This window comes from Malania oleifera, chromosome 10, assembly GCF_029873635.1.
Source record: "Malania oleifera isolate guangnan ecotype guangnan chromosome 10, ASM2987363v1, whole genome shotgun sequence".
Taxonomy (NCBI): Eukaryota; Viridiplantae; Streptophyta; class Magnoliopsida; order Santalales; family Ximeniaceae; genus Malania; species Malania oleifera.
This window is the reverse complement of record NC_080426.1, coordinates 72,738,888-72,810,976: the sequence shown is the minus strand read 5'-3', so window position 1 is coordinate 72,810,976 and position 72,089 is coordinate 72,738,888. Positions and strand designations below refer to the sequence as shown.

General features: G+C 35.6%; 1 protein-coding gene across 2 annotated transcripts; it reads right to left on the bottom strand.

Annotated features, from left to right (window-relative positions):
- Window positions 1-14,871: 14,871 nt before the first annotated feature.
- Window positions 14,872-37,837, bottom strand: LOC131165775 (GRF1-interacting factor 3). 2 transcript variants are annotated; one of them, XM_058123825.1, is made up of 5 exons: window positions 37,671-37,837; window positions 37,432-37,561; window positions 16,451-16,527; window positions 15,736-15,820; window positions 14,872-15,647 (listed from the first exon to the last, which is right to left on the bottom strand). In XM_058123825.1, exons 2-5 carry the CDS (start codon window positions 37,507-37,509, stop codon window positions 15,216-15,218), a joined length of 672 nt encoding a protein of 223 aa, XP_057979808.1. In that variant the 5' UTR covers window positions 37,510-37,561; window positions 37,671-37,837; the 3' UTR covers window positions 14,872-15,215. The 2 variants fall into 2 exon arrangements, with proteins under 2 accessions (XP_057979808.1, XP_057979809.1); XM_058123826.1 differs by having other exon boundaries at window positions 37,432-37,822.
- Between the last annotated feature and the right edge of the window lie 34,252 nt (window positions 37,838-72,089).

Here is a 72,089-nt window from a genome sequence, read left to right as displayed (position 1 = left end):
TTTACTTAATGAATTTAAGTTAGTATTTTGAATGACTAAAAAATAGTTTAAAAAGTATATTTATTTTTTACATTGCATTTATAATTATGTAGTTTTTTCCTTATTTTTAAAGTACATGTAATTTATTTATGTATTTTTATCTAAAAATTGAAATTCTTAAAAGGTTTACACCTTAATTCCATAAGGCTTATGCCTTGCCTACTTATCACAGGCTCCTTATGCAAAATTAATTATTGTCATTTCATGTGTGCATCGAAGCTTAGACCCATTCAAGAATGGTTACTATACATTCGTGCCTCATCATACATGTGGGACAAATCAATTGATAAAATTCAATTGATTATCAGTCATATTATGTAGACTAATAATCAATTAAACATGTTGATTATTTGTTTAATTTACGATTAGTGATGTTTGTATTTCAACCATTATTGAATTGTCCAATGTGGACAGTTTAGGAAATTGTATTTACATTCTTGTCATCATTCACGCTTTCGTCATTGTCATTATATATTTCGATCGCGTCTCTACTTGTGTTCTCTGGGTGCATAGTGGGGTGTGGTGACAATTTGTTAGTGATGGAAAACTAGCAGGTGATGTGCACTTCCCCCATCTTGTGTACTTGGAGAACCATAGGGAGATGCTGCTGAAATTTATAATGACTACGACGAAGGAATTTAAGCGATTGATTGTAATGTAATTGCAACATTCTTGAATGGGATAGGATCCGTACCCTTTATACGGAAGGTGGTTGATTATAGGATTCACAATGCATGCGTCATAAACATTCTGACAATGTAATCAACACCATTTACTTGAACATATTATAGGGAATTAATGAACATAGATAAGAGTTGGATGAATGCTCGGGGTAGGTTTTTTCCAGAATACGTGAAAGGGGTACATGATTTCATAGAGTTCGCGCATCCTTGTGCTGACGGTGCTAGTAGAATAAGGTGTCCTTGCAAGAAATGCCAAAACATAACATTCTAACACATTGATCTGGTCCATTCACATTTATTAGACTTTGGAATGGAGAAAAGGTACAAAAGATGGGTGTTCCATGGTGAAGATTACGCAGTTTAGAGCGATGATGATGACGATGAAGATGAGGGGGCAAATATAGTAGGTGGTGATACACGTTCGGAAGGGTTAATCGAAATGTTAGGTGACTTACAAAGGGGGATTGCAGTGGACACGGAAGACGTCAGTGTGTCGCGTACTGGTGATGAATCTACTTCAGTAGGTACCATACCTTGCAATCCTAGTACGTTAAATCGACTTGGTAAACCATTTGCTAATCTCGTGAGGGATGCGCAGGCGCCCCTATATCCAAAATGTACAAAGTTCTCAAAATTAGAGTTCCTGATAAAGTTGCTTCATGCAAAGACAATGCATGGGTTATCTCAGAGAGCATTCAACATGCATTTAAGCCTCATTAAGGCAGCACTGCTTGCTGGTGAAACACTTCCAAAGTCTTTTTATGAAGCAAATACATACATGCATAAATTGGGTCTCGGTTACTCTACAATACATGCATGTAGGTATGATTGTGCACTCTTTTATGGTGAACATGAAAATGCAAATGAGTGTCCAGAATGTGGTGAACCAAGGTATACAACTAATTAGAAGAAGGGTAAAAAAATCCCCCAAAATTTTTTGTGATATTGTCCATTAATACCACGATTGTACATGTGTAGAAAGACTACTGCAAATATGAGATGGCATAAAGAGAAACATCTTTAAGGGGAAAACACCCTTAGCTATCTAGTGGACTCGGAAGCTTAGGCAGAGTTTGATAAAATGCATCCATGGTTTGCTAGTGATCCTCGCAACATCATACTTGGCTTTGCTTTAGATGGGTTCAATCCTTTCGGTAACATGAACAACCCATATAGCATGTGGCTAGTTATGGTGATGCCATACAATATGCCGCCATGGCGATGTATGAAAGAACCCTGCATTTATATGTCTCTGCTTATTCCTGGACCGAGAGCACCTGGTAATGATATTGATGTTTACTTGAGGCCATTAATTGATGAGTTGAAAGAACTATGGGAAAAAGGAGTGGAGACATTTGATGTGGAAACCGAGACAACATTTCGGATGCATGCTGTACTTTTGTGGACAATTAATGATTTCCCTGCCTACGACAATCTATCGAGCTGGAGCACAAAAGGTTACTTAGCATGCCCAGTGTGTAATAAGGATGTTGAGTCCTTATCCTTAAAGCATGGACGCAAGTTATTTTTTATGTGTCATCATCGTTTTTTACGACCTGGAAATCCTTGAAGGACTCGTCTTGTCAGAAGCTTTAAGGGAAAACCTGAACGAAGGTTGCAACCAAATCGACTAAGTGAGGAAGAGATATTAAACCAGCTCAGGTTGATCAAAGATATAAATTTTGGAAATCACCTAGCAGTAGAAAAAGAAAACGTGTTGAGTGGGAGTTAAATTGGACAAAGAGAAGCATCTTCTTTGAGTTGTCATACTAGAAAGATCTTCCACTATGCCACAACCTGGATGTCATGCACATCGAGAAGAACATTTGTGAGAATGTCATTTGTACATTACTTGATATAAATGGGAAGACAAAGGACAATGCAAATGCTCTTCGGGATATGGAAGATATGGGAATACGGCCTGAGTTGCATCTGATTCGTGATGGGGACAAACTTCTCATGCCATCATCCTGTTACACATTTTCGAAAGATGAGAAGAATAATTTCTTCGAATGATTGACATCAGTGAAGTTCCCTGATGGATATGCATCAAACATATCTCGATGCATAAGCACCAAGGAAGGGAAGATGTTAGGAATGAAAAGTCATGACTGTCACATCCTTTTGCAACTAGTTCTGCCCGTTTTCCTTCATGGAGACTTAACCGAAGATGTTAGCTCGGTGCTAATTGAATTGGGGATCTTCTTTCAACAGTTGTGCTCCAAGAAATTGAGCGTAAACATACTTGAACGATTAGCGGAGGACATTGTGATCATACTATGCAAGTTGGAAATGTGATGGTCCACCTAGCCGTCCATTTACCAATGGAGGCCATAATTGGAGGACCGATCTAATATCGTTGGATGTATCCTATTGAGAGGTAAATTATAAAGTCCTACAATGTTCTCATGATTTCCTTGCTTTTTTTTTTCTTTTTTTTTTGTGTACAAGTCACTAATACTATGTAAAATGCACAGGTTTTTATCCACTTTGAAGGGGTATGTGCACAATAAGGCACGACCGGAAGGTTCAATCATTAAGGCATACATTAACAATGAATGTCTTGCATTTTGCTCAATGTATCGACATGATATTGAAACAAGGTTCACTCGTGAGGAGCAAAATGCAGACGTTCATGCTATTAATTTCGAAGATGAAGAACCGAGGAGCTCTATATTTCGTGGAAATGTTCGGCCATTCGGTGCACGGGTTTACTCACCTCGGTGATTTAATATTTTCAGGTGACCTAGTTAGGCGAGTGGATCTGGCTCACAGATAAAGAAGGTGATTACACTACCTTACTTGTAGGGTAAGTGTATACAGGAGATGGTATTTTTGAGTAGATGATACTAGGGTGATGTGTATATATGTATGTATGGCTTGGGTAGAATTACTGGATGAACAGTTTTATATTTTTCTGCTGCATAGGTGTGTAATATAATCAGATTTTCCTCAGTACTCTCTTGGGGCCTGAGATGTTATAAGAGATTATACAGGAGTATCATAATGTTATATTTTGCAGTTTATTTTATATAAAAAAAAATGGTATAGATTTTCAGGTCGTTACACTTGGTGTCGAACCACGTTAAAACTCCAATGTTAAGCTTTTCTATCCCTACTCTTCATTTTTCTTGTCTTGTGCATGATTTAGGTTTAATATATTGTGATATAATTGCTTGAATCTTGCCAAGTATTTTATTTTATAAAGAAAGCCCAAATACGCGAAAAGAGTCCATTCACCCCCCCCCCCCCCACCCTTTGACAGTAATCTAGAGCGTAAAGATCAAATGGAGTATTTAGTGGGCACCTATTCCCAAGGGCAATCCGTATATCAACCACCGATGTTCAACAGTTCCAACTACCCAGCATGGAAAAATCATATGGCCATATTTATTCAAGAGTGCAATTTGAATATGTGGCGGGTCGTTTTAAAGGGAGACTACATCTTTAAAAATGAAGAAGGGGAATCGAAAGAAATTGAAAAGATGTCTAGCACGGAAAAGAGGTTAGTTGAATTAAATTTTAAAGCAAAGCATTTCATTATTTGTGCTTTAAATGATATTGAATATAGTTGTGTTTGCGGATGTGAAACCATAAAAGAAATGTGGGATATGCTTCAAAGTACCCATGAAGAGCCTAGGAAAGAAATAGACTTCACCTTAGAATCATCTAGTAACACTCACCAAGACACATTTGGAGAAGCACATTGCTTCATAGCCAACGAACAAGAAGAGGAAATTAGTTCAGAAGATGATGGTGAATGTATTCCTTCATACGATGAAGTTGTAAATAATTGTACTAAATTATATGATGAATTAGTCTTAGCAAAAAAAAGGAACAAAAATGTTGAGAAAGAGTTTACCTTGTCAAAACAAAGGGAATCCTCATTACAGGAACAAAATGATTTTCTTAAAAGGGAAAATGAGGAGCTTTGTGAAAATTCTCAAAAAGAGCATGGGATTTTAGAAGTAAAAATCAAAAGCTTGGAGGAAAATTTGTCAAAATGCAAAGGTAAGGAAGATTGTCTCTGTTCCTCCTTAAAAGATGAAAATTGCACTTTGAAAATTGAAAATAAGGAGCTTATTGAAAAAACTCAAAAAGACCATGAATTTTTTCAAGTTCAAGTAGAAAATTTGAAAAATCAAATTGGAAATGTTTTAAAAGAAAACACCATCTTGAAAAAGAAGGATCATGGTGAAGCCACAAGAGGAAAAGAAAACACCAAAAAGGTTTTGGGTGTTAAAAGAAATAGTCCTTACCAAAAGAATTTGAAATCCTCTCATAAATCACATGGTTATGCCTCAACGAGCAAAAATAATGCAAATAAATCAAAACCCTCTCACACAAAAAAAACAAAAAAAAAAAATTGTTTATATTGGAAAGAAAGGATCATATTCGATATTTTTGTCCATATAGAGGAGATAGAGGCAAAGAAAGGAAGATGGAATGGGTAATGAAGAAAATCAACCCATTGGCACCCAAGGAAGAATGGGTACCAAAAGGAAACACGTGATTTTCGAATGTTTGTTTCCTTAGGACCTAGGATTAGGAAATAGGATTTAGATATATTTAACTACACCTAGGTAAAAATATAAAATGGAATATGATGTGCTTAAAGTATTAAAATCCCAGATTTTGCATCTTAAATTGTTTAATTACTTTGCTGGGAATTTTTAAAAGTTCATGCCAATATTGATGAAGTTCAAAATTAAACCAATTTGATGCTTTAATTATATATTTCCTTATTTGATTGGTTTATGTCTTTTTGAAATATTGGCTTTCATTTATGGGATGAAATATCATGTGCTCAAAGCTTATTTTTTAAGGAATAAATTTTTGAGTGGCAAATGGAGAAAACTTGTTTTTCTCTGTGAATTACGAAGGTTTTGAATATAAGTTCAAACGCATGCTATGATAGGTAAATTCATCTCTTTTGAAAAAGAGATTTGTTTTGATGATATTTGCTTAATTTGGATACATAGTAGAATATCTAAAACATCCCATATATGAATATGAATTTTGCACATACTCACCTCACCACCATGGAAACTAATCTTAAGGGGGAGAAATTTTTTTTTAAATGAATTGTACCTCTCTTTTTTATGATGATCAAAGGGGGAGAAGGTTTGTGGTGTTAGGGAGAAATATGGATAGAAGGCATGTTGTTGTATGAAAGTTCAAATTGCATATTGTTTCATTCTTGAATGAACTTTATACCTTTTGAATTGCATGATAAAGCTCCAATAGATATAAATATCTTTATTATGACTTATATGCATAAAGTAAAGGGGAGCAAATTATAGATATGCATATAGTAAGGGGGAGCATATTTTAGTCCCATTCTAGAATATGAATAATTTGAGGGGGGGCGGTCTTTAAATTATACCCTATAGAGAACGCCAATGGTTTGTCATCATCAAAAAGGGGGAGATTGTTAGCCTTGGAGGTTACATGTTCTTAATTGTCTTGTTTTGATGATAGCAACCCATTAGTGGCTCTAGGTGAACTTATCTTTGCATAATAAGCTATGGTAAGTCATACACAAATGCAACGATTGAATAGATTAGTAATAGGTTAGACATGATCAAAAAAGGGGGAGATTGTTAGCCTTGGTGGCTACATAATCATGTTTTATATGTTTTGATTATATTAACCTATTTGTTATTCCTACTGCATTCTATCTTTGCAGATCATGTTTAGTATAGGTACAAGTGACGAATTCATGAAGTACTAGATCAAAAGCAAAGATCGAATCGAGTTGACGTCGAGAAGGAAAGATCAAAAGGACACTCACTCGGAAGGACTCAAGCACAACTAAAGCTTAATGATTGTATTATTTGTAATGTGGGTTGTGTGAGGTAGTATATTTTGTAACTCTTGCTATTTTGTTTCTTACATGATTTCTAAGCAACAGTTGAGCAAATGCATGCATACTAGGACACATGAGTTTATAGGACTGCACCTAAAGTCACAAACTCAACTTTCATAGTTTTCAAAATTAAATTTAAGAGTTTGTCAAATGAATCCTAAACTCAAATATGTTTTCGAAAGGAATAAGTTTTCAACATCTTGGTTTTATAAACATTTTCATACTTTGTCCCAATTTTGTGTCAAAACGAGCTTTATGTCCTAAAGGTTCAAAGAAAGCCAAGCACTTTTATATATAGGACATACTAAGCATATAAGATATCTAAATGAGTTTTAAAATATGTTTTCATAAATAAGATATCATATATTCAAAAGAAATTTCATAAAGACAAATTTTAAATTATATTAGTGTTATAATCTTTTACAAACTTGGTCCTGGTTGGGTTTAAAACCTCAGTTATACACCTATCAAATTTCCTAAACACCCTTTGGTATTTGGGACATAACTTTTGGTGGAAATCTCTAAAAAAGACTACCTTGGTTTTTATGGAAAATTAAGAAAAAATCCCACAACTTTCGTGTTGATGAATTTTTATGATTTGGGGTAATCATTGACAAATGCAAGAAACCGTCGACGATTTCAAAGAGGCCAAAAAAACTGTCAATGGTTTGGAATGGTGCCAGAACACCAATAGGCAAACAATAGCTAGTTTTCAAAATAATTTTTTAATAACCCCCCCCCCCCCCCTCCAACGGCCATAAAACGGCTAGTAGCCCATTTTTGCCTATAAATACAAGTTCTTAGACTTGTTTAAACATGGTTTTGATTATTATTACAAGAATTTAGTGAAAAATATCTTTGAATCCAAAATCTAACACTTTGCATTTAGTTCATATTTACAAGTGCTTATCTCTCTTGCTTACTTATCTTGTATGATTCATTCCTTGAGAGATTAAGTGTGAGGTTTGCTTTGTATTTGAATTTGCTCAATTAAAGAGCATTTTCATTGTAATCATCATATTGTTGTAAGGTTTTTTGTGAACCATTGTGAAGGTTCTTTGGTTAACCGCTTGGTGAAGGCTCTTGGTGAGCACGGTAGGGATTTGTTCCCGAGTGTAGGGTTTCGTACCCAAGTTGTAAGGCATGCTCCACTGGTGAAAGAGTTTTATAGTGGATTAAAGAATCCTTGGCTTAGTGCTAAGGCATGGGTGTAGGCTTGGTGCCAAACCACATTAAAACTCAAGTGTTAAGCTTTTCTCTCCCTACTCTTCATTTTGTATGTCTTATGCAAGATTTATGTTTCATATATTGTGATATAATAGCTTGAATCTTGCCAAGTATTTTATTTGGTAGAGAAAGCTCAAATACGCGAAAAGTCTATTCACGCCCCCCCCCCCCCCTCTAACTCTATATACTCCCAGTTGGGACGATTAAAATAAATAAATAAATAATTTTCTTTCTTGCTATTTTACATGCAAGCTAGGGTTTCTACGAACCCTAGCCACCATCCACGCCCTCTACAGCATCATTCACCACTTCTATTTCTTCTTTCTCTCTCTCTCTCTCTCTCTCTCTCTCTCTCTCTCTCTCTCTCTCTCTCTCTTTTCATACCACAACTGTTGGCCTAACAAGGCTTAAGAATCTTATTTTGATGATAACAAATCAAGCGAACTTAACATATTTGATTAAGTGATGATGTTTTAGGATTCAAGTGGTTTTAATAAAAGGTTTAAGATCTCAAGTGTTTGATGAAGTTCATTAAAAGTTTGGACTCAAAGATATAAGATCTAATGAAGTTTAAAGTCTATTGAAGAACGAAGACAAGATAGACTCAAAGAATGGAAGCAAAAATCATGAAGACTTAATGTTTTAGAAAGTTAGAATCTTAAGAAGTCTCATGTAAGTGCTTCGAAAATCTCAATGTAAATGTTTGAAGCTCTCATGAATCATTATGGACTTAAAGACCTACTTTTGAAAACCTCGGAAAATGTTCTAAAGACTCAATTAAGTTTTCCAAAATTAAAGATTAAAATCGAAGTTTTTGAAATTTCTGAAAGTTGTAAGATCAGGCGTCTGATAGTGTTTCGTTAGTTGACTGACTTAATTATGCTATTAAAAATTTGAGCAAACAAAATAGAATCAAGCAACTGATCTCTCAGGCTCAGGCGACTGACTCAGTATTGACTTTTGAAATATACTGAACTGTAAAAGCTCAAGCGACTGACCATTTAGGATCAGGCGACTAACACTACACTGACTTTCAAAATTTTCTATTCTATAAAAGATCAGGTGAGTGACCCCGATAGTCTCAGTCAACTATCTTCGTAATTTTCAAATTAAAACGGCGAGTGAAAGTTTCCAAATTGGATTGCTTAGTCCCCAAATCTTGTGAAAACTTGGGAAACACTCTACGAAACTTGGGGAATACGAAAATTAACTTTTTCTATCTATAAATACACGGTAAACCTAAAGATCAAATATACCTACAAAAAACATCAATCTAAATTCTTTCTACTCTTCAAAGCTTTCTTCGTCAAATAATTTTTGAAGTCTTGATGTGTTGTTGCTGATACAAACTCACAGTTTCTGATCTCTTCTACTAAGTTTTTCTAATCTAATCAGAATCCCGATGATAAAAATCTGAGCTTCACTCTTTTATATTGATTTTTGATTGAAGTATATTGGTATTCAACTATACTAATCTGCTCTTGTTGAGAGTTTTTTCTTGTACACAAGTTGTTTCTTGTTTCTCTTGTTGTTTGACGATTCAAGGTTGTTGAATCGTTGGCTAACGAGAAGGGGTATTCTTATTAGAGAAGGATCTCCACCTGATACGGAGAGGTTGTAACTTGTCCTATAAATAAGTTTGAAATGAAAATTCTCACAACAGTTGCTCGGGGCAAGGACGTAGGCCACTGGCCGAACCTTGTAAAAAATATGGTCTTCAGCTCTTCTCCCTTATGATTATTTAACGCTTACTGAATATTGAGAGTTACTGAAGTTTCTTACTTTGATCCATATTTGAAATTAGCATACTAAATTGAATGATTGATTAAAAAATCAGATTATCAAACTTTGAAGCTTACTGAATATTGAATTAAAAAAATTGTTACATAATTAAAACCAAGAAACATATTGGTTATCACTATTTGGATTTTAAGTGGTTTGAAAATTTCAGAAATAATTTTGAATATTGATTTTACTACACTACTAAAGTTAATCTTGATCTATAAATTAAAGGAAAGTCTTGTAAAATCAAATCTCTGAAGTTATTTATTCTAACTATTCATTACTTGAAAGAAAAAAATCGTATTTTGAATATTGAAGTTCTAAGATTTTATTCAAGCTGATTATTATTATCATTCATAAAGAATTGAACTTGGATTGATTGTTGACTTAACTTCAAAATGATTGTTGGCTAAACTTGAGAAGTTGCAAATCAATATCATTGTGATTATGTGATTGCTGAATATTAATTCATTGGGTAAATTTTTAAATTAAGAAATTGATAAAATAAAGTTATAAAGAAGTTTTAGAAACCAAATTCACCCCCCCCCCCCCCCCCCGCCCTCCTTTCTTGGGAGTACACCTTACTTCTCAATTGGTTTATCTTCTTGTTGATATAAAGAGGAAGAGAGATTTGAGTTGAAAACTTGATATCCATGAGCAGCGCATGATATGATATTGGTATTATTCTTGATATTGGTATCCATGAGCACTTACATGAACTTAATTGATATTTGAAGCATGGCATGATAAATTTAAAAGCATAATGGGTATCTTCATAAATACATAGTTTATACTTCAAGAATAAAATTATAAACCTATTGGATATGAAATACATTTCATTCAAGGGAAGTTAGACTTGATAAATAATGATATCATGATTTATGTTCATTACTAAAAATCATTGAAATTTATGATATACAATCTTTCGTATTTTCTCATACTACTTTAGGAACTTATTGTCTATCTTTTTATGCATGTTGAATGTAAAGTTTTTGTTTTGAGCCTTCACTATATCTATACTTTTACTTAGTATTTATATGTTTTTCTTGATATCTTACTTTTTTTAATTGATGTCAAAAGAGTGAGAAATTTTGGGCAAAAATTGAGCATGATACTGCATACTTAAGTTGATATATTAGTTCAACTATGAAAGTATTTGATCTTGAATGATGTGATCTTGATCTTGAATGATGTGATTTTGATATATGAGCATGATAGTGAAATTAATATTGAACTTGATCTTGATATTGTAAATATTGTTAAGTTGATGCTTATTGTAAGGGAGAGTCTTTTTTAAGGCTTGCTCAATTTTTTACTCTTTATTTGTTATCATCAAAAAGGGGGAGATTGTTGGCCTTAAAAGGCTTAAAATCTTGTTTTGATGATAACAAATCAGAGGAACTTAACATATTTGGTTAAGTGATGACATTTCAAGACTCAAGTATGTGAATACAAGGTCAAGTGCTCACAAGGGTCATTGAAAGCTTATACTCCAAAGAAAGATGATCAAATGAAGCTTAAAGAATATTAAGGCATGGATGCAAAGATGATCTAATAAAACTTGAAGATCATGAGAGCATGAATATTAAAGAGAACTTACTAAAAGCTTAAAGTATATTGAAGTTTAAAGACAAGATGGAGCCAAAGAAAGACAAGCATGAAGACTTAAGTGCTTAAAATGTCAAAGTCTTAAGAAGTCTTTTTACGTACATCAAACAATTTCAATATGGATGCATGAAACTCTTAAGTTAATTTCTTGGACCTAGATACCTTTTAAAATACTTGGAAAATATTTTTATAAGGTCAAAAATTATTTCAAAAAGGTTAAAATTATTTTTGGAATGAAAAGCACCAAAAATAGGATTTTTCAAATGCTGTTATTTTTTTTATATCTGCATTGATGTGCATTTTTCTCTATCAAAAACTCCTTATTTTAAAATGTTTTCAACCTAAAAGTTGTGGGAGTTTCTATTAGCTTTCTTTTGATACCAAGAACGTATAATTTGGAGTTATATAGAAAACGTTATGACCAAAATACCGAAGGGGGGTCAAAGCTGTCAAGAAACCAAAGTTTTTATCTGCCCAGAAGACTGAAGTTTAACTTCAATCTACTGAAGAATTTTCTAGAGAAATCTTGAAGAGGAAGTATAGCCTCATAAGACTAAACTCTTCACTCCAGTCTTCTGACCTTGTTTCCAGACTAAATTTTTCAATACTTCAGAAGACTAAACCCGACACTTCAGTCTACTGAACACTGTTAACGGTCATATTGTTTTGAAATTTTTTAAATTCAAATTCATATTTCTTGTGCTCCAAACTTTCTATGAACTTGGGAAACACTCCAAGTCACTTGGGGAACACGAAATAGACTTGATTTCTCATTTATAAATAACCCCCCAAGGCTAAGGATTAATTACACTAAGAAAATACAGCAATCAAGCTTTCGCTCTCAAATCTCCCAATTCTCCCAAAGCTCTTTTGTGCAATCAATTTTTAAATTTCACTACTGAGATTTTGCTAATTTAAAGGTCATGGTTCTTGAGTTCTTAATTGAGTTTTACAACTAAGAAAGAACCCCGGTAATATCTTCTTGAGCTTCATCTTTCCATATTGTGATTTTGATTGAAGTATATAGATTTAAATTGTACTAACTAGCTCTATGTGAGAGCATCTCTTGTACATAAAGAATTTGTTCTTTTCTTGTAGTTTCTTTGACGATTCCAAGTTGTTGGATTATTGGACCAAGCGTGGGGTGTCGCTTGGAGAGGCGTTGCTCTAGCCTATTGAAGGAGTGACTAAGCGTGGGGTATTGCTTGTAATGGTTTGCTTCGCCCGGAAAGGAGTGTTCTAGTGGAATCTTTAGGTGGTATTGGCCTAAAGCGTGGACGTAGGTTGGGGATAAGCTAAACCTCGTAAAAATTTCAGTGTCATTCTCTACCCTTTCTCTTTACTTTTCAACATATATAAATTGTGTAATTTATGCAAAGTGCAAGTTGCTGAAAGTTGAAAATTGAGATTAAAGAAGACTCTTAAACTTAAGAAAATACTTTTTGATTTAACTTTTGCGGAAACCCATAAGGGAATACATTGTTTAATCATTTTCAGAAATCTTAGTTAAAAGAGTGCAAACAAATTTCATTCAACACAGAGTTTACATATATTCACAGGGCTTACATATATTCACAAGGCTACAACCAAATACCTCGAGCAGAAAATTGCTAATGTGCTGCAGATTATATTTTGGTTGAGTATTTTGTGCTTGATTACTTTAGTTGTTGATTAGTTGGTTGGATTGCTTAAGTTTTTGTTTACTTGTGTTGTGATTGGTTTGTGGATTGATTGAATAGCTAAGTTTTTCTATGTGTTTGATAAATTAACAAGTGGTTTAAGAATTTGTTAAAAGAATTAAAAGAAAAATTTTAATAACCCAATTCACCCCTCCCCCCTTTCACCTTAACTTTCAAAACTGTTGACTCGTGAGTAGTTCAGTCGATTGAACTGAATATGCACAGCTGGGTTCAATCGACTGAGACCCTTTCAAATTTTATTTTAAGTCTAGATTCTTGCTAAAGTTTACCCCTAATACACATGGTATGATTTGTAAGATAGAGGGGATTTGTGCAAGTGATTGTGTGGGAACCTAGGGTCGATCTAAGGTCTTTGACCTTATAATTCCTACCATGCATGTCATGCATGAATTATTACAAACATTTGATTATTATTACATATCCGAATGATTAAAAATATAAAATATAAATGTAAACAATTTGTCTTCATTTTTCTTTGAGTCTCTCCATACATCACCAAGTGATATGATCCTTTTCCATTTCATGCGTAGAGAGATCCTACACACAAACTCTAAACAAAGATAAGATACACAAATATTTTTCATTATCAAAACAGGATATGACCTATAAGATCAACATATATATACGCGCGCATAAGCTGTCAAAGAGTGTTGATGTGTCTTTTTTTCCAACATTGATTGTTCCAAAAAAGCCCATTTATCCATAATTTAAAAAAATAAAAATGCCCATTGATTACAGCCAGAGAGTTTTGAAGCTAAGGAAAGGGTAGTTTGGAGAAAAAAGAAAAATCATAACGAGCAAGAGAAAGCTGGAAGTCAAGGAGTAGAGCGGGGGTCAAAATTGTCCAAGTCATATCACTAATAAAAATACCAATAGTGGGGGCTGCATAGGCTGTCATGGCAGCATTGGGTGGGCAGCTATGATAAGAAATTTAAAAAGATTCAAAATAGCTAAACTAATTTATAACTTTTATAAATTATTAAAAATTTCCTCATTATCGTCTTAATTTTTTTTTAAATTATTAAAATTTTTATCAAAATTATTTCACTTTTTATAACCTTTAAATTATAAAAATGATTGATTTTTGCCTCTAAGTCAAATTTTAAAAAAAAAATAGTAATATTAAAGCAATATTTATTTCATAATATTTTATTTAAGAAAAAAGTAAAATACACACACACACACGCATACGCACACACACGCGCGCGCGCACACACACACACACACACACACACATATATATATATATAAACTGCGATAAATAGTGAAACTTTCGTCCACTCTATTTTATTTTATTTTTTTTGAAAATTTATTTTTTTAATGAACCTTGCTTTCAATCTCGATCTGGAATTTCTTTTCTTCTGGATTTAGCATTCGCTTTTTATTTCTTAAATATATAATTATTAGTTTTGTTATGTGTCTTTCTTTTTTGGCAACTTTTATTTTATTTTTTGTTATTTACTTTTTTCAAAAAATTAGTTTAAATCTCACTAAATGGTCCAATGAGATTTTCTCACCATGTGTCAACACCCGAATTGCCCTAACCCTTTAAATCTCACTTGACCATCCAACGAATTTACGTAAACATTAATATAGGAAATGCTTTCCCAATCAAACAATTATTTAGTATTTTATTAAAAAATAAAATTAAAATTAGAAAAAACTCCATATAAACAAGCTAAACTGCTGCCTGATTCGACACTTTTTTAAGGTGGTTCGATATCCATCAGACCGCAAGGACATGTTTGATGAAGAGTCATCGGAAAAGGAAACGGTAACTGCCCCTCCCCATTAGTAATCAAGACAAGCACCATTAGTAATCAAGACAAGCACCGTTGGCCGACGTCAAACTCCAAAGAAAAGACCTATGACGAGTCATCATGATTCTTTGACAGGTCTCTTTACACATGTATTTAAACATATAACCTAAGATCCATCCAGGCACGCCTAATTGATCAGTAACTAAATACAAATGGGATTCCAGCACTGCTTCTTGAATGTGATTATTTCAATGGCGGACAGATGCTTTCCTCTCTAGTCTATAAAAAAAAAAGGAGGCTAAAACATTGCGCCCTTCTACACCTACAACGATCTTATCTCACCATTTCTTTGCAAAATATAACCATTCATGGACATCCCAGGAACCATGGAACACAACTAACCTACTTTGTAATGCTTGAAAATCATCAAACATGTTCTTTGATCAATGATTCAATGTATTGCAGATCAAGAGAGCATCACCAGTGCGGCAAGTGACACCTTTCAACAGCAACATCTTTCAAATTGGGACTGCTTCATGGGGCCATTTCATTTTGCATCCTCTGAACCCTTCAAGTAGGATGGTTCTCCATCACCACCAGCTCCGTGCCCTGCAGCTGAGCTCCCCTGACCATCAGCACCAGTGATGACAGCCTCAGAGGCATCCTGCTTGGTTCCCCCACGTACATCATTTGGGCCTGCACTTTGAGATGGTCCCCCAGTGCTACCACCCCCAAGGGCAGCCTCAGAATGCATGGTATGCATGCCATTGTTAGCTCCACCAGGTCTGATACCCATCTGCCCCTGCATGGCTTGTTGGTGTTGCTGGTGCAACTGCTGCTGAGGGTCCTGTATTTGGTGTGGGTTATTAAATTGTAAAGGCAGCTTGGGGGAAAAAATACCTGGTTGCTGGGACATTGCAGCTGCCTGAGGATGTTGCATGAAATACCCAGCTTGTTGCATTGCAGGATGTGGAGCCATCTACAAGTTTTGATACACATAAGCATGCGATTGCCAAAAGAAAAAAGGGTTAAAAGCTGAAAATTGGCCAGTCACTTTTTCAACCTACCGGGGAGGGCATTGTTGGTGCCTGTGGCTGGGCATCAGCAATTGCAGCTAGATACATCAAATTCTTCTGGAGCTTTGCTTGGTACCTAAATAATCCAGAATCTCATACGTATACTGCACGAATGTCACTCACTAGGGTCACACACACACACATGCACATGTGCACACATAAAAACCCACCCATTCCCGCACCTCAGGGGAAGGAAGAGAGTAATTTATTCAGGACAAAAAAGCAGGAGGGTGGGAGATTCTGGACAGTGACTGTTCTTCACTGCTTGCTATGCAGCGCACCCTCCTCCTGTCCAGACATTATGATAGTGATCCACGCCCTCAAAAAATGGATAAGTTGAAGACATTGAAGGGTACACAATTAAACCAGTTCCAGTGTTCCACAATGGAAAAGGAGCTTTGCTGAAAATAATTCCAGTGAGGATTAGAATTCACAATTTTGGTTCCGTTAATTTCTAAAAAAATATGAGTTAGTCCAAAGCTTACACAGCAAAATTTATGAATTTCTTTATACATGCCATGTTGACAATACAAAAAAAGGACTCAAATGTTTGATCCCATGTATGTATGCATATATATGAACAGAAATTCTGTTTCATCCAAGTGCAGAAATTCATACTTACAAGTGTGCACATGCGCGGCGCGCCCGCGAAGGGTGGGGGGGGGGGGGTGTGGGTAGAGAAAGAGAGAGTTGAAACAGTACTTACTCAGCACACTCAGCAAGTTTTCCAAGATTTTGATTGTCCAATATTGCCAGAATCAACTTTTTGTTCTCATCAAGGTACTGAATCATGCATCATATTAAAGATTTGCATCAGATAATTTTAAATAATCCTTGAGAAAAAACAATAACAATAATAAAATAAAATGATAAATGGAGAGAGCAATTTCAGAAATTCTAGAAACAAAATTGTTCAATTAAATGTAAGTGAAGCCAATAATATCTACTTAATGAAAAATTAAATTCTTAATCAGTCTTCATCTCAAAATATAAATAATGAGCCAACCATTATTTACAAGATTTCCAGTTTCAAAGTTAAGCATGTTTCACCACTTCAATCAAATAAATTAAACTGTCAGTTAAATCATTATGTGAGAAGTGGCAGCAAGTCAGGTTCTATGAGGCTATAGGATTTTCAATTCATCAACAGCAAACGTAAGAGAGTAACTGAACTGAACTCTCTTCAAAGCAGCCCTGTAGTCATATGAACCCAGAATATTAAATTATTAATTATGCAGTGTGTATTTCTTATCAAGTTCATAATAATTCATGATTATAATGGAAACATATCATGCAAATAGCAATTAATCCCATGCGTACTTAACACAGCAAACATGTGACATTGTGACATAGTACTTGACATGTTACATGAGATAAGGGCATGAAATGACCTAAAGGGATCAGAGATGAGATAAAGTATTGACTATTTGATGCAACAACCAAAACTTTATAAACGCTGAGGAAAATCCTACTACTGAGGAAAAAAACATTGTTCCTGCAGAACAGTAGAAAACAGCAGCTCACCACACATGGGGTTACTGAGCCCATGTCAGTAACATAGTCAAGCATCATTCACTCGGTTAAAATAGCAACTAGGGATCATTTGGGACCACTTATGGAAAATACTTGAAAAAAGCATTGAATTGGAGTACTGATAACGAGTATTAAATTGAAAAAGTAATGATTGGTTGTGTCTAAAATAAGTACTAATTATAAGTACTCATAAAATAGTGTTTATGAACGTATTATAATAATATCATTATTAAATTTCAAATATAATTGATAAATTATAATACATAACAATATATGATTATAAAATTATGTTAATAATATTATTATATTTTTATATTTAAATAATCTTTTTAATTAAAATATAATTATTTTCTAATTAAAAATTTTAACTAATATTTAGGTTAGTTAAAAATTTAATATTTTCTAGTTAATAAATTAATTAACATGCTAAAAAATTCTTAATTAACAATTCAAATATTGTCTAATTAACAAAGTAAATAGCATTTTTAATTAATATTTCAAATATTTTTGCAATATCCATTACTTATATGCTGACATTTAATGCAATATAATTTCAAATTAATTAAAAATAACTAACATTGTTAATTAAAATGTAACATGTACTTAGAAGTAATTAACAGTAATTAAACATAAAATGTTCGTACTTGTTATATCATATGTTAACATTTTTTATTAAAAAAATTTAATTAATTTGATACTTAACACATAAGAGCAAATCTGGCTACTATCCCAAAAAAACAAATGCCAAAAAATAAAAGACAAATAGACAAAAAAGTCAGGTAACCAGATTTTGACAAAGCACATATCAGGGGCAGACAAAGGAGGAGGTGTCGACCAGCGAAGATGTAGGAGGCACCAGCTGAGGAGGAGGAGGAGGTTGACCAACCAAGGAGACCGCTCATGGATCCTTTTGCAGCATGTGCAGAGGGGCTAAGAGGAGATGGCTGGACTGTGCCTCGCCGAGAGAGAGAGAGAGAGAGAGGAGAGATTAAAGTATTGGAGAGGGAGATTTGCAGGACATGGCAGATATGCATGCTCAGAAGGAGTTGTCTATCTGCCATTTTTGTTGGCAATTGACCGCATATACCCCTCCGCAGGTAACAGTGACCACTCAAAGTGATAACTGTCACAACTCTTTTTTCTCTCCAAAAGTATTCCGAGTCTACTTCTCAAGAAAGTATTCCCAGTCTACTTCTCAAGAACTACCTTCATAACCCCCCCCCCCCACCTCAAAAAAAAAAAAATTGGAAGTACTTACAATAAGTCCTTGTTTGGTTACAAGACAAAGAGTACCTTTTCACACGAGTACTTATTTTAAATATTTTTTACTGTAAGTATTTTTCTCAAGTGGTTCCAAACGGGCACTAAGGCATCTTGAATATTCACAAAGTACTGCTTTATTGACAAAATGCCACCCATTGATTCAATAGAATCAAGACTCCTTGACTATTCAACCATTGCTCCAGAAGTATAAAATTTCATTCTGGCTAGCTTTTATCCCACCAACTAACAACTCTCAAAAGCTCTTCTGTATCTTTCCCTCCACACTAGCCCAAGAATGGTCTAAGGGGTCAGCTGTACAAATCTCTTTCTGAACCTATCTGTACATACACCTTCAAAACCCACATTCACCTATCTGTACATACACCTTCAAAGCCCACATTCACCTATAATACAGCCTGCTCTGGTCCATTCGATTCCCAACATACCAGCTCCACAGTACTATAAATTCTTCACGGGTGATTAATCAAAAAATGAAGCACTATTCAGCTTATTCCAGGACAAAAAACAGCAACTAAACACTATAATGGCCCTTCTGAAGATTGTTGGGAGTTAAAATACTTTCCTGCCTGTTTCCCACATGAAAAAGAAAACTTCAGGAAGTGCTAACTGCCAGTCTCCTTCAAATTGACAAAAGTCTCTCACTGGGTTCCCACAATCGTGATTATTAATGATTATTAATGATTCAGTAGAAGGATTTTACTTCATAAATCCCACCACTGGAACTCTTCCATTTTAATCCAATCATCTCCACCTCATCTGTTTCCTCTCTTGTACAAAAAGTCATGACTCAAAGAACTTGACATGCTCTCCAAATCCCAATCTTGAGCTCTCCTAATAAATGTGACAATGCACACAATTCCTCCAGCTGAGTTATAATAATTGGAACTAACCAAGGCTCCTTTTTCCTGGCCAAGTTGAACAAGTCCCGAAACAGCCTCTTGGGAGCTGCCTCCCCACACTAGCTATCTTGCCAGAAAAGAACTCTCTCCCCTTCCAGCCTCAAAACTGATCTGGTCAAAACAGGAGCTCTCAAATTTTTCCTTCAAGTTTTGATTCCAATTACATCATCCAATTCCCTCACCATAAATCTCCTCCCCCTTTCTTGGAAGGAAATTCCAATAAACCTTCTGCATCATCCAATGCAATGATTAAATGGAGAAGGTTCTCCCTTCTTACATTGATAACACAAAACTTCACCAGCTCCATTTCTTCATACCCTTCCAAGTTCAAATCACAAACAGTATAGTCTCTGTGTACTCAAACCCCCCCCCCCCCCCCCCTCCCCATCCTCCATGAGTGGTGGTCAGGTGGGTCTTGGTAGAAATTTTTCTACAATAATAGGAAAGTGCTCCTCCCACTCCAAAAAATACCAACAAACAACAAGCTCCTCCCTACAAATATAGAACCCCCATGAAAAAGGTTGGTCCACTAGAGCATTGATTCAGTCTTTTGAGTTTTTGTATCAATAGTCTCCCTCTTTGCTTATTTCAACACAGAAAAGGGTGAAAATGGAGGTCACCTCCCGAGACCCAAGGGCACCCACTCCCATAACCCCTTGCAAACAACAATGCATCATAAAGCTATCTCCAACCATTTTATTGGCACATCCCAAAAACACAGATCCCCTGGCAGTGCCCCTTGCTCATCTGTCTCATAAATACACACTATGTTAGTCATCTAACCATGTAAGGAATTTATTTGTCACTGCCCTCTTCTTCCAAAAATTAACACCCCACACATTCCCAAGCATTATCCTCTTCAACAATTTTTGTTTTTGATCAGCAAAGGAAAGTCCTTTAAAGGGCACCAACAGGATGCCGCCCAAATACAAACCATGGGAATCACCCACACCGCAGGGTGTCAAAATAGGGATATATTCCGTCCGAATCTGTTTGGTTTCTTCTAAAACCAATTATCGCACCACACTAATCTGTTCTCCAATTTCTAAACCAAAATGAAACCAAAAACCAACGTTCACAATAAAATAAAACCGTTGGTTTAGTTGGTCAATACATTTTAAAAAAAAATTTTTTTTTTTTTAATCTTTGAACCGGTTTAACACAGCCCTTCAAGTCAATGTCAAACACTCAAGGCAATGGTAAGCATTATTGGGCTATGTGAAGTAAATTTGGTTAAGCATTATTGGGCTATGTGAAGTAAATTTGGTTAAGTCCACAGGATTACTGGGCTCGGGACAGTATCTGCAATGAAGGTGCTGTGTTGGTATCAATTTACAAGGGAAAGTGGGCAAGGTTGCCTCTTCATCTGATGTGGGAGAAATGCATGCATTAAATGGTTGCAGCAAAAGGGGGAGCAGGCTAGGCTGTGTAGTGGAGGATTGGGGAAGCACCCCCATTGTGCCGCATTAGGAAAAGTTTAGTTGGGCTTAGTTGTGGGAACTTCCCCTCTTCTATAAAAAGTAAAAAAACCACCCTTCTTTCCTGGCTTGTTACATTGCTGACACAATTTCTAAAGAATTATAAACAAAAATTAAAATAAAAATAGCAAATTCAAAATAGGTGAAAAGTCTACATATAAATAAAAACATGTAAACAGATTATGATTAAATAAATATGCAAACATTTGGTTTTTGGGTTTCTAGGCCCTGTTTTCTTTTAAAACTGAAACTGAACCGAAAACCAGATTTAAAAAAAAAAAATAAAACAAAACAAAACAAAAAACTAAAAACAAAAAGTGAAAAACTGAACTGAAATGTAAAATGGTTCAGCTTCAGTCTGGTTTCCAATTTATAGGTAATATTTAGAAAATCAGGAATTACAAGAGAGTCGACCAAAAATAAACAACTATGCCATCTGGTCACAGTAGCAGTCTGTCAGTCTTTAGTAACATGTATGAGCGTAGGCGATCCTTCAAAAGCTCTCTCATTTCTATCCCTCCACACAATCCAAGATGCATGGGCCTGATCAAAGAGAAGGTCAAATCCCAGAGGATTCTGGTCCAGTGTAAGAGGCTGTGATCAAAAGACTCCACACTTTCTGACACAAGAAACATCTGCAACAAGCAGCAGTTCCTTTACTGCAGGTTATCCATGGAAAAAAAATTTCCCAAGAGTTGCCTCTCCCGCAAAGAAATCAACTTTTGTTGGAGCTGCAGTTTTCCAGATGGGCTTCCATGGAGAAATACTGCAAGTTTCTGTCCAAGAAATGAGCTTCCTTTAATATTGTCTCGCCATAATCTGCCTTTCTTATCTAGGTTCCATTTCGGATCATTAATGGTTTCTGCAATTAAACACGAGCAACCATTAAAATCTGTATCTTGGTCAACTTCCAAACCAGAAGCATTTCTAATCAATGGAATATTCCATAAAATCCCTTGGTCAGAAATTTGAAGATGATTACTGGTAAGGAAATATGTTGTTGCTAGCGAAGATGAAAATGGAAGGGAGGAAAAATCATCCCAGCCTATCATGATGGACCTCCAAACTCCAACACCATGCGCTTCCCTCCCAGCTTTAGTGGTCCAACCATCATGCCGAAAACCACATTTGAAGCATGATTCCCCTCCTAAGCTGATCCTTCTCCTTCATGAATCTCCAAAGCCATTTCCCAGGGAGGGATTTTTTGAAAGAGGAAAGTCCTAAGCCTCCATATCTGATAGGTTGTTTTATAGCCCCACCTTTTGACAAGATGATACTTGAATTGATCCCCTGAATTCCCCCAAAGGAATATTCTTTGAATTCCCTCTAACCCTCTAACAACTGAGCAAGGGAAAGGGAAGAGAGCCCCCAGGGCGTGGTTCAGGTCGTAAGGTTGGATGCTGGGAGTGCCTCTCACGAGGTCAGCAATGCGCCTCCCGGGTTCAATTCTTCCCCTGGGCTCCTGATTTACCCTCCTCATGGTGCTGTGGGGCCACTCCATGAGGCGTGGGATTAGTCATGGACCGTAAAATGGACGTGAACACCCAGGACGTTACCTAAAAAAAGGGAAAGGGAAGAGAGACATAATAAACTGGGAGATTTGTTAAGGTGCTCTTAATGAGGGTAAGTCTCCCACCACAAGCAATTCCTCTTCCAACCAGCCAGATTCCTCTCAATATTTCTATGATGGGGTCCCAAATTCCCTTGTCTTTGAATGTAGCTCCAAGAGGAAGACCCAGGCGGGAAATTGGAACAGCCCCAGCTTGAAGCCAAAAAGGCCTGCAAGGAAAGGCCTCTCAGTGCTGTCCCCAACTAGAATGAGTTCACTTTTTTCCCAAAATCACCTTTAAGCCCGAGACTACTTCAAACCCAACAAGAATGCATCTAAGATCGAGGATTTTCCAAGGGTCCTCTTCACAGAAAATGGTGCTTTCATCCTTGAAAGAAGATGGGAGACTTCCATTTCCCTCCCCCATTAATTCCAATACTAAGATCTTCGAGAAGCCATCCTTTGAAAGCTTTATTCAGCAAGTGGCTAAACACCTCCATAACAAAAAATAAACAATCAGGGGAGAAGGGATCACCCTGCCTTAGATCTCTAGAAAAGCGAAAAAGCCTGACAGCAACCATCAATGAGCACTGAGAAAGTTGGGGTTGAAATAACTGGATCCACCTGCACCAAAGTTCTCCAAAAGCCATTCTTTTGAGAATGTGAAGGAGAAAATCAAGTTAACATGATCAAAAGTCTTCCCGTTGTCAAGCTTACAAGTCACAAGCCACCCCTCTTTTCCTGCTTGCTATAGGCATCCACAACTTCATTTCCAACAAGGGCTGCACCCAAGATCTGCTCCTACAAAAGCATGCTGGCACTGGCCAAAAAATTCCGAGATTGTTTCCTTCAACCTTGCAGCAAGGACTTTGGATAGGACCTTATAGATACTACCCACCAGGCTAATAGGGTAGAAGTCTTTAATGTTGCAAGTCCCAATTTTCTTGGGAACCAGAGTATCAAAAAACGGAGTTAATGCTGCTAACAGATCTGCTTGTTCTGAAAAAATATCAAAAATACTGACAATGTCATGCTAAAATCCTCTTCAACAATGAAACAGCATTAGTCTTCCCTCCTCCCCAGGTTCTCTAAACCCCCACTATTTTTCCCTTTACTTTGTAATAATTATTAAAAATTCTAACCCTTTTATTTGACTCTGACTACTATTACATTACACTGAAGACAGAAAATCTTATACATAGTTTTAGAGCCCCTCCCAAGCCTGCCGATGCGATTGAGTTGGACCAGACCCAAGGGCGCACTTGATATTGGTTTCAAGCCAAACTAAGACATGCAATGAATGGTGTCAATGCAGCCAAACTTGACCAGACCAGGTGGGCCAAAAAAGTTTACTCAGCCAAAGCATTAGAAGCATCCTTACCACCACACATCTAATGATATTCATTAAAGAAAATCATCAATTTATATATACACACACATACACATATACATATACATATATACACACGCATATATATATATACACACACACACACACATATATATATACACACACACACACACATATATATACATATACATACATACATATATTAGCATTGTTTTGATCATAAGAGGGCAGGCCTTGATCAACAGTAAAGTTGTTCCTTTGTGACCAGTTCGTCACAAGTTTGACTCCAAGGAAACAGCTTCTTTGCATAAAAGCAAGGGTAAGGCTGAATATACTATGATGACCCTCCCCCTACACTCGCAAAGCGGGTAGCATTTATGGCCCGGTAACTCCCTTCATTATTCTAACGAGGGAGACTTCTTATATGAGCAAACATTTATGGGTGATCCACATGAAACAGTAAAAGGGGTCTCCACTCTAAGATTGGAAGCTTTCTAAGTAATATTCTCCCTAATCAAAATTGAGACACATCTAATAATGGGTGACATAACAAAGGCAATCAAAGTTATAGTGTTTTTTGAAATTAACCTAAATTTTAAAAATAGACATTCCAACTCTAACTATTTTGACAAGGCTCCACCTGGTGTACAAACTCCAAAGTTGAATATAAGTCAACCTTCCAATCCAATGGTAATTGGTAGAGATTGCTTTTTGTGGTCCCATGTGAACATATCAATGTTTGCTCATATAAGGATATAAGCATGGTTGGCTCACTTGCTCATAATAGCACTATCATACACATGCATACATACATACATGGTATATATAAATTATGATCCACATGAAATCCTCAAAAGATATCTCCATTGGAAACATAACTTATATCCTATATCCTCTCAAACTTGGACTTCATCTAATAATGAAGATCAATTACCAAAGTAGTCAAATTCAGAGTTTTTAAAATTGACCTCCATTTTCAAAAAGACACTAATTTTTCAACATTCTAACTGGACTCCATCTATGACAGGATGTGGTCAAAATTTGATCATCTGATAGAATACAAATTAAACTCCCAATCCAACAATAGAGATCTCTTTTTGCGGTCCTATGTGGACGTTATGAATGTTTCCTCGTACAAGAATAGTTGGCTCACTTACTCATAATAGCACTGCCTCATTTATTCACACACATACAACATATATCATGGGGTCCACCTGCAGCCCTAGAAAAGAATCTCCAATGAAGTAGAAGCTTAACTTATACCCTATTATCCTATCGAATTTGGACTCTATCTAATAATGGGTGGCACCGAGTGGTCAAACTTAGTCTTCTTAAAATTTATCTAAATTTTCCAAAAAAAAAAATTATAAAGAACTACTTTAACTTTGACTATTTTGACTAAACTCTACTTATGATCGCTGGTCTAAATATGATTAGCTATAAGTAAAACTTTCAATATAATGGTAAAGATCCCTTTTTGTGATCCCAAGTGAATGGTGAACTTGTCATATAAGAGGGTTTAGGTCAATAACTCACAAAAGTACATAAATACATATGTATACATATATACACATATACATACATATACACACATATATATGTAGTGTGTATATATGTATAAATATATACATATGCTATATATGTGCGTGTGTGTGTGTGTGTGTGTGTATACATATGCTATATATGTATGTTGTGTGTGTGTATATTAAAATATTTAAGAATATTCCATAATAGAAAACCATTGTTCTCTTATTTTATCTTTATGGATATAATGGGTTTTTGGGAAATTTTTAGATACTTGAGAAATAGTAGAAGGCTAAGCTGGCACATAATGAGGCGTTTCAATAATGGGTGAGGACATTTTTATGGCTTCATAGTTTTTTAGGAGAAATTGATGGCTTTGAAGGAGATGGAGAATGCAAAAGACTAGAATTTAGAACAGAAAATATGTTCAAATTTTTCATAAAATATAGATTTTCTATTCCTACATTTTTTAGGGCATAACAATCCGAAATTTGAGTTTTTAATTATTCCTTTCCCTCTCAACCCTCCCTATTTGATAGTCATCTATTCAAATTTTGGACTCAATTGGTGTGTAACAACAACAATAACAAGCCTTTAGTCCCACTAAGTGGGGTCAGCTATATGAATCGTTTTCCGCCAATTCACAAAATCAATAGCATTTTCTTCGACTAGCTTAAGACCTATAAGATCTTTCCTCACTACCTCATTCCAAGTTATTTTAGGTCTACCCCTACCTCTTCTAGTGCCATCAACAATAACTAGCTTGTTCCTCCTCATTGGAGCACTACTTAGCCCGCGTTTGAAATGCCCAAACCATCTAATTCGCACCCTCCCTTATCCTCTACCAGTGCTATATGTAACTTATTGTGAATTTGTTCCTTAAACATCCTTTAATGTTATACCGCTCATCCACCTTAACATGTGCATTTTAGACACTTTTACTTTTTGAATATATTGTTTCTTAGTTGTCCGGCATCCTAATCCGTAAAGCATTGATGGTCTTATAGTCATCCTATAGAACTTTTTGTTTAATTTTAATGGTATTCTACAATCACACTGTACAGCTAAAGGAGTCCTCCTTTTACCTAACCTGCTTTAAATCTATTAACTACATCCTTCAATTTCTCCTTCTAATTGCATAATAGACCCTAGATATCAAAATCTACTAGTTCAATTGATTTCTTTATTATCATGTTTTAACCTTATCTTCAATATTCCTCCTCACAAGGCTGAAATTACATTTCATATATTCTATCACATTTCTACTTATCCTAAAACCTCTAGAGTCTACAGTTGTTCTCTAAAGTTCTAACCTGCATTCTACCCTACTCCTAGGGAAGTTCTATGGTGGATTTTAGAAAAGAAGGGAGTACGTAGCAGATATACTAATATTATTAAGGATATGCATATTAGAGTAACGACAAGCGTTAGGACTGCAAAGGAGAGTAAAGATAATTTCCAATCACAATAGATTATATAAAAGTTCTACTTTCATCAATCAGAACAATATTATCTGCAAACAGCATGCACCATGGGATCTCGTTTTGGATATTCCTAGTGAGTTCATCAATCACTAAAGCAAACAAATATGGTATTAAAGTAGAACCTTGATGTACACCTAGTACGACAACAACAACAACAAAACCAAGCCTTAGTCCCACTAGGTGGGGTCGGCTATATGAATCCTTTTCCGCTAATTTATGCGATCATGGACTTGATGTACACCTACTGTGATTGGAAATTCTCTATGCTCTTCTTGCAATCCTAACACTTGTTATTACTCTAACATTCATATCCTTTAATGTTATCAGTATATCTGCTACACCCTTCTTTTCTAAAAACCACCATAGAACTTCACTGGGTACTCTGTCATAGGTTTTCTCTAGGTCAATAAAAACCATATACAAGACCATATTCTTTTCCCCAAAGTTTTCTATTAATCTTCTTAGTAGATAAATAGCTTTTGTTGTGATCTCCCAAAGGATAAAACCAAATTGATTCCCTGAGGCCCTCATTTCTATTCTTACGGCTCGTTTGGTTCATAAAATAGATATTCCTTGAAATAAGATGAAATATAAAGAAAATTTTGTGAATGTAGGTAGTAGTTATTTCTTGTATGTTCCATATTATTTCATTCAACATGTAATAAGAAATGAATAGACATTTACATGATGAAATTTGGGAATAGTTATTCATTGTTTAATCCTTGGTATGGACTCATAAAAAGTTTTCCCAGTGTTATTTGCTTCATGATATCAACATAATTTTTTGTATAACTAATTGTAACTAACCCATTATAACTAATTTATTCCTAAGAATAGATATTCCTTGAACCATACAATAGGGTTATTCTTTGTTCAATCACCCATTTCCCACAATTTCATCATATGAATCATACGTTTAATTCTCTGATAGTTATTATAATTTTTCATATCACCTTTGTTTTTGTATATAGGTATCTTTTCCTCCATTCCTCCAGCATGTTTTTGGTATTTATAAATAGATTAGGTAACCATATACTTCTTTTTCGCCTAGACATTTCCAAACTTCAATTGAGATGTTACCTAGTCCTATAGATTTCCTACTTTTCAACACCATCCTAACTTTAGTTACTATAATTTACAAATAAATCTCAGGTTTTTGTCTTGTCTTGGTTTGTCACTTCTAGGTTTAAACTTCCAATTTGGTATACATTAAACAACTCATTAAAGTAGCTTCACCACCTCTTGATTATGCCTTCTTTTTTTACCAAGACATTATCATTCTCATCCTTTAAACATTTTGCATTATCTAAATCTTTGCAGTTTCTTTCTGTAGCTGTAGCTAGTTTATATGTGTCTTTCCCCTTCTTTTGTATCCAGTCTAGCAAATAAAATAATTATCACACTCTATGTCTAGCTTCACTATGGCCTTTTTTGCCTCTTTTCTTGCCTTTTTATATCTTTTAAACTTGTCTATATTTCTACAATATTGCCACATTTTATACCAAATACTTTCTATCTTTGCTTCTTTCTAGACATCTTGATCCTACCACCAACTTTCTTTGTTGTTCAAGACTCTTCCTTTAGATTCACCTAAAATCTCTTTTGCTATCTTTTAATAGACTTGGCCATTCTATTCCACAAAGTGTCACATCTACTTTATTCTCTATTATCCAATCACCCTCTTTGATCATTATATCTTCAAAATTTCATTATGTTTTCTCCATTTAGACTCCACATCTAATCCTCTTGCATTGGTTTATGTTGCTCTTTTTCTTCCATTTCTTTGTACAAATATCTAATACTAAAACCCTATATCATGAAGTCAAGCATTCCCTTAAAATAGCTTTATAATCCTTACAAGATGAACGATCTCCCCTCCTAGTTAAGAAAAATTTATTTGGCTTTTATTTTGTCCACTCTTTAAGGTTATTAAGCATTTTTCTCTTTTCTTAAAGCTGGTAGTCATTATAACAAGATCATATGACATGGAGAAATCTAAAACCATATCACAAACTCATTTTTATCTCCATATCCATGGCCTCCATGTATCCTCTTATAACCTTTATTATCTTTTCCATTGTGTCCAATTAGCACCTATGTACATTTTTCAAGACCCTGGTACCCCTTGTATAATACTATCCATATCTTGCCAAAATTGTCTTTTAAGGTTTTTCCATTAAACCTAGATGGGGAGCATACACACTAATATCAAGTCTAAAATATTCAGCCTTCTTCCAAATGCAAATTCTAAAGATGAAATGACCTAGGAATGAGCTCTACTAGTATTTCCTCTAAGTACTCTAGCCTTCTACAATTTGGTTCAAGCATACCACTCGTAAACACACTACCCTCTGCTGGATGGTCATCCATGATAAATTTCCAACCCTAGATAGAGTATCTAATGGAAAAAATTAAGCTTCAACCACATGTCTAATACATGGTTGAGAAGAGGAGACCCAAAACCCTCTATTTTTTGCTGTCAAACCTCCAAGGCTATGTATCATAAGGGGTGTTCTCCCATAGACATTCAAAGACCCTTTACATCTTGGATCTGAACTTAGTTTGATACTTTCTTTGGGTTAGAATAAGTCCAAACCTCTTATTACTAGTAAGCTGATTTGGGCTGCTTCAATTTCCGATAGTTGGAGAGACAAAAATGCTATTATGCTTCACAATTCCTCCATTGAAGTGGACAATGTAGTGTGTAGCACTCTCTTGAATATAAAAAGCAGATGTCATGGAATTAAGGGCTCTTGATTTCTCCGTCTCTTTTGTTTGTAACTTTGCTTGAGGCTTATTTTAGTCTTTGCTCTTGTTGGACTGGATACCCTTTTGACCTTAATATATTTCTTTCATTTTTTCAAAAAAAAAAAAGAGTATGAACTATGTGTTGATTAAAACCAATAATACATCCTCGAATATTAACAATAATTAAAAATATATAGTTTAATCCATGGTTAAAAACTAGCCCAGACCATCTGATCCAAATCAGATCAAAACCAGTCATATAATAGTCCAGGTTATGCACTCAAACCACAAATGTCTCAAACTGGCTCCGGAGTCAATCCCAAGACCCTGTAAAAGAATGAAGGCTAACTTACCATAATAGCTGCTGTTGGTTTATGATAAATTATAGAACAAATAAGATATATTTACAAAGAATATTTCACATGTATAGGTATCTATTCATTTGAAATTTTGAATTAATCAAACACTCCTTTCTCTTACTCTTACATAAATTTTTAACTTTATCAAACCCTGTCATAAATTTTTAACTTTATCAAACCCTCTCTCTATCTTCTAATATTTGTTTAACTCATAATAATAAAAATAATAATAATTTTCAATATATATATAACTACATATATACATGCACACAATATACATACATATATATAAGATCACATGTTTGACAAACGCGGCGGACTCGTTGGCTCAACCAGCCCGAATGACTAAGGTCACTGGTCCGGGTTTTAAAACCACTGTTCAATCTTTGAGTGAACCAAAAGGGATCAACACAGTAACGTTCGATTTGTAGTAGTGCTCATTCAAGGTGATTTCACCTGAGGTGATCGAAGTGCACAATGCTTGGGGTGCTATACGTTCATGATCAAAAATCACATAATATCAATTTTTAACATTTTCAGTATGCCATTAGGAATTCAAGATCACTTGCAAATTAAACCTACACGTAAGCATTGTTAAAAGAATATGTGTCTTGATTAAATCTATTTATCATTACTAAACTTGTCCATTTTATTTTATTTAATATTATGTACTTTAATTATTTGATAACTTATAATTAATACATATTTAAAAGATTCATAACATTTATTATATGCATATATATACTATATATAATGGTATTATACTACAACATAGTATAATTTACATAGTATAATTTACCTAATGCTAGTTGGATTAAGGGCATTTTTGTTTATAAAGTGTCCATGTCATTGAATGGCAACATATTAGTCCTAAAATCTTTGTCTGCAAGATCATTGTCTAGTAAATGGACCAAGCATTTTACATACAAATGCATTTGAATATTACATGCATGGTCCAACGACTACTACAACCACAAGAACACCAGCAGCTGTGAGACCGACTTAGCACCTTATCTAGGCCAAGGATCAGTCCAGATTTTAAATCACTGATCTTATATGCATACAAAAATTGGGAACAAACCCACTGTGAGACGCATACAGGTGGCACATATATGCAACTTTATCTTGTCTTTCAGATATGTATTTCACAATATCACCACTAGCCACTATATCAAATATTACTTACTTTATCATTAAATATTATTGCAGAATAGCACATACATGATATGATATGGGAACTGCAATCCCCAGCCTTTCCACTTTAATTATAGAATAAAGACCACTTAACCTATCAAAGACTTTCAATTTTCAGTATTTTCTCCCTATGACCAACCAGCATGTCAATTATCTATATGTATGATCATAGGCCTTCTTTGACTTACAAAAACTCAATCATAATTTCTAGAAACTTTTTAAATTAAAATTAAAAGAAAATAACATCATCCAACCAAATATCACACTTTGTGTATAAAATTTTTTCTTTTAATGGAAGGAGGCCATGTATTTCCTTATTACAAATTCTTTAAGGAATAAATGAAAGCATATATTTAGTACAATTTAAAAAATAAATAAATAAATAAATCTATTAATTTTGACTAAAGATTTTTTATTTTAAAATAAAAAAAAAAAAAAAGCAAAACCATAGGCCTCCTTTAGCCTCCAAACCCAGTTCTACTTTCTAAGGATTTATAAGTAAAAAAATAATGAAATTAATATCAACCAATCATATACCACACTTTGTTTTAAAAAAATATATATTTTAATGGAAGGGACCCAGATGTTTCTGCAAATCAGTCATTATTATTTTAATTTAATAGGAATCTTAAGGAATAAATGGAAGCCTGTATTTATTATAATTTTAAAAAAAAAATGGGAGGGCAATAAATTTTAACTAATTATTTATTTTTATTTTGAATTTGTTCATCTTTTATATTTAGAAATGAATGTCTCCTTTACAACAACAACACAAAAAAAAATTAAGCTTTACGTCCCACTAGGTGAGGTCGGCTATATTAATCATTTTCCGCCAATTTATACAACCATGGACCATCGCACACGCAATACGCATGCTCCGCTGCTTTTGTATAGCTGTTATTCGTAAAATATTAGGTTATTTGATAATTTGACAACATGTGTATATGCATCTAAAGTAACTCTGTTACTAAATTTTGCAAATAATATCTATTTGTATTTCTAATTCAATTTTAATAACATATAAATATTTAATGTATTCTAAGGAACCTTGTTATTAAATTTTGCTAATAATATTTCTTTTCAAGTAATATGAGATGCCACAATAGTGGTAAAAGCTGCTAAGAAATTAATTTGACATGCTCATGGGTCCTAACAACGTTACAGGAAGTCTACAGAATGTATACTGCAAATGTTGTCATTTGGTGGAACTCATATATTAATGATGCTATCTGTACCCTTCTCCTACTCCTACTCCTACTCTCCTCTTCTCCAAACCACCCACTGTCCATGCCCCACAAACCAACCAGCAAAAGCAAAAAAGGAGGAGATATGAAGAGTGAAAAAAACAAAAAGCTGAAAAAAAAAAAAAAAGACCTGCCTAATTTGATCAGAAAAACTGCCTAAGTTAACGGTTTTGCATTTAGGGAATTTTTTCCATCTTCTGCGTTAGAATGAAGACCATGCAAAAGAAGGCAGGGAAAATAAATGGGGAAGAACTTAGGGATTTTTAAAAAGATGAAACCAAGAAGGGAATCCCTTTATAGTATTGGAGATTAGAGATACTGGACAGAGAGATAACATTGTGAAACTTTTCCCATGCATAGCTCGATACAATCAGTTAATATAAATGCCAACTATACAACATAGTAAGTATAATTTACCTAATGCTAGTTGGATTAAGGACATTTATAAAGTGCTTTAAGTCATTCAGCAGCAACATATTTAGTCCTAAAAATTTTTTTTGCAAGATCATTGTCTGCTGGGTGGACCAAGCATATGATATAAAAATGCATTAGAATCTTACATGCATGGACCACCATGGTGATATCAGCAACAGCGAGACCAACCTAGCACCTTATCTAGGCCAAAGACCAGTCCAGATTTTAAATCACAAGCCTTATATCATACAAAAATTGGGAACATAACAAAGCCACGGTGAGGCAGATACAAATGGGGCATATATCCAACTTTATCTTGTCTTTCACATGATTTATTTCAACAAAACTAGCTGTTATAATAATTATATATCATCACTGCTAACCAGTATATCAAACATTAGGGATTGTTGCGGAACCACTTATAGTGAAAAGTACTTTTCTGGAAAAAGAACTTATCTAAAAGTAGTCTCTGATTATTTATAATTAGTACTTTTTCAGATAAGTACTTTTTCATGAAAATGCTTTTTTAGAAAATACTTACTTCCCTAAAAAAAAATAGTTTGGAAAAGTACTCTTTGAAATAAGTACTTATTTAAGTGTAAACCAAAAACGAACTTATTGACACAAATACTTATTAGTACTTTTATGAAAAAGTACTTATTTTTTAAGGCATTCCAAGCAGAGGCTTAGTTTATCAATAAATATTCTTACTTAACACCACATAAACTATATGATATCGGAACTGAAATCCCCAGCCCTTCACTTTAACCATAGAATAAATACCAACTAACCTGTCAAAGACTTCGAATTTTCAGTATTTTCTCCCTATCATCAACCAGCATGTCCATAATCTATATGTATAATCATAGGCCTTCTTTGACCTACAAAATCTCAACCATAATTTCTGGTAATTTTTCAATTAAAATTAAAGAAACTAACATTGTCCAATCAAATATCACACCTAGACAATTTTTTAAAAAATTAATGGAAGTAGGCCACGTATTTCCATATTATTTTAATTCGGTAAGATTCTTTAAGGAGTAAATGAAAAAACATATATTTACTATGATTTTTTTAAAAAAAATATCCATTAATGTTGATTAAATACGTATTTTTATTTTAAAATATAAAAGAAAAATCATAGGCTTTTTTGGCCTCCAAAACACAGGTCTAATTTCTAACAATTTATAATTGAAAAAAATAATGAAATTGACATCAACCAATCAAATGCCAAACTGAATCATTTAATGGAAGGGGGGCAGATATTTCTGCAAATGACTCATTAATATTTTAATTTGATAAGAATATTAAGTAAGAATTGGAAGCCTGTATTTATTATAATTTAGAAAAAAGGGGGTGGGGGGCATAAGTTTTCACTAATTATTTATTTTTTATTTTGAATTTGTTCATTTTTATTTTTAGAAATAGATGTTTCCTTTATTATAGTGATAATAATAATAATAACAACGACAACTATCGTGCGTGCTCCACTGCTTTTGAATAGCCATTGTTTGTAAAAATATTAGGTTATTTGATAATTTAACAATATATGTTTATGTATCTAGAGTAACTCTGTTATCTAATTTTGCAAATAATATTTACTTGATGTTCTAACTCAATTTTAATAACAAATATATGTTTAATGTATTAAAGTTACTCTGTTATTAAATTTTGCAAATAATATTTATTTTCAAATAATATGGATGCCACTATAGTGGGAAAAGCTGCTAAGAAATTAATTTGACATGCCCGTGCGTCCTAACAACGTTACAGGAAGTCTAGAGAATGTAGTAATACTGCAATTTTTGTCAACTGGTGGAACTCAAAGATTACGAGATGCTATCCACACCCTTCTTGCACTACCACTCTCCTCTTCTCCGAATCAGCCACTATCCACACCCCACAAACCAACAGCAAAAATACAAAAAAGGAGATGACGTGAAAAAAACAAAAAACAAAAAAATAAATAAATAAACTGCCTAAGTTAGCGGTTTGCAGTTGAGGAATTTTTTTTTTATTTATTTTTTTTTCCATTTGTAGCCTTAAGAATGAAGACCATGCAAAACAAGGCGGGGAAAATAAAAGGGAGAGAACTTAGGAATTTTAAAAAGATGACAGAAAGAGGGGAGTCTCTTCATAGTTTTTGAGATTAGAGATACTAAACAGAGAGATAACATAGTATAATTTTTTACCATGCATGGCTCAACATGCTCTGTTAATATTAACACCAAATATACTACAACATAGTAAGTATAATTTACATAATGCTAGTTGGATTAAGGGCATATACAAAGTGTTTTGAGTCGTTGAGCGGCAACATATTAATCCTAAAAAAGTTGTTTGCAATATCATTGCCTGGTGGTTGGACCAAGCATTTTATATTAAAATGCATCTGAATATGACATGCATGGTCCAACAAATACTTCAACCATGGCGACACCAGCAACAGCAAGACCAACCTAGCACCTTATCTAGGCTAAGGACCAGTCCAGATTTTCCATCACTACTCTAATATCCATACAAAAATTGGGAACATAACAAAGCCACTGTGAGGCACATGCAGATGGGGCATATATGCAACTTTATCTTGTATTTCACATGATTTATTTCCACAAAACTCTTCTACAATAATTATATATCATCACCACTAACCACTATATCAAACATTACTTAGTTTATCAATAAAAATTCTCACATAATAGCACATAAACTATATGATATGAGAACTGGAATCCCCAGCCCTTACCTTTAATTATAGAATAAATACCACCTAACATATCAAAGACTTCCAATTTTCAGTATTTTCTCCTATCATCAACCAGTATGTCCGTAATCTAGATGTATAATCATAGGCCGCCTTTGACCTACAAAACCTCAACCACAATTTCTGATAACTTTTTATTAAAATTAAATAAACTAACATCATCCAATGAAACATCACACTTAGTATTTAAAAATAATTCTTTTAATGGAATGAAGGCATGCATTTCCTTATTATTTTAATTTGGTAATATTCTTTAACGAATAAATGAAAATATATTTGTTATAATTTTCACACCAAAAAAAAGATTCATTAATTTCGATTAAATATTATTTTTTTAATATAAAAGCAAAATCATATACCTTCGTTGGCCTCCAAAACCCAGTTCTAGTTTCTAACAATGTATAATTAAAAACTTAAAGAAAATTAATATCAACCAATCAAATACCGCACTTTATCTTTAAAATAATTTCTTTTAATGGAAGGGAGCAGATATTTCTGCAAACCACTCATTATTATTTTAATTTGATAAGAATCTTAAGAAATAAATGGAAGCCTGTATTTTTTATAATTTAAAAAAAAAAAAAAATAGAGGTCACAAATTTTCACCAATTATTTATTTTTATTTTGAATTTTTTCATCTTTTACTTTTAGAAATGAATATGTTTCCTTTATAATAATAATAATAACTATTGTGCATGCTCCTCTACTTTTGGATAGCTGTTGCTTGTAAAAATATTTTGCTATTTGATAATTTAAAAATATATGTTTTTGTATTACTATTTAAAGTAACCCCAGTATTAAATTTTGCAAATAATATTTATTTTCGAATAACATAGGATGCCACTATAGTGGGAAACGCTGCTAAGAAATTAATTTGACATGCTTGTGCCGTCATGCTCACTGTCAACATTACGGGAAGTCTAGAGAATGCAACAAGACTGCAACTATTGTCATTTGATGAAACTCAAAATACTCTATGATGCTATCTGTGTCCTTCTACCACTTTTACTCCCACTTCTCTCTTCTCCAAAACACACACTGTCCATGCCCAACAAACCAACCAGCAAAAAAGCAAAGGAGGAGGAGACGTGAAAAGTGAGGAAAAAAAATAAAAACTACCTAAGTTGATCGTAAAAACTGCCTAAGTTAGCAGTTTTGCAGTTAGGGAACCTTTTTTCCCATTTCTAGCCTTAAGAATGAAGACCATGCAAAAGAAGGCAGGGAAAACAGGTGGTGGAAAACTTAGGAAATTTAAAAAATGACACCAAGAGGGGAATCCCTTCATAGTATTTGGAAACTAGACATACTAGACAGAGAGATAACATAGTATAATTTTTACCCATGCATAGCTCAATATGATCAGTTAATACTAACGCCAAATAACTTGGCGCATAAAGAAGCATATGAAGCCCAGCAAAAGAGAGCGTTTATGTTTGTGTCTAATTCCAGCTACTTCAATAATAATAGCAAATAGAGGGATAATATAGTATATATTTTCACTCATGCATAGCATGGGACACTGTCAGTTAGTATCAAAGTCAAACTTGGCGCGTGAAGAGCCACATGCATCATTTCCAGAAAAAGAGACGGTTTATGCCTAAACATAAAACTATCAGCGTGTCTAATTCCAGTTATATGAACGATTCTTGAATTTGATATCAGGTTCATCTGACGAGTCGTCAGCTTACTAAATTGAATTTACTTGTGATTCGAGGCACAATCTAAATCCACAAACGATGGAAAACGAGATAATTAATTCAACTAATTAAGCAGAGAGAACTCCAAATTGATGGGAAGACACACCAAAGCACCAGCGCCCCCCCCCCCCCACCCCCCGGGAGAACTGAGAGACGTAAGTATACCTTCTGAATTTGCTCAGTGGTGATGTTTGTTGGCGGAAATGAAGGCATCATAGGGATCATTTGCGGTGGCTGTTGCATCTTTGCGACTTTAATCGTCTTCCTCTAAAGAGTATTGACAGAAACCCTAACCCTAGAGCCCCAAAATTTCCCAAATCAAGAGAGATGAATTCCAAACAACAAACGAGAGAGAGACAGAGAGAGAGAAACCGGGGGGGGGGGGGGGGGGGGGGTGGTCCTACCTTCGCAGTAATAAGGTGCGTGGGAGAATTTTGAAAAGGATTTGATTCGAGGAGATCTATGAAAGACTAGCTAGCTCTTTTTCACTCCCCTGTTCCAAAGTCCAAACCCAGATTTGCGCCTGGGCACACTGAGGATGGAAAGGACGCGCCTCTGACTGTCACCCTTTTGGTTAAGGTTAAGTACGTATAAGATATTATGCTTAATTATCAAAATATATATTTACAATAAAAATAAAAAATAATTATTTGAAAAAATAATCAAATTTCAAAAAATAATAAAAATAAATATATTTATCAACATAGAAAAAACAAAAAACAATTATTTGAAGAAAAACATTATTTTCATTATTATTGCAATTTTTATTTTATTTACATTTCTTTTAATTATTTGCATATATAGTCAATTTCAGAATAAATCAATATGATCTCTCTTAAGACATTTTCTTTTAAAAAAATACAAAATCTTTCTATGGTTTGAAAAACTGTATAAAGCTTCCCTATGTTTTGTTTAAAAGATGTGATTCTTTCCGCTTTCAAAAATTTCTTTGTTTTCACTTGACTTTTATTTTTTTTATATATTTACCTTGTCTTTAAAAATTGTTTAAATTGATATTTGTTTTGATATTTTATAAATTAATAATTTTCTGAGAAGTAGTATAACTAAATAAATATGTGATTGTAGTATTTTTTTTAAATATATATATATATATATATATATATATATATATATATAACATGCACTGTAAATCTCGAAAGATAATTGTTCATATTAAAACATATCAATAAAAACCAAGTATTCAATTTTAAAAATGAGAAAAAAAAATATCATACTAAATTGTACTGTAGTTAAATATTTATATTTGAACTTATAAGACATAGCAAAAAGTAGGATTGTTAAAAGAAAAAACTACAATTAAATATTTTAATACTGTATATATGATAAGTTTATCTTTTTCAAATCATAAATGGAGGAATAAACGTCACTTGATAGGATTTAGACTAAATCAATTATTCTATTGTTATGTAACTTGCAAATGGAAAGAGAGTTAGAAAAGAATGGGATGAAAATTTGAATTGAAGCATGATGAAATCAAGTGATAATTGTATTTTTTATAAAATTACATTTTGTAACATGTATATTTTTTCCCTTCATCAATTGACCTTGATTTCCTATCTATTTAATTTCTATTAATATTATATTCAAGAAAAATTTGCTTTCTTTTTTTAGTTGCTTCATTAAATGAAAAAAATATAATAAAACAAAGGAAATTTTTATAATTAAAATTTTAATTTAAAGGGTTTGTGTTTTTTTACTTATTTTTTTCATCTTCTTCCATATCTTTGAAATTTCCATCCTATCATCAAATGTAAGGAAACAGATTTTCATTTCCAAATATAAAATCATTTTCCTAGGCAAAGAGTAAAAATAGAGAGAGAGAGAGAGAGAGAGAGAGAGAGAGAGAGAGAGAGAGAGAGAGAGAATAGAAGAGGATGAAAGAAACTTCCAGAGAAATGAAGGCATGTCATTCCACCCACCCATTTTAGGCCAAAAATTAATTTTTTTAAAAAAAATTCTGTTGCTTCGCCTGGATCATCTTGATCTCCTGACACTGGCGGCGGTTGCCTTCGCACACTGCCTCTTGCTGGTCTCGTCATCTTTATCATCATCCACCAAGCGGAGGTCACTGCCGCATACGCCTCTTGTCATCCACCAACTCCACCGCATTCCGCCCTTTGTCATCCACCACCACGCACCCCATTGTCTCTAGCCCTTACACGCTAATCGTGAGAGTTTTTTCCCGTTTTAACTTTTTTTAAAAAAATATATTAAATAATACCTCATTCTGGGAAGTATCTTCCAGAATGACTCTGACATAATCTCGCTAGTCCAAGTAGCGTTTTTTAACCAAACTCGCTACTTCAAGTAGCGAGATTTACCACGTGTCACTGGAGTTTATTTTTCGTAAAGCACAAATCTCGCTACTCCAAGTAGCGAGATTTAATTGGGAGAATTAATGCTCTGCCAGCCGCTTTCGACGCGTGGTAAATCATTGCCAACCACCATTTGACGCATGGAAAATCTCGCTACTCCAAGTAGCGAGATTTTATTGGGATAATTAATGCTCTGCCACCTACCTTTTGAATTACCTCCACCCGGCATTCGATGCGTGGCAAATCTCGCTACTCCAAGTAGTGAGATTTGCTTCAGTTTAACCTCGCCCGTTCTTCCTCCTTTCTTGCGCGGACAGAGTACCTGTTGCAGAAGCCGAGCAGGTGACCGTTGAAGGGAGCCGGAGCAGGTGACCGTTGAAGAGAGCCGGAGCAGGTGACCGTTGCAGACTTTATCAAATCGAAAATTATATAAGGAGATGGGGTAAGTTATGTTTTTCATGTTCAGTGCTTACATTTTTACATTATTTTGATTTCATCGAAAGCTTTGATAATCCGAGAAAGAGTTTGTGATTTGTGTTAAAAGATTCGTGGACAAACATTACTTAAGGTTTGTATTTCATTGTTTTGGTATTTAAATTTAATTTTTTTGCTGATAATATTTTATTTATATTTCACTGGTTGGGTATTTGAATTTAATTTTTTGCTGATAATATGTTATTTTTTCCATTCAAACTATTGTTTAATATTTATTTATTTTTTTACGATTGTTATTTCATTGTAAAATGCATTATGTTTCCTGCCTTATAAATTGTTGAAGTTTCCCCCACTCACTAAATATGTTGAATTTCCTTCTACTTTTTGAATATAATTGTGCAATTATAATTAGATCATATGGTTCACTTTAAAAGTGTGAAATTTTGTTATTCAATTCTTAAATTTTCTTATACTGTTTTTAATATGATTGGACACATCCACTAAAGTTGTGAACATAACATGCAAATTGTATGATTTTAATTGATGCTTTGAGTTAATGTGAGTGCACATTCTAATTATAAATTGTATTGTCATATGTATAAGATCCTAGGATCTTATAACTTATTTTTCGGGTTATTAATAATTATGTTGAAAATTTTTAAAAAAATTCTGACTCTTATATTAATGTTAAAGAAGTAAAAAAAAAAATGTGATATTTTTATAATCTACAAAAGAAGAATCTGAAAATTGAGAATTATTTTCTAAACATTGAACACATCTTTAGGCTTTTTTCTTCCCTTTATTCTTTTCTTTTCACTAGTTAATTTAGGACTAGTTGAAAAATTAAAATTTGACAATATGTTTAGTTAATATTTATGAAAATTAATATAAGTTAATTTTTTTAATTAAATAATATTTATGTATTATTTTTAAATCAATTGATATTTTAAATATATAATTAAAAAATAAAATTACAAATAATATATAATAAAAATATTATAAAAAAAATACAATTTATTATAATTATTTTAATTAATTGTTGTACTATCCAAATTTATTTTATAATAAAATATTTTTTTTATATGAAAATTTAAAATTTTTTAAAACAATCATACTATTGCTTATATATATATATATATATATATATATATATATATATATATATCTTAATTTGAATTCTATTTCAATTTTTTTCATAAACAGTTAAAAATTGAAAATAAAAAAAAAATGACCACATAAAGAAACATATTTATATAATATGTTTTCTTGTTCACTTTTCTAATCTTTAACTAAATAGTTTTATTTTATTTTTAAATTTATGAATTGATTCTTCAAAAAACTAATAAAAAAAAAATTAGGACCAGCACAGCACAATGATTCATATATATATATATATATATATATATATATATATTGTTGGATGCTACGCCTTCTCAATTTCAAAAACTAACTCATAGGATAAATCTTTCCAAATACTTAATAATTGATTATTAGTACCTTTCACAATAATTCCAATAATCTCTCTCTCATACATGAGACTCCAATTTTAACCCATCTCGAGAAGAATGTTAAAACTTGTTTTTGACACTAGTATTTCGGGTGGATTTTTTCCATACTTATATATATGTATGTGTGTGTGTGTAGGCTATGAAAAAAATGTTGCTTTGGGAATGTGTGTGTGTAGGCTATGAAAATAAAATAAAATTTACTACCTCTTTGTCTGCCTACTCAAGAATCCAGCTATAATGTGAATTGCTGTTTGGACATCAATGAGTTCTCCCTCTCCTAGACTAAGATGATCATGTGGGCAAGGTTTGACAAGTTCTCTTCGAGTGAAGAGTTTTCTTAGTTCTCCAAGCTCATAGCCTAAATTTCTGTTATATTTTGTTCACCAATACTGACAAGCGTACTACTTGGTTTCCAACAATCTACTCAATTCTAATTCACCCAAAATCACATACACAGAGGCAATGTTCACAGAATCACAACGCTAGCTATGAAAGGTTATCTCACCCATTCTCTATCATTAGTTCATCCTATGTAATATAACAATGACTTTAACGAATATTAAAATAGAGGCAACTCCTACACTGCACATAAACTGCCAAAAAAGAAAGGTGCTTGAACAGCTGACCATCATTAGAATCCTGAAGTAGCAGAAGACAATTAGTTGGATTACCCGAGTTATTTGGTAGGTGCAGTAGTTCTAAAAAATGCAGTTCCTTAGGGATCAAATTAAAATAAAAAATTCCACGAAAAAAGCCCCATATGTATAACATCCTAGGGTGCGGGGTGCCTGAGGAGGCCACAGTCGACAGAGCACCATTAAAGATCCAATGGTACGAGGGCGAAACCGGCCTCAACTAGTCACCGTCGATGATGCTGACTGGGAACACTGTAGAGATGATAGCTAAAAGGTCACATTATTAAAGGAGAGTAGTAATGAGTTTTTTCCTCCCCGAATTTATGTATTTTTCACCAATATATCGATATAAATGCAGTGTTCATATTTTAAAGCACTTGCCATAAGACAATCCCATTCCCATTTCATGAATCGGGATGTTATGCATTCTAAGTAACATTTTTCCAAAAGATCCCTTCAACTCCTTTGAGTATAGGTGTTTGGATTAGCAATGAATCCTCAAAAGGCTACTTAACAAAATTGAACTTCAAATTAAGTGGCAACCCAACCCAACCCAACCCATAATGAGGCAGGGTACGAAGTACCATTTTGGAAAAAATACTCTTAAGAGCACCATTTCATAGTTCTTTAGATTCTAAGTTGAATTACAATTTTGGGAAAATCTGAAGAATATGTCATATGGGGAAAATCAATACATATTCATGTTATTTATTCATAGACGCTGAATTCATCTATTTATTTTCTTTGTCGGAAAGTTAGGTCCAAACTCTAAGTTCATTCATTCATTAGAATTTGTATACATCTATTTGGTTTATAGTTAATAGTTATTTTGTCTCATTTACACATCACTTATACATACAATTTTGTCTTGCGTAGGTTTGTTTTATTTCCCGATCGCCGATCCAAATGACAGGAAGCTCAAGTAGTGATCCAGTCACGGTATTTTTATATATAGGGGGGAACATTATAACCGCAACAGATGGTGTTAGGTATAGTAGTCGGCCAGTTCGACTTATTCGAATTGGCCGTAAGTGTAAATTAAGTAAATTATATATGAAGATATATAAATATTTGCATATTGATCCAGATCAATATGCATTGCGGGTGACCGCAAGATACCCTGCGCGAGAGTTAAATAATACAGCGTTCTACAAGGCTGTTCCGATATCAGATGATTATGGGTTGCGCATTGTATTGGACGCACACTATGTCGGTGAGACATATTTGACGATGCAATTGTATGTCGAGACTATTCCTCAAGTGGGTGTAATTGCAGTTAGGCAACCAGATGAGCTCGCGGAGCAATTGGGTGAAGTTGGTGAAGACACCGAACAAACACATCAGGTCGATGTTGGTGGGGAGGTTCGTGCTACGTCCACGGTCGATTTTAATGAATATCCGGGATCGTCATTCCAACCGTCGGAGTACGAAGCACCTGTTCCTCAGATGTTTCCGCGAGGAGGTTGCGAAGATGTCCCAAGTGCGGTACCAGCATCGTTGTTTGCCATTGCGAACGACGCATTGGACGAGGGCATGAACATTACGAATGATGTTCATATTGAAGACGAACACATGCACGAGCAGGAAATGGGTGAAGGGTTAAATGATGTCCCCGATGATGTGAACTTACCTCACCATGACACGGACGACGCAACGTTTGACACGCAATTCATCGGCGAGCTTCCGATGTACGGTCATATTGACCTAGCTGCTGCAGATTTAACTGCAGTCGATGAGCTTCCCATACGCATCACTCGTTGGGAAGAATCCTCTGAGTTGAGTAAGGGGATGCTCTTCGGTTCGAAGGATCAGTTGATCGCCGCAGTGCAAATATATCACACTCGCACCCACCATGACTTCCACGTGGTGCGATCTACTCCTGAGTTGTGGGTTGCTAGGTGTAAGGACCACGATTGCACATGGAGATTGCGTGCCATGTATCGGATGATACATCGTTTTTTCGAAATCACCCAATATAGTGGTCCGCATACGTGTCTGAATGAACTTATATCGCAGGACCATAACCAAATCACGTCGTCCCTTATTGCTGGGGAGATAGTGAATATGATCAGGGGAGATGCGTCGATGTCGATCGCTACATTGAAGGAGTTCATTGATCGTCGATTCGGGTATTCAATATCTTATAAGAAGGTTTGGTCTGGCAAACAGAAGGCAATAGCCCAAGTCTTCGGTGATTGGGAGAAATCGTATGAAACGTTACCGAAGTGGATGGAAGCGATGCGCGCGTACAATCCTGGGAGTACAGTTAGGTGGAGGTCAACTCCGGTTCCAGGTAGCACTAACAGCGCAACCTTCGTATCCATATTTTGGTCATTTGTAGCATCTATTCAGGGTTTTCGTCACTGCCCTCCCGTTATATGTGTGGACGGGACACACTTGTACAGTAAGTACAAGGGCAAACTCCTTATTGCGACGTGCCCCGATGCAAATAGGCAAATATTTCCCCTTGCATTCGCTATTGTGCAAGAGGAAAGCCTCGACACATGGAATTGGTTTCTGTGTTCTTTGCGTTTGATTACCGACAGGGACGACATTTGCCTCATATTAGATCGACATCCAGGGATTATTGCTGCGGTGCAGCACAATCCTGATTGGCAACCACCACGTGCGCACCACCGATTTTGCCTTCGACATGTCGTAAGCAACTTTAATACGAAAGTACGGAGTGTCAATATGAAGCGAATGGCTGAGCGAGCCGGAAGGGAGCATCAGGTGAGAAAATTTGACACCTGGATGGAGAGGATATTCGACGAGGGTGGAGAGCCAGCCAAGTTGTTCTTCGATCAGATCCCTCCTCATATGTGGACTCAGTGCCGCGACGGTGGAAAGAGGTATGGAAACATGACCACCAACCTAGTCGAATGTTTCAACGCCGTCCTAAAAGGCGCACGTAGCCTTCCCATTACGGCTCTCGTGCAACTAACATTTTATCGCGTTGCCCATTACTTTAATAACCGACAGGAGTCTGCTCGTAACGCAATATCTGGAGGAAATACGTTAACTCCGCATATATTGCTAGCGATGGAAAGAAGGAAGCTGAAGGCGACCGGACAACGAGTCACGACGTTCAACCGATCTAGGGGTAATTTTAGCATCACGACCACGCAGCGGGGACCCCATAAAGGAAACAATGTCCAAACTTTGAGCATCCAGAGGCGCGAATGCTCCTGCGGGAAGTGGCAATCTTTACACTATCCCTGCTTGCACCTTCTTGCAGCTTGTGCCGAGACACGACTAAATGTGAGCCAGTTTGTTGAGCCATATTGGAGCACTGCCGAGCACTACGCAACATATGCTGCAGAATTTTATCCAATCATGCATGAGGCATATTGGCCAACTTGCTCGTTGCCAAACTTGCAGGCAAATCCTGCATACGCTAGAGATAAAGGTCGGCCTAGGAGCTCACGTATACATAACGAGATGGATGCTCGGGAAGGTCGGAAACATATCACGTGTAGCATATGCCGTCAAGAAGGACATAACCGCACAAGATGTCCGAGAAGGACCCAACCTGGGGATGTAGCTGGACCTTCGCACTGACCTATAACTTATAGGTGATCCGGGATTTGCGTACTCTTACTCCTCGCGTGACGACAAGTTTTCACCTGCTAATTCCTTATGAAAAATTTGTTTCCAAATGTTAAATCCTCAAACCGCTTTAATTTCTCGGTGAACACGCGAATGCTCCATGCGCAATTTGTCTCTGAGCAATTGAGTCACTGTGTCCATCAATCGAGAATAGTGTATGTTCAGATGAAAACTTGGTGAGACATTTTCATTTGTACACATATAGGATAACCCTTGAGATTTTTGTTCGTTTCCACCATACAAAGCACCGGGGACAGATACTCAATTCTTATGCTTTCTATGTTAATGCTTTCAATATTCTAGCTTGTTTGCAGGATCGATCCAGGGCCGTCCGATTCTACTGTACTGTGTATGGGCGATCAGCACCGGTCCAGTCGGGCGTGGACCGATTCACATGCTGATGTCTTATATTGCCGAGGGGGCAGTCAGAGCGTACAGGATAGGATAGGTGCAGACCCTCGCATTATTGATTGGATACGTGACCCGAGTTTTTATGGGATATATCAGATTGGCCATATCCAGTTGGATTGGCATCTTGTGACCGCGTTGGTCGAGCGATGGAGGCCAGAAACACACACTTTCCACTTGCCGCACGGGGAGGCGACTATCACATTACAGGATGTCGTGGTGTTGTTCGGGCTATCGATTGATGGGTTGCCCGTCACTGGTCATACAGCTGGACCAGTACAGGATGGAGGCATCGGTCAGGGGGGAGGACTTCGCCGCATGTGCGAGAGATTGTTAGGAGTGGTGCCCCCAGACAGTGAGCTTGTTGGTGCCCGCATTCGCATGCGGTTTCTAGAGGGGGAGATATTTCGCCAGCTTCCGGCTGATGCTGATGATCAGACTATAGCGTGTCACGCACGTGCCCACATGCTGTGATTGTATGTGGGACGCTGTTCTGCGACCTATCGGGGAGTTACGCACACTTGATGTTTCCGCGAGCAGAGATACGCCATTATAGTTGGGGTGCTGCGACGTTAGCTTGGCTGTACTGGGAGATGTGCCGCGCTGCTAACGTGTCGCACTCACAGATCGGAGGAGCACTCCGCTTATTGCAGGTTTGGGCGTGGGAGAGATTCACGTCGTTAGCTCCTACGCGCCGCGGTGTCCGACGTCTTATTTAGAGGGATGAGGACGAACAACCGATTGACCCAGCTCCACTCGCGTGGAGGTTAGTAACTCAACTGAAAATAATTTGCTTCAGTTGTAGTACATAGTAGTGGTTAGACCTTTCTAACTTACGTTCTATTGTGTACAAGTGGAGGGATCAGTTGTTGGCGCCTAATGTTGCGCAACACACGCTGCCCTGGTACAAATTCGAGTTAGACATGCACCGGGAGCACGAGGTAGTCTCCGTTATATGTATTTAGGGCTATTTCAAGATTTGCATATATTCCCGTCCCACCTCTGACATTTACTATATGTCTACGCGTAGTTCATATGGGCGCCCTACACGGATGACATTGTTGCCGACCTACCACCTGGTTATGTAGTTGGGTCGGACCTCTGGGTTGCCCGAGTGCCACTCATATGTTTTCATATTGTCGAGTGGCATCTCCCAGACCGAGTGATGCGCCAGTTTGGCTTTCGACAGGGCATTCCCGGTCGCTTCTGTACCTCAGGGGTCGATGTACGTGGGGAGGACTTGCACGAGATTGATGGTCGCGTTCGGGGGAACACAGATTGGGCAGCGGAGCACGCCACGTACGTGAGTATGTGGGTACATAGGCGCGACTACATTGTCGAGGGAGTCCGGGCAGATGGCCCGATGCGTCCGGAGGATCCATATTACGCGTGGTACAGGTCGATCACACATCGCTTCGTAGATAGGACTGCGACGGTCTACATGAGCCTCGTATGCTTACTCAAACGTATACCTAATTTGTTACCGTGATGATTAGTAGTTCAATGTTTTAAACACTATTTTCGTATGATGCAGGCTAACGTATTACACCAGGTCGAGTCGCTATCATTAGACCCCGTTGTGAGTGATTTAGCGAGAGTTGGTTTGGACATTGTCTACAAGGACGAGCGACGGATCCCTACCCCACGCCGGACGCCGACTCCACGAGGTGGTCGAGCAGCTCCAGTACGAGGGGGTCGAGTAGCTACCTCCAGCCGTCCATCGAGTCCGACCTTCTCACCACCCATTGTACATGAGGAGTATGTGTTTGGGCCGTCCGCTGCTAATTTTGCGGGACCCTCCAGTAACCGGCGGATTATCGATCTGACTCTGCCGTGACGCCGTCGATGTCGTACTTACTAGACGACCCTCTCGATGCGGAGGAGGTGGACGCACCCGGCTTGCCAGCTCGGACTCGTCCAGAGACTACATACGACATAGCTCCCCGTCGGCTTCACCTAGAGAGGGATTATCCAGTACGTATGGGCGGAGACGACAGACATGTAGCCCCTCGACGTGACCAGACGCCAGACGCGGAGGAGTAGCCTGGTGAGGGCAGACACAGACGGTAGCCACCCCGACACCGGAGACGACCTCCATGCGGTACTGAGTAGCCGATTTATGCAGTTGTGAATTAGTTCATAATTTGATTTGTACATCAGATATATGTTTACAGCTTCATTTGTACATAATGTATTTATTCATTATTCATTTGGGCATAATGTATTTACTAATGACTTCATTTGTACAACATCTATTTGTATCGATTATATCATTTCTCCTTTATTTCAACTTGTTTGGAGTATCATTTGTACATAATGTAATTGTTTGGAGTATCATTTGTACATAATGTAATTTACTTAATTCTGAATCTATAGAGCAGCAATAGGTAAAGTGACAAGCAGGTATAATTTAGTGTACTAATTTGATATGTTCAATGTATACGAATCTGATGAATGTAATGTTGTGAACATACTGGTATCAACTGTCTAGGAAGAATGTTTTATTTGCACAGGTGCGTGGATGGATATGCTCAATTTTTAAACAGGACTCTGCCGAAATTAGTATGCTATTTTGATAGGTTTAATGTGCCAGCTTCTCGTGAATGTAATGTTGTGAACATACTGGTATCAACTGTATTGGAAGAATGTTTTATTTGCACAGGTGCGTGGATGGATATGCTCAATTTGTAAATAGGACTCTGCCGAAATTAGTATACTATTTTGATAGGTTTAATGTATACGATTCTCGTGAATGTAATGTTGTGAACATACTGGTATCAAATGTATTGGAAGAATGTTTTATTTGCACAGGTGCGTGGATGGATATGCTCAATTTTTAAACAGGACTTTGCCGAAATTAGTATGCTATTTTGATAGGTTTAATGTGCTAACTTCTCGTGAATGTAATGTTGTGAACATACTGGTATCAACTTTATTGGAAGAATGTTTTATTTGCACAGGTGCATGGATGGATATGCTCAATTTGTAAACAGGACTCTACCGAAATTAGTATACTATTTTGATAGGTTGAATGTATACGATTCTCGTGAATGTAATGTTGTGAACATACTGGTATCAACTGTATTGGAAGAATGTTTTATTTGCACAGGTGCGTGGATGGATATGCTCAATTTTTAAACAGGACTCTGCCGAAATTAGTTTACTATTTTGACAAGTTCAATGTATACGAGTCTCGTGAATGTAACGTTGTGAATATAATTTAGTCTCTCTATGTATGTTTCTTAGGTTTTATTTCTACTTTTAATTTCACAATATTGAAAGTAACACCAAACGGGCCCCCGAAGAAAAAGGAAAGAAGTCAATTAGGTGCAATTCAACTTGAATAGGGTTGAAATGTATACTCAGTAAAAGAGTTGTATGATATGATGATTTATCTTTAGAACTACCAAATAAAATATAATCCTAAAAAGTGTATACTGAGCCATTTGTATTTCTACAACAGTTGGTTCGTGGTTCCTATTTTACATATAAAGTCAGAATTGTTGTTAATTAATACCAGGTTGCGAATTTAGATATGAATGAACAGCAATAAACATAAGGGGGCAGCAATACAATATTAATGAATTTTTTGTAAAATAATAATTGCATTATTATTATTATTATTATTATTATTATTATTATTATCCCCAAGATCCAGCACTATCTATGATAAGTATTTTTGTCATTTGACTTAATAAATGAAACTGTCGGATCCTTCTAATTTAAATATTAATATGAGTAAAGATATTTTAAAAAAATTAGGCTACTTGTTGAGTGTAACCTTTAGCTACTAATTGAGCTTTGTACCTTTCAATAGTTCCATTTGCCTTATACTTAATTGGAAATACCCACTTACAACCAATAGTCTGTTTATGTTGAGGAAGAGTTACAAGTTCCCAAGTTTTATTTAATTCCAAGGCATTTAATTCATTTTGCATTGCAGCTTGCCATTCAGGTATTTGAGTAGCTAATTTTTAAGTTTTGGGTTCTTTAGAAGATGAAATGGAGACTAGAAAAGCTTTATGAGAAGGAGATAATTGTTTTTCATAAAGATAATCAGAGATGGGATATAGAATACCTTTATTAGAAAAACAATTAGCAATATCAGATGAAGAAGTTGCAAGTGAAACCTTGGAAGCTGTACCACAGTAAAAATCCTGCAAATATCTTGGCCGTCGTGTAATTCTTGAAGATTTTTTGAGTTGTGGTGAAATAATATCTGGGATGGGAACATTGTTCAAAGATGTTAGATGATTGTTGGTTGAATGTGAAGAGGATGGAGGAGTTTGATTAGAAGAATAAAAAAAATCAGATGTAGAAGCTGATGGAGGGAATAAGAAAGAATGTGATTCAGGATTAGGTGAAAAAACCTTAAAAGGAAAAATATTTTCAGAAAAAACTACATTTCTTGAGATGAAAACTTTATTAGTATTAAGGTCCATTAATTTGTAACCTTTTATGTTAGAAGGATAACCCAAGAATAAACATTTGGTACATTTTTTATCAAATTTATGTCTATGGTTTGTAAGTGTTGATGCAAAACAAAGGCAACCAAATACTTTAAGATGAGAAAGATTAGGAGGTTTATCAAAAAGCATTTCAGATGGTGTTTGGTTGTTAAGACTTGGAGTTGGAATTCTGTTTATAATGTGAGCTGCAGTTAATACACAGTCACTCCAGAAAGGTAAAGACATATTTGCTTGAAACAATAAGGCCCTGGCAGTGTTTAACAAATGTTGGTGTTTTCTTTCCACAACACCATTTTGTTGTGGAGTTTCTACACAACATCTTTGATGTATAATGCCATGGTCATTATAGAATTGAGTTAAAAGAAATTCAGGACCATTATCTGATCTCACTTTTTTAACAGGAACATTGAATTGAGTTACTACCATTGTGCAAAAATTTTTAACGATAGAAGAAACTTCAGATTTCATCTTGAGCATGTATACCCAAGTACAACGAGTATGATCATCAACTATAGTAAGAAAATACTTGAAACCAGAATAGGAAACAACATTGAATGGTCCCCATATATCACAATGGATTAAATCAAATTTGTTCTTTGAACTAGACTAAGATACAGGAAATGAGAGTTTTCTTTGTTTTGCTAAATGACATACATCACAAACATGTGTGGTATTAAAAGATATGGATGACTCCAGCTGTTTAAGATAAGGTAACCTTGAGTTGGAAACATGACCAAGTTTGTAGTGCCAGGTATCTAATTGATTTTGGGTAATGGTTGAAGCCAAAGATGAAGAATGAAACTTGGCTTGATTGTGAGTAGCAGCCTTTGAAGGAACTTGAGATAAATGGTACAGTCCATGTTTCTCAATATGAGTTAAAGAAGGCAGTATGAGTTAATTGGTCCCAATCATCTTCTTTGTTAATTGGTCCTGTAGAAGGCAATATGAGTTAAAGAAAGAAACACAAATGTTAGATTATTTTGTTAGTTTAGAAACAGACAACAGATTGAATGAAAAACTAGGAACACACAACACATTATGTGAAGACAGTATATTTGAAATGCAAATACTGCCAATGTGTGAAGCTGGAAAAGAGTTTCCATTTGGCAAATTTATGGAAGTGTTGAATGGTGTAGGTGGAGAAGAATATAATGAAGGTGAACATATCATGTGATCTGTTGCACCTGTATCTAGAATCCATGAATGTACATTCTGCAGAGATGAAGAAACTAAATAACAAAAATTTGAAGGGTTACCAGAAAATTGAGAAGTAACAATGTTAACAGCCGGAGAAGATGTTTGATGAGATATTGGAGATGAAGTAGAATTTGCAAGTGCTAGCAATTTATTGAATTCCTCATAAGTAAATGAAAACTTTGGATCCTCATTACTCTGTTGAAGAGAAAGCTCAGGAGTTGTCATGGCAGCATGTGCAGTAGGTGGCTTCCTTTTTCCTTTTGGTCCAGTCCAGCCAGGAGGAAAACCATGAAGATGAAAACATTTTTCTATTGTATGCCCATTGTATCCACAATGTGTACAGTATAGAGAAAATCTCTTCTGTTTATCCTTTGAGAATTTCAAAAAACCAGATGGCTGAATGTTTTGTTTGGCAATCAAAGCATGAGTTTCACTGCTGACAACATTATTTAGTTGTCTTTGACTTTCCTCTTGAAGTAGTAAAGAAAATACTTTTGCCATACTTGGTAATGGCGAAATCATAAGCAATTGACTTCGAATTGGAGCATAGAAATCATTCAAACCAATCAAAAATTTCAACACATAATCAGATTGCTGTCTAACCAACAAAAAATCAAACAGGTTGCAGGTACAAGTTGCCATTTTACCACAACTATATGTAGGGAATGGTCGGTAGTTAATATATTCATCCCATAATGATTTGAATGAATTAAAATATTCAGTAATTGATAAACAACCCTGAGTAATAGAACTAAGAGATTTTTCAAGATGAAAAACTCTGAGACCATCACTTCGTAAGTATCTTGTTTTCAGCTCATTCCAAAGATCAACAGCAGATGTAACATAGAGAAGACTATTTCTTATTTCCTTGGAAATGAAATTCATTAACCATGAAAAAACTAGATTGTTTGCACGCAGCCATGTAGTATGGAGAGAACACTGATTTATAGAAGGAGCAAGAATCGAGCCATCAATGAATGCTACCTTATTTTTAACTGTTAGAGCAATGGTGATTGACCGACTCCATGCAATGTAATTATCACCACTAAAAATTTCAGAAACCAGTAATGCACCAGGATTATCACTTGGATGTAAATAATATGAACTGGATGAATCATCAGAAAGATTGATTATACGATGACAATTTTGAGAACTGGTAGAATTATCAGCAGAAGTCATATATGGAATTTCTCCAAGAAATATAAAAAATTTGCAAATCAACGAATTTTTCTTTGTAAAGACCAGAGATAAAAGCAATTCACTTGAGGCTTTGCAATTTGATACCAGAATAATGCCGATACAGAATACTAATCTATCAGCTTCTCTTGATCAGCATCAGAATTTTTCTGAATATTCGTACTGCTCAGAATTTGGAGGCGCAGTGTGGCTAAAAACAGAGCTTTCATGGTTTCTTGAAACTTAAAAAAAATTGCTGAAGGGAAGCAAGTGCTCTGATACCATGTGAAGTTTTTACATAAGCTGAAAAATTCTTCTCTATTATCTACTTCAAATACAGAGTATATGTTTGTATTTATATAATACAAGAATCAAGAATAAAGAAAACTAACTAATCAGGCTAACTAATTGACTAATCTTCTCTTCTTCTAATTTAACCTGCGTAGCTTTGGATTTCAGTTCCAACTGTTCAATTCTTGAAGCAATATTCCAACACTTATTTATCTTATTATTGATCTTATCATGAATGATGGAATCATTATATTCAATATAGTATGCACGGGCCAATCTGCATATTTTTTTTTGTTTTACGCCTCGCAACTTTTCCTCAGCCAGGCTTGGGCTGAATAGCGGAGCAAGTACAAGTATTAGTATAAAAAATGCGTCCTTTGTCATTAATATTTACTCGCGGCCTCTCGGGAGAATCGATGACTGCATCTTTATTTATCATTTTTGGGGCTGTCCACCCGAGACAATCCATTCAACGAACCAAAAAACACCACAGCACAAGGAACCGAGTTTTTTCCTTTTTTATCATTTTTTAAAATATAGATATTAAATAATATTTTTTTACAACACATAATTAGATTTGTGTTTTACAAAAAATAATCTGCAGTGACACGTGGTAAATCTCGCTACTCCAAGTAGCGAGATTTGGTTAAAAATCACTACTTGGAGTAGCGAGATTTGTGCCTTACGAAAAATAAATTCTAGTGACACGTGGTAAATCTCGCTACTTGAAGTAGCGAGATTTGGTTAAAAAACGCTACTTGGACTAGCGAGATTACGTCAGAGTCATTCTGGGAAATACTTCCCAGAATGAGGTATTATTTAATATATTTTTTTTAAAAAAAAGTTAAAACGGGAAAAAACTCCTAATCGTGAGACGGCCATTTTCTCCATCATTGTCGCGCTGCCCGACGCTGGTTTGGTGGCAACAACGGTGAAGCTGTGGTTTTGAGTAATTGAATTCATCTAAAAAAACAAACATAAATAAATTGAATTAAAAATTTAAGGAAATAAATCTCATACGGAAACTAGTCAGCGAGAAGAAGTAGATTGAAGGAGGACGAACAATGAAAGAGAGTGTTTTGAGATTTAAATTTGAAAAAAAAAAAAGAATTTTATAACCGTTAAATGAGGATTAATTTTGAAATAGGTAGTGAGGGGATAATGTGTCATTTTGTAGGGAGTTATTTAATGGGCATATTTTTGGAAATTTAAAGACTTGATGAGGATGGGGGAATCCCTTTTTCGGGGTGGTAAAATAGATTAACGGGTCAGATTTGGACAGGTCATAAACAGATAAGGGTTAAACACATTTAAGTTTGGATTGACTCATTTACTTATATATAAACTCAAACCCACATATTTAATAAACGGGTCATAAACTGACACCCGTTAAGAATCTGTTTAAAAATATAATTTATTTATTTTTAATTTTTAAAGTATTTTATATAAATTGACATATTTTTATTAAAAAAAACAACACCCTTTTATTTTATTTATTAATATCTTAACAAAAAAAACATAAAATGTAAAAAATAGTATATCTCTTTAATTAATATTTTTAATGTAATATACATATATGTATATATATTAAATTAAATGGGTCATCCAGTGGATACCCAACCCAAACATGTCTAACCCATTTATTAAACGGATCGAGTTCAAGTTGACCTATTTATAAATGGGTCATTTTTTACTAAACTCAAACTCGATATAAATGAGTGGGTCATAAACCACCTATCGGGTTTTTTGCAACCTCAATTCCTTTCTGATAATAGAGATGTGATAAACAAATTTCCAACTTTAAAATAACCATTTTAAAGTAATCAAAAGAGTTGCATTGTAAATTTTTGTTTGCCTTCGAAGGAAAGAATGAACACATTTATAAGGAAAACATGTGGGGTAAGTGACAATTGCAGGCTATGTGGTGCCACGGTTGTTTCTCACACACCATTCTTTCTCATGCTACCATATAAAAGGTCATGAGGTTACAAGTCCATCACTCATTTCCCTCCATAATCTTAAGCACGGTTTACTTGTGACTTTTACAATAGGATAAAGTCTAAAAACATTTCAAATATGATAGTCTATTCTCTGAATTTTTAAAAACTATCAAAAAACTCATGAGATTTAGTTTTATTGATAAAATAAATTTTTCACCAATTAATCGTTAGTCAACCTTTAAGTATATATGAAAAAAAATGAATTTTACCCATAATGAAATGATATTTTAAAATGACATCAATTTAATAAATTAAATTTAAAAAAAATTGGTACGTATAATGTCTTGAAAATTGACTAAAAAAATAGAAAACTTAATTGATTCTCAAATTGATCGGTCCAATCTTTTAATCACTTTAGATCGACCAATTAACATCACCAGAACAAAAAAAATTTATTATTATTTCAATTTGAAAAAATATATATGAAAAATAAGAACTACTAATAAATAGAAAATAACTAGTAATTTCTAATGCTACAAAACGTTTGTTAGATGTAATTTCATAAAAACTTAATGACCAAGCACATCATAAACAAATAAAGACAATCCAACACTTTTAATTTCAAGTAGTCTGTCAAACATAGTGTTAAAAATACATAAACTAAATTTAAAAATTCATTCTTTATAAATTAAAACTATAAAATTGAATTTTAGTTCTTCTATGTGTAAAATATGAATGTTAAGTGGATAAAAAAACTCAAATTGGTATTAAATGGTTTACCTTTATTCAAAACAAATTCACTTTTTCTTCCTGATTTCATTCAAGTTGCTATGTTATTAACTATAGTATTCAAGTACTAGACCCTAAAAACGAGTCACAATTCGACCACTTTGTCGATCCAAGCTGAGTTTTAGACTATATTTTATTTTTTAAAGATATATTTAGTCATTTAATTTGCATGAAATGTATATGAGAAATATTTTAGAATAGTATAATTATCTAAGTTATTTTTTTCTGAATTATTAATATTATTTATGTTTTATATGTTTCAATTTTTAAAATAATAATTTAATTATATCATCATACTTGTGTCAACTAGTTGAGTGGAGCTAGTTGCTAGGTGTTCAATTCACTTATAAATTCAATTTTCAAAATATTGTACATAATTGACCAATTTTTCCAACTTAATTTATTAAATTAATGTTATTTTATTAATTTATCTTATCAGAAATGAATAAAAGGGTTACATTAATTGTTATTTTATTAAGGGTAAATTTTTATTTTTCGCTAGACTTAACAATGAACTAACAAACAACTAATTAATAGAAGGTTCATTTTGTCAATAAAATTAAATTTTACAGATTTTTTGATAGTTTTCAAAAACTTAGGAGATGGCGAGTGTTATATTCGAAAAACTCAGAGGTGTTGTTAGATCTTACCCAATATAAGAAGTTAAGACTTAGATATGTAATATAATAATTTTATAAAATATATATTATTATGGATAAGTTATCGTACAAAGACCTTTTTTGTAACATAAAAGAGATTATATTTTTTTTTCAATTTTATGAGAAAATAAATTTTTTTAAAAATGTAGAAGATTTGTATTTGTTCTTTTTCCTTATAAAAAAGAATTTTTAAAAAGAAATAAAGGAAGATGACATGATAAAATTTATTTTGTCGTGACGTCCCAGACCCACCAAAACCACTTTGGCACGGGTGCGGCTACGAACTGGGAAAGATGGGGTGAATTTTGAAAAAGATATTTTCATATAAAAAACAATGTGTGATTGAAAGTCGTCACTAAGCTTTTGGAGTGTGGTTCGAACACTTGATTGCTACCCTGTTGAAGGTAGAATCAGTTTGCGTCACCAGAGTCGGGCTCAGGAGTATGGTTACGCGAGAGGAAGGTATTAGCACCCCCTACGCGCCCGTTCTTACAAACAGTACCAAATTAATAAAAAAATTATCCCAAAATAAATTTAATAAGCTTTTGAAAATTACTCCTTTTCAAAAATCAAAGAAAATGCACAAAATAGATACCATATAAATATTCCCTCATAACCGGGGCATATCATACTCCGAAGAGCTCAATGTCTCCCATTGCAATCATTAGGATGTAAAATCAAGAAAATAGTTAGGAAAATACGCTCCCGAGATTTTTGAAATTTTTATAGAATTTTCTAAGTGAAAAGTAATACTTCAAGAGGTTTTTGGAATTTGTTCGGGATGGAAACGATTTTTCTAAGCCTAAAAAATATTTTTGTGATTTTTCTAAGTGTGAAAATATTTTTTGTGATTTTTTAAATATTTTTCCCGAACTTCCAAAATAGTACAAATAAAATTAAGACAAAAACTATGGAAGTCAAAGTTTGAAAATATTTTTGGAATTTTCTAAAAATTTTGTGATTTTTCTGACATTTTTTTTTTTGTGGATTTTTGTGAACTTTTCAAACATTGAAATGATACTAAATAAATAAAATGAAGAAAACCAGTGTCAAACGGTTTGAGAGGGGTGAACCGGTCAAACATTGACCGGTCCGAGGGAAACCAGTTTAAGGTCTTGATCAAGACCAAATCAATGTGCAGGGCCCATGGGGTGTATGTGTTATCATGTGGTTCAGTGTGTGCATGCATGAATGTGCACATGCATTAAGGGTGTGCATGCATGTGCATGAGTTGTGCACGCGCATGAGTGTGTGCGCATGCATGACTGTGTATGCATGAGTATGTGAATGTGAGCATTGCATGCACATACATGCATGAGTGTGTTACGTACATGCATGTATGTGCATAAGTAGGTGATGGTATATGGAAGTGAATGCACGTATGTACATGAATGTGTGTGAATGTATGTACATGCATGAAGGTATAAATGGTGGCATGTATGTGCACGAGTGTGTGAGTTTGTATGGATGAGTGTGGACATGCATGTGCATGAGTGTGTGAATGTATGTGTTGCATGCATGTTCATGCATGAATATGTGAATGTGTGCGTGTGAACATCGTATACGTGCATGAATGCATGGATATGTGAGTGTGTGTATGTGAGTACATGCTTGAGTGTATGAATGTGTTGCATGCAAACATGTTTACGTGTGCATGGGTGTTAGTGTGCATGAAGTGGGCATGTGCATGAGTTGTGTGCATAGATGGGAACGTGCATGTATGCATGAGGTGAGTTACATGCATGTACATGCATGAGTATGTGAGTGTGTGTATTTCATATACATCCATGAGTATGTGAGTGTGTGTATACGAGTACAAATGCATGCATGCATGTGCATGAGTACATGAATGTGTGTGTATGGGTGTGTTGCATGCATGTACGTGCATGAGTATGTGAGTGTGTATGGGTGTCTTGATTTTAACATGAGAGTTAACAAATACTAACTTGGATATTTTTAAGAAATTTCCCCTTATTTTTCTATAATTTTTGGTATTTTCCCTGAATTTTTTTGGATTTTATGGAATTTTATGAATTTAAAAGGAATTATTTGAACATTCAAAATAATAATAAAAAGAAAAACTAGTAAGAACCGGTTTGGAGAGGGGATAGGACCAGTCCAATGTTGACCGATCTAGGAGAGACTGGTTTAAGGTCAGTCAAGGCCAATCAAGGGGAGTGTGCCATATGTCCGCAGCAAAGTGGGTGGGAGCAGTCGGAGCTAGTTGTGCATGTGGTGCCATCCTGTGCGTTCAAAGAATGCCAGGATCCGACGGCCGACATCGAATTGTGTCAAGCCTTAAAGACAAGGAGTAGAGCTGCCATGTGGTGACAATCGGGCGAAGGGAACAAGTGCGGTGATTGACTCTTGAGGCAAATGATCTCCACCGTTGATGGGGATCGGAGATCAACGGCGTGGGATAAAACAGGGGGCAGATCGGCATTGATGGCAAGGAGACACTGGTGCCATGCATTGTTTAATGAGAGGGGAGTGTGTAGATCCTCATGATGGCCTCTGAATGTGTTGATCCTAACCGTTGATGCGAGGCGGAGATCCAACGGTGACAAGGGAAGTGCTTAGCCACATGTCGGGAGGTGGTTAAGGTGAGCCGGTGATGGGAAGATGAGGGTCGTGGCCAAATCTCAGTCGTTCATCGAAGGGTGATCAAACGACTGATAGGGAAGGACTATCAAGCATTAATGGGGGGAGGAGATAGGGATGCCACACGTCAACGCACGTGGGCAGAGGGGCAGGTACGCGTGCTACCAACCATTCATGCTCCTAGCTTCAAGTGATCACGACCGTTGATGGCGTACAGAGATCTAAGGGTGGAGGGGAGGCCACATAGTTCCTTTTGATCATCGAACAACATTAAAGTGAGTCATATTTAAACTATAAATTTTCAGTTTTGTCACTTTTTACTTTCCCTATTCTCGCACACCTTCACCTCTCTCTCGTTCTCTTGGATTCTCTCTTAATACCCTAACCTAGAAAGCCTTGCCTTACTGTCTCTTTGTCTCGGCTTTCTTCTCCTCTCTTGGCTTTTTAAATCACCCCAAAAACCCTAAGGTCTTGGCAATTTTCCTCTTTAAAGACCTAAATCTTCCAAGCTTCCCATTCTTCCTTTTTATTTGATTCTAGCTAAATGACCCTCGAGTGGCTCTAATTCCTAACATGCCTTCAATATGAAGAACTCTGAAGATCTTCCTAGTTCAGATTGAGGACCTGGAAGATAGGAGATTGAAATCAGGGCATAGATGTCTTTGCTTTGCACTCAAGTTTGGACTGTAGATGAGTACACCCTCCTCTCCTTTTCTCTTCTGTTTCATTTGTGTGTTTGTAAGATTTGTAGGTAATGGTGTTCAAATTTTGTGATTGACATACTGGCATCGTGTTCTTGTTCTAGGTATTGGATATTCTATCAGGGCATGTGATAGGGGTCCTCATGAGGTTAAAGTCTATGATTGGATTCATGGTTAGAGTTAGGGTCTAGTTCAAGGATGAAGACGAGTGGGCTCGTCTTCACCCGGTGAGTTGCATCAGGGTTGACTCGTGCGAGTCAACCCTGTGGTGCGTACCCAAGTTGCCTCCTGTGGGTTGACTCGAGTGTGTATGTGTGTGTGTGTGTGTGTGTGTGCGTGTGAACTTGGGGTGAGTCTGAGTGAGTCACGTGCCTATGGGCACATGTGGAAGTGAGCTAAAATGGGCCTGTTTAACTTTTAAAAATGGGCCAAGTTTAAGCTTTGGAAATCGGGCAAGCTCGATCTAAATTTCAGAGTAGGGCCCATGTGGATTAAAAACAGACCAGCCCAACTTTGATTTTAAAATAGAGCCCACATGGGGTTTTTTTTTTAAAAGTCATTGGACTTGGTCAAATTAAAAACAGGGTTTGGACTCATTTACAAATAAAGTCAGGGCTTGGTTTAAAAACTGGGTATGGGCTTATTTAAAAAAAAAAAAGGTGGTGGGCCTAGTTTTAAAAGATTAGTGGGCCTCTAGGTCAAGACTTTAAAGCCTAGGGGGATTTTAGAACAAGTTGTGGGCTGATTCACTCGAAAAATGAGCAGCTCGAAAGCTATTCCAAGTATAGGAGTTCTGTCGTGTAATATTAAGCCCAAGGGCTAGATCGTCTCCTCAGGGAATGCGTTTTAATCTCAGATTTTACGTTCTTCCAATCGAAATTAAAAAGGTACTGAACTCAGTTCAGGTTCGGGTTTTCAAGGTTGTTCAATTTTACTTCTAACGAATTAAATGGCACGTAATTTAAAAACCCTAAAACTAACATTCACTAAATTAAAAACCAAGAATAGAAATCCTAGTCTACTTAAGGAAATACATAAACATGCATTGTTAAAGATGACAACTACAAATAAGGAATTAAAACATGCAATGGAAACTCAATCAGATCCAAACACAGACTAAAAACTGAACTTTTAACACGAATCAAGAACGCAAACTAAAATTAAACTATCAATCAACCTAAACGATAACGTGACACAAGAAATAAAAAACACGAACTTTGTATTTTATTTTAGTTTTCTATATTTTTTTTATTTATTTTTATCTTAGACTTCATTAATTAAACACATAAAATCAATAAACTTTAATACTAAAAAGAACTATAATTGAAAGAGCATCTAAATAAATGATAAAGGAAAAAAAAAAGAATAAAAAACAAGTCTTTAATAAAATCCAATGAGTAAAAAAACAAAATAACAATTAACATGAAATAAATAAATAAATAAAAACAAGAAGAAGAAGGAGATGAGAGAGGGAGAGTAAAACAGAGCCTGTGCTAGTGTTGGTATTGTTCACAGGTTGCTGTGGAGTTGGCTGCTGCTGTTGTGTGGAAGGCCGAGAGCCTAGTGGAACAGGGGTTGTGCTCTGCTCGGCCTGGTGCTGGAACAGATGGATGGAAGAGATGCTGCAGGTGGCTCGAGAAGCTCGGCTGTTTGCAGGAGGAGCTGTGGAAGCAAGAGGTCTCGGCTGGTGTTGCTGTGTTGGAAGCCGGAGCTGGGGCTGCTGCTGTGTGTTCTCGGGTTGGAGAAGCTGTAGGCTGCTGCTGCTGTGTTCTCGGGTTGCAGTAGGGGACTGTGGAGATTGGGATGGAGCAAAGCCGAGGCTTGCTGTGCTGGTGTTGGCCGAGGCAGCAGGTAAGGAACAGGGCAAGGGAGAGACTGCAAGAGATTAAAGAAAACAGGGGAAGAAAGAAATGGAAACAGAGAATGGCAACGCAGCAATTGAAAGGAAAAAAAACAAAACCAAAGAAGAAGAAGAGAAGAGGAGAAGAAGAAGAAGAGAAGAGGAGAGCCGAGGACCACTGGGGCTGCACTGGAGGAGGGGTTTAAAAAGAGAAAAAAAAAAAAGAAGTCCTACCCAGATTAGCCAACCCGACCCGGCTATGCATGGCCGGGTCACATCAACTATCCATTCAAGTATATATTTTTAAATTTTTTTCATTTTATTTGTTCTCTGTTCGTCGCAAATTCTACTCTTTTGGAGCCCGTATCTCATAAAACTCAAAACACGAAAGTTATAGATGATCCTTTCCTCTTTCTCTAGAAATTTTAATTGTCTCAATCGGAGCTTGGACGGAAAAGTTATGCACGAAATACGAACAGGTATCGGTTTTGATTTTCGGGAATTTTCTTGCGACAAAAATTACCAAAACTTCATAAATAGTGCAATAAAGTTCAAAAATGATGATTTTGGCACTTTATTAAAATATTGGACAATTTTAGACATTTAATTAAAAATATAAACCGTAAAGCCTGGGTTAAGATGCCCAATTATGCAGTTTTGACCCGTAATCATGGGCTGAGACAATTGGGAGGATCCGAAGGGGTAAACGGGTATAGGTCTCAGGTTTAAACATAACTCAGGTTCAGGGGCTTTGGATTTGGTTCAGGTTTGAACCCGAATTCAGTTCTATGTTTGGGGGTCTGTGCTCAGATTTAAAATCTAAAAGAGAGAGAGAGAGAGAGAGAGAGAGAGAGGGTACCTGTGTTCACACCGCACACACAATTCATAGCATGGATCAAACTAAATAGAAAAAGGACATTGAAATTTTACCTCAACCTCCCCTTTCCTTCTTCTTCACTTCCTCCTCCTCTGGCTATCTGTTTTGGACTCTGGGTGGATCTGACTTGAATGTCTGGCTCCTTGGTTCTTCTTTTGAATCTCGGAACCTCAGTGATTTAGAATTCTACTCTGCTTTCCACGCCATATAGCACAGAGCAAACCTCCCCACTCTTTTTAATTTTTCCTTTATAACTCCCTTACCATCTCTGAGTTGATTCTCTATCTCAGCAGAACCTCCCTACTCTTAATTGCTCTTTTTCTCTATCAATTTTTGCAAAACGCTTCTATGCTCTCTGAGGGGTCCCCGGCTACAGTGCTGGGACTCCTTATTTATAGGTAGTTTGAGAGTGTAATTGGTGCCAAATTTCTTAACAAATTTCCCCAGGAACGGTATGTATCAAGGAATAATTCCCTTCATGTGCAATTCTCCCCTCCCCTTCTGATTTTCATTCTTCTGTGTGCAGGTGAATTGCCTAGGTGGCAAGCTAGGACTTGCGGACATTTTGGAGGCTTCCAGTCGGTAGCATCAAACTGGTGAGTAGGGCATTTCTTATTTCATTTTATTTTGTATTTCCTTTTTTTGCTATTAACTAAATTTGTCCTTTTTGCTTTTCTGTGCACAGGGGACTGGAGTGGTGCTTTCAGATGGCAGTGCAGGAGATGAGAGCATGGAATTTGTAATTATTTATTTATTATTTTTTTTGCATGTATTTGTTATCCCTTGTGTACACATACATACCCCCGAGCAATTTTCCTTGTGACCACTGTTTGTACAGCTCCTTTATATTTTCTAGTTGGAGGCTTTGTTTGTATTATTTCCCTACACATAACATGTACACCAATGTACCCTCAGGAATTCTTTCCTGCAACATCAACTTGTACATCTTATTAACTGTTTTATTTTCCTTTGTATGCTTGCTTGTGTGCAGGTGCTTCACATGTGCACACACACCTTGTGACATTTCCCCATCTTTTGATTTTGACCAATAACCAAAAATTTCATTGACCTAGTTTGAACACCAACAAAACAGTAATGGAAACTTAAAAGACTCGATTAACTGAACCTTGGGTTTTAAAAATAAAATTAAAACTTAAGGATGGGACCAAAATTAATTATAAAGAACGCTGACTTTGGAATCAAAGAACCACATTCAATTCATTATAAGGTCTTTGAACTAATTTTTGGGTTTGTAACTAAAATTTGAACTTATCAAAGAGAAAAATGGTTTTGAAATTAAAGGACCACTCTTAATCTAATATGAGGACTCCAGACTGATTTTTTCGTTTTTGAGAGTTAAATTTATTGACTTAATATGAAGGATGACAAATTTAAATTTGAAGGACCACTTCACGAGGACTCTAAGGGTTTTTGAAACTAAAAGTGAGACTTTAGGAAAAAGGACTTTAACTTATTTAAAAGAGCAAAGACACTGAAATCAAGGGACCCTAAAGTCTAATCTTCAATGAATTTGGAAGCTATGGGGCTCGACTAAGGGAAAAATGGTTTAGAAATCCGCAGTATTAGAGGTGCTTAAAAAAAAATCAACCTTCGAACTCCTACGACTCAAACCCTAATGCCTAAAAGGGAGAATTAATTTTGGAACCAAGGGTCCCATACAACAACCAAGCTTAATTTTGCAACTAAAAGAGTTAATTAAAATTACCATAAATAAATGCTAACAACTGGCCTAAAACCTAAGATTTGGATTGAATATTTACAAGACTCAACTCTAAACCATATTTTTGACTTTTTAGAGATTTGACTGAGATTAGAAGGACTCGATCGAAGGATTAGGGTCTTAATTCCAAAACTCGAGGTCATTCGAGGCTCAAAGTCAACTACTATTTCGTTGGGTTTCCTTGCAATGACTTGGTTAAAATTGGGGTGTTGACATATTTGATTCCATTAGGAATAAAATTAGAGAAAAAACTTTGCCCTCCGGTGTTTGGTTAAAAAAAAGAGTTATTAGGCGTTTGAAATACTAATGCAGTACATGTGCTTTGCGCATAAAGTTAATATTACTATGTGTTAGTTTATTTTAATATTGTAATATCATCAAAATTTATATATCATCTGTCGACGCCCCAATTTTAACCAGGCTACCACAAAGAAGACCCGGCACATAAAGTTGACTTCATGCCCCGGAAATTGGAGGACCCTTCTAATAGACCCAATCGAGTCTCAATTCGTTTTCAACGAGTCCCTGTGCTTTTGTCGAGTTTGGAAGTTTCAATTGAGTCCCGTTGTGTCTAACGAGTCCCGACTTGTCTTCCATGAGTCTCGAAGTTCCAATTGAGTCCCATTTTGTCTACCGAGTCTCGGTTTGTCTTCAATTGAGTCCCAGTATGTTCACCGAGTCCCGGTGTATCTACCGAGTCTTGTTTTGTCCTCCATGAGTCTCAGAGTTTCATTTGAGCCTCGGTTTGTCTTCGCCAACTCCTGATTTGTTTTCAATGAGTCCTAATCTGTTTTCGCCAAATCTCGGTGTCATTGCCGAGTCCCGTTTCGCTTCCAGTGAGTCTATTTGTTTTTACCGAGTCTCGATGCCTCTACTGAGTTTCGATTTGTTTTCAACAAGACCAGTTGTTTTTATCGAGTTTCGGTTCGTTTTCAACAAGCCCAGTTGTTTTTCCCGAATCCGGTGCGTTTTCACCGAATTCCGAGGCATTTTAAGAAATGGAGTCTGGGTCCACCTTTTTCTGGGAAATCCAGTTTAACTTTCGGTCGAGTCTCTCTCTTTTCGGAAAGACAAGGGTCGTTTTTTTTTATAAAAAAAAAAATAATAATAATAATAATAGAAAAACTCTAAATACTAGTATATTATTATTACTACTATTCGTATACTATTGGAATACGCACCGAGTATTCATGCGTCTGTTTTACGGTCCACGTAACTAATCCTGCTCCCCTTGAAGTTGACCCCACAACTCCAAAGGGAGGGTAAATTCAGGGGTCTAGGGGCGGAAACAAGTTCAGGAGGGTTTGAACACCTGACCTCGTGAAAGGCACTCTTACAGCTCGCACTACCACCTGAACCACACCCTGGGGTTACTATCCGTATACTATTACTATTACTATTACTATTAGTAGTATCATTTTGGGGTGTTATTATTATTATTATTATTATTATTATTATTATTATTATTATTATTATTATTATTATTATTATTATTATTATTATCAACAACAAAACAAAAAACAAAGGAAAAGAAGAAACAAAAAAAAAAAGGCCTGAAAAGTAGGGGTGAGCAAACGGTCGGTTCGGCCAAATTCGGTTAATTAACCGAATTAACCGAAAATTTCGGTTAAAAAATACTGTTGACCGAACCGACCGAACCGTTTGACTGAACCGAACCGAACCTGACCGAATTTATTTTTTGGGTAATTCGGTTAACCATTTTAACCGAAACTAGGAAGGAGTGAAGGTGTATCACTGTATGTGTATCTATATCCAAACTGAAACAAGGGAAGGTGGGGGAAGGTTGAAGCCTTGAAGTCCTGAGTGTAGATCCATCACCACGCCCACGCGAGGGAAGAGCTGATCAAAGAGGGATTCGGGATCGGGACGGGTCACGAACTGGGAAGACTGGAAGAGGGGCTCAGGAGAAGCCAGGAAGAGGCGATTCGCGAAGAGGGAGAACCGGAGAACTGAGAAGTGGAGATTGATGTGGAGGAAAGGTGGTTGGTTAGGGAGACGATTGGGCTCGGGCGAGCTTGATGCCAGTGAGGAGGAGCCGGGGTGGTTCTCGGTGAACTGCTCTGTGCGCGAACTGCTCTGCCAGCGACGACGATGGCGATGGGCGCAGGCGATAGCATCGCCGTCGCGTGAAGATGGTGGTGTGAAGTGCGACTGTGGTGGATTGAGCTCGAGTGAGCGAGGGAGAGACAATGAGGGACAGAGGGAGGGCCTTCTGACTTCTGAGAGCACTGAGGGTCTGAGAGTGTGAGACTGGGAGTGAGACTGTGAGAGGGAATGGAAAATTAGAAATATAGATAATAGAATAACAGGATTTTTATTTACTAATTTAAATTTAAAATTTAATTAATTATTAATTCGGTTAATCGGTTAACCGAATTAATATTTTCTATTCACCAAATCGAAACCCGATTTCCCGAAAAATTGAAATGCATAACCGAACCGATCGAACCGATTTTTTTAACCGAACCGAACCGACCAATTTCGGTCGGTTAATTCGGTTAGTTCGGTTTTCCCCGAACTATGCTCACCCCTACTAAAAAGGGCGTTCGCACACAAGGGCGGGGGATTCTTTCATCCTCTCTCCCAGCTCTCGGGTGGGGCTCTCAGGCTCTCTCTCTGGTTTTCCCTCTCCAACTCTCCCTCACCCTCTCATAGATCTATCTCGTCCTCTCTCACAGCCCCCGAGCACCACCCCTGGCAACGCAGCAACCACCCTCAGCCACAACCACCCTTCAGACCAGCCACCACGCACCAGCTCCAACACCCCGCGAACAGGCCACTAGATCCAGCCCCCACCCGACCAACCATCCGCTCCATTCTCCCTCGCAGAGGCCTCTCAAACTCCCGAGCACCACATCTCCACAGCAGCAGATCTGGCCACCCACCATCGCCACCTTCCCATCCACTAAACTAGCAGCTCCCCATCCTCTTCCTCCATCCCCATTCGCACCAGCAGTCACCGAGCACCAGCCACGGCCAGCAGATCCAGCCAGTAGATCCTCGCGGCCTCCATCTCTCTCACTCTCCTTCACTTCTACCAATACCCCACGGCTCCACCAGATCCTGAGCACCACCCTCGCGGCCACACACCAGTGAGCTCTGCCATCTCACAATAGCCCACGGTCAACCCAGCACCACCGTCCTCAACCTCACTCGCAGCAACCATCAGCAGTGGTAGCCACCCGAACGTAGCAGCACTAGCTCCACCATCTCTTGGTTCCTCTCTCCCTTGCTCTCGGGTCTCCCTCGCACTAGCAAAGAAAATCTCATCTCTCCCCTTCTTCTCCCTCATCTCTTTCACCATGCCAACCCGAAAGCTATCCTCTCTGCCCTCGCGTTCGGGTCCACTGTGTTTAGAGTTTTTTTTTTTTATTTCCTCCATCTGGGTAAGTTCGTTTGTTGAGAATGAGAGTTGGTTTTATTTTTCTTTCTGATCATGAGGCTCGGTTAAAGTGGTTTGCATTTGGGTGGTTGTGAATGGATTTTTCTATAAAATTCTACCCTATGCACTGCTGTGATTCAAAAGCACCCACCACCTGTTTGATAAAATGCCCAACCAGTGTCTATTCTCTTGCACATGTGCTAAAATGCCAAACCCCTACCATCTGCTTGATAAAATGCCTAAACCAGTGTTGTTTTTAGATCAATGGTTGAAAGAGCTTTTGGGGATGGCAACATCAAATGAGATTCAGTTTGGGGCTTTGAGGTCAAATTTGATTTGAAGAAGGAGTGAGGTGTTGAGTTTTGCTTGGGTGCACACCAAGTGTTCGGTGTAGGTCCCTTGTGGTTAGTGTTACATCACTAACCCGACATCACTACACACACTACTCACTCACCATTACACACACTGCTCACTCACATCAACACACACTGCTCACTCTCCATTACACACACTGCTCACACACTTTTTTTCACACCTTCATTCATGCACATGCATACGCATGCCCATTTATGCCCCACATGCATTTCCATCCTCACACATACACATGCATTCATATACACTCACCTATCATACCTTGAGCCTCATGGTTTTTATTTTGTGATATTTAAAAGTTGAGGAAAAATATTGAAAAATCACAAAAATCACAAAAAAATGTTTTCACACTTAGGAAAAATCACAAAAATATTTTTTAGGCATAAAATCATTTTCATCCCGAACAAACTTCAAAAATTTCCAGGAATAATATTTTCCTAAGAAAAACCTACAGATTTCAAAATCCTCGAGAGCATATTTTGTACTCTATTTTCCTTCCTGATGATTGCAATCAAGGGCATGGACTTTTCGGAGTATTGGCTTGCCCCAACTCTGAGGAAATACCTATATAGTATTTTTCATTATTTTTATTTTTGAGAGGGAGTAAATTTACAAGGCTTATTCGATTTATTTCAGGATAATTTTTTATTAATCTGGTAGCGTTTGTAAGAACGGGTGTGTAGGGGGTGCTAATACCTTTCCCTTGCATAACCGTACTCCTGAGCCCGACTTTGGTAATGCATGCCGATTTTACCCCTAATGGGATAACAATCAAGTGTTTTAACCGCACTTTAAAAGGTTAGTGGCGATTCCATCACACATTGTTTTTCACGAAAAAATATTTTTCAAAATACACATTCCATTTTTTTTCCCGTTTGCAGTCGAACCCACATTTTCGCCGGAGAGCGGTTCTCTTTGGGCAGGGTCCGGGACGTCGCGACATCATCATGGGAAGGGCATAGTTATTAGTTAATGTGTTTCATAAATTCAGAATTTTAATTATGTGAGTGTACATTTGTATCTATTTATTTTAAATACATTCTATTTATGAAGTGCATGGACAATGAAAGATTTAGTGTGCCTAAAAATAGACCCCTATAGCATTGGCTTTATACATAATCTCTAGACACCAATTTCTTCACATCATCGTATCAACCTATCACCCTAATTTAGAGGGTTTGACAACCTGAGAATGTGTTTTTATGGAACTTTGTATTCTTTCGTTTATGCATAGTTGGAGAGAGTTGTATGATTCAAATCGGACTATTATATCTTGGGAGAGATAAGTCAAGTGGAGTTTTACTGTACCAGTTCATTGGTTAAGCCAAAAAAATTACAACTGACTTGAATGTCCTTAAGGAGAGTAAAATATCTATGTCTTAGCATAGTTGTGAATCGTATTTATATTTGATTTGTGTTTAAATTTATTATTATATTTATAAAAAATTTCTAACAATTTTAAGGAGAATTCAAAATATGAAGCCTATAATTGAAAAATCCAATGAAAATATTAGACATCTCTAAAAGTCCTTTTAATTTAAAATGAGTGCACTTTAAGAAATGGAAAGGTAAGGTGTTCTTATACTAAGGTTGCCTTTGTTCTCACTACGAAGCACCTAATAAAATCAATGTTGACAACATGAATGGAGATGACCATGAAAAGTTAAAACAATACAAAAAAAGATGAGCATTTTTTTATAATTATTATAATACTACTTATTCCTTAAGAAAGAAAATCTAGAAGGCTTTGCACAATAAGTTTGAGCTCTAAAGTAAGCACAAGATTATCAAATGATAGCAGCAAAAGTAATAATCAAAGGCATCAAAACTAGAGACAATATTGTTATGACTAGAACTATTAACAAGTTACCCCCATCTTGAAGAGAGTTTCAAAAAAGCATATACCACAAATAGAAGAATGTGTCTCTCAAAACATTGATTACTCCAATATGGGTTAAGGAGGAGGTAAGAGGACAAGACGCCCTTATGCAAGAAAATAACAATAATACCAATAATGTTAATAGCACAAAGGTAAATTTAATTGCTTCTAAACATAATATTTTATTTGATAGTCAGTTTCTTAAAAACCCTCAATTAAAGTCTGAGAAAAAAAAATATAAAAAATAATGATAGACCTCACAAAATTAATAAGTGCAACCCTACTCAAAAGAATTGGAACCAAGGACCCCCTCTTTTAGTCAAAACAAGTAAAACAACAATGTTTGTTTTGTTTGTAACAACAATTTTTGTAATTTTGAAAATGTAGACCTAATCTTGAAGCCAATATAGTTGAGGAACTGTTTGAGGTAATGATTAAAGACATAAATATGGTTTACAATATTGAAGGGTGATGGATAGACTCAAGTGCTAATACACATGTTTGCTATAATAAAATTTGGTTCAAGATGTATACTCCTTTTTAAAGAACCCAAAACCATTATGCTTAGTGATTCATATACCACCCAAGTGCAAGATAGTAGTGAGGTTGAGAAGTTTACATTTGGAAGGATATTAATGTTAAAATATGTGTAGTATACTCCTTCCATAAGAAAGAATTTAGTGTTAGTTTTTCTTCTTAATAAGCTGAGTTTAAACAAACCATGAAATCTAACCAATATGTAATTACTAAGAATGAGATATTTGTGGCAAAGGCTATGTCTGTGATTTGATGTCTAAATTAAATATTAAGAATAACAATAAAGAATCCTTAAGTTCTGTTTACTTTCCTTTAATTTTTTTCTATATGCTCATTTATATATTCTTAATAGTAGATATGTAGGAATAATGAGTAATTTGGGATTGATTCCGAATGTAGGAAAGGATTTTGAAAATTTTGAATCATGTAATAAAGCTAAAATGACAAAATAACCTCATAAAAGAATTAAGATAAATACCAAATTGGTAGACTTAATTCATACAAATTCGTGTGAATTTGAAGGAATTTTAACTTGTTGAAGAAATATATATTTTATCACTTTCATTAATGATTTTTTGAAATATACATATGTTTATTTGTTGAAAAAAATATATTTTATGCTTTTAAAAAATTTAAAACTTTCCTCCTCAAAGTTGAAAATCAATTCAGTAGAAAAATTAAGAGAATTAGAAGTGATAAAGGTTGTAAGTATGAATCTTTAGAATTCAACTCATTTGTATAATCATTGGGAATAATCCATGAAATTACTCTACTTTATTCACTTGCTCATGGTATAGTTGAATGGAAAAATATAACTTTAATAATTTTGACTAATGTTATGATAATAGAATCAGGTGCACCTCCTAACCTTTGAGGAGAAGCAATTTTAACTGTTTGTCATGTATTGAATAGAGTGCCACACAGAAAGAGCAAAATTACACCTCTTAAACTTCGGAGAAGGCATAAACCTAATTTAGGTTACCATTTTGGAGTTGTTAAGCCTTTGTAAGCCTTACATACCCTAAAAGGCCTAAATTAGGTGCTAGAGCCTTTATTTGTGTTTTTTCTTGGATACGTTATTAATAATTCAACCTATAGATTTTTTAGACATTGAGAATAACGTTATTTTTTTTAATTAGATAATGCAATTTTTTTTCATGAAAAGAAATTTCCTTTTAATACTAAAAATAGTGGGGCCCAAAATTTTAGTGATAATGTTGTTTTCGACCTTAGCTTATCTACTCTTGGTTTAAAAAATAAAAGATATTTTGATATTGAACCAAGAAGGAGTAAAAGGCTAGAGTTGAAAAAGATGTTAGTCCTGACTATTTTGTTTATGTTTTAGAAGAAGGTCAAATTACCTTACAAGATGCATTAACATTACCTAATGCAATTTTTGGAAAAAAGGTTGTGAATGATG

Excerpts from the sequence above, each read along its gene's own strand:
- LOC131165775 (XM_058123825.1), bottom strand. The coding sequence starts at position 37,509 with ATGCAACAGCCACCGCAAATGATCCCTATGATGCCTTCATTTCCGCCA. Across the intron at positions 16,528-37,431 it reads CCACTGAGCAAATTCAGAAG|TACCTTGATGAGAACAAAAA; the intron begins GTATACTTACGT and ends TGCATGATTCAG. Across the intron at positions 15,648-15,735 it reads CACCAACAATGCCCTCCCCG|ATGGCTCCACATCCTGCAAT; the intron begins GTAGGTTGAAAA and ends CAAAACTTGTAG.